This window comes from Pinus tabuliformis, chromosome 1_2 (genome assembly GCF_031772625.1).
Source record: "Pinus tabuliformis cultivar Carrire ecotype Pingquan chromosome 1_2, CPIR1, whole genome shotgun sequence".
Classification (NCBI taxonomy): domain Eukaryota; kingdom Viridiplantae; phylum Streptophyta; class Pinopsida; order Pinales; family Pinaceae; genus Pinus; species Pinus tabuliformis.
This window is the reverse complement of record NC_142298.1, coordinates 384031857-384103945: the sequence shown is the minus strand read 5'-3', so window position 1 is coordinate 384103945 and position 72089 is coordinate 384031857.

Below are 72089 nucleotides of genomic sequence, written 5' to 3'. Positions count from 1 at the left end.
TTTTACCTCAAGAACTTCTATATGTCTCCTTGGATATTTTAAATTTTCGTAGTTTGAAAAGTCATAGAAAATAAGTTATGGAAAAAATGACAAATTGAGTTGTTTGAGGTTGATTTCAGAACTATTCATTAACCCTAACTTCCATATGGCATATATCTGAAATTATAGTGAAAAAAAAGTTTGAAATTTCTAATACAGGTACCTATATACATTATCTGTGTCTCCTCAAGTTTTCAGAGTCTGAAACATATCAGAAAATGGTTACAACAAAAATTCCAAGCTGACATGTTTGAGGTAGATTTCAGGAGCATTCAAGAACCCTATCTTCCTTAGATTATATCTACAAAATTATACTGATTTAAAGTCTAAAATTTCTATCATAGGTTCAAAATTATTTCCCCTCTATCTCCTCCAAGTTTCATATTTTGAAACATCCCAAAAGAAAAGTTATAGCAAAAATTTCAATCTGACCTGTTTGAAGAAAATTTCAGGAGCATTCAACAAGCATAACTTCATCAAGAACATATCTTTGAAATTATAGTGAACCATATTCTAAATTTCTACCACATGTACAATAATATCGCCATGTTATCTCGTCCAAGTTATGAAGTCTAAGACATCCCAAAAGAAAATTTATAATGAAAACTCCAAGATGACTTGTTCTCTCCACAAATCACATTTTTGCTCCAGCTTTAAGGTCCCAAGATTATTCCCTAACTTATCTTGCTCACCTCAGATCTCTTCTTGGATGGATAGTACTCAAATTCACTAGTGTATCCTTTATTTATATTTCTTATACGTTCACTCTTACTTGTAAAAATAGTTGGGTTGATTTGTACTTTCTAGTTGGGTTGAATTAAAAGAATCTTTCATATCTTCTTAGTCCTATGGAGTTAGAGGGAGTGCCATTTGTCATTAGAAATGCCTTATAATAAATTTTTCAACCATATTTCGTATGATCCCATCTTATATAGGTATTTAGGGTAAAATTTCCTTAAAATGTATGCTATTCAAGCTAGACATCAATAAAAAACGGGTATCCAAACAACATTTCCAACAATTTTCATCTTGAAATCGTTATCTTGGACATATAGAGTCTCCACCTATCTTTAACATAAACAACGACAATATTTCCAATGATCTCCCCATAAATTTGACATTCTCAGTCTCTCCCTAACTTTGACATCAATGAAAACACATTATTCAACAATCTCCCCCTTTGTCATTGATGACAACCCTAGACATTTTTTTACTATTGTTAAATAAATCCCCTTGTCTGCAACTTCACCCCCTATATTCAACCTCTACCCCTTTTACATCAATGGAAAAGACCTACTCACCCTAAGCTTGTGCTTTCATTTAATGACGATTTGAGAGAGATATCACTCCCACATTTTTTATGATATTCAAATATTTCTCTAGGAAGAGGTTTAGCAAAGATGTTTGCAACATGTTCCTTGGTAGCAATGTATTCCAACTTAAAAATTTGTTTGGCTACCTGCTCTCTTAATAAGTGATACTTTATGGGAATGTGTTTGCCTTTGAAGGAACCATAAGGTTATTTGAATTTTGATTTCACTTGTATTATCACAAATGATTGATATTGGTTGATCATATTTGATATTGATATCCTTCAAAGTCTGCTTCATCTAAAGAACTCAAGTACAACATGACATTATTGCAATGTATTCAACTTCAGCTACGGAAATAAAAATTGAGGTTCATTTCTTGCTCAACTATGATACTAAACAATTTCCGAGAAAGAATGCTCATCCACTTGTACTTTTCTTGTCATCTACACTACCTACCCAATATGTATCTCTATAAGTTATTAAAGTAAAGTCTTTGCTTTGCGAATACCATAGGCAAAATTTTAGAGTACCCTTCAAATATCTGAATATTCTCTTTACTACTTGCACATGAGTCTTGTTTGGTGCATATTGAAATATTGCAACCAATATTATTGCTTGCACGATTTTTGGTCTTGATGTTGTCAAATATAGAAAAACAACACTCATTGACTTGTACATTATTTGATTTGCATTTAGAGATTCATCATCTTTGCTCAACTCACATCTTGTGACCATGGTTGTGCTAATAAGTGCACAATTTTCCATCCCAATTTTGTTAAACATTTCATTGATGTATTTAGTTTGGGAGATGACTATGCCTTTACTAGATTAAAGAACCTACAAACTTAGAAAGGATGACAATTCTCTCAACATGGACCTTTCAAATTTTTTTTATATTTCTTCCATAAACCTTTTTCTCATTGTGTCAAAAGCACTTCCAAAAATAATATCATCTACATATACCATCATGATCAATAGATTTTCATTGTCTATTGTTGAAAAAATGTAGCAAGAAAGGCTCGATTTGACTTTAGCCTTAGTCATATTGAGTAAATCAAATTTTCACATTAGTAGGGCAACTTGGAGGCAGATAACTAGTATTAAATGCCACTTATCACTCAGCTAGATCCGTAAATTCGAGTTAGAGGGATTGGAGTTCAGTTATGCATATGTGATTATTAAATTTTAGCAATCTAGTTCAGTTATATTCAGTTGTACTCTATTAACTGACCTCTAACTATTGATAGAGTCAGTTGAAGGTCAGTTGTGCAGTGGGACAACAGTCTAACTTAGAGATCTGTTAGTTAATTGATCAATCAACCCAAAATAGCTAATGCATGTAGGGAATTTAAATTCCTCAGCTAAAGTGGAGATGACAAGGTAGTGTAACATCAGTTGTATACTAGTCTGAGTGTACATTTGTTGCATGAGTTAGGAGATTAATCCTTGGGAATTACACAAGAAAATAGGAGTAAATTCCTATATTTTAGGAGCTAATTTCCTTAGGAATTACGTGAGGAAATAGGAAGCTATATTAGAGAACAATTGGCTAAGTGTTTTGCCAAAGTTTCTCATTTAGTAGAGAGAAAAATTATTATTTTGCAGGTTGTACTCAAAGCTTGAGAAAGCAATTGTCATAGTTTCTCTATTCAATTGATTAATGCAAAGAGGCTTGAGGGGTTTTTCCTAGTTGCGTTCCCCTAGAAATCATTGTGTACTTGTAGTTTTCTTGTTGCATGTATATGCATGTTGTTCTAGATTGTGATTTCCATTCCACAGATCAGTAAAGTAGAATTGTGTCTCTTGTTTTCAGTTTGAAATCTTCAGCAGTTGAAATTTCTACATCTATTTTGATATAAATTAATAAACTAATATCATTATTTAAATATTATTTTTCAAAAACTAGTCGTTTAATATAGTCGTTACTTAATAATATTTGGTTTTAATATATTAATAAATTAATACCATAATTTAAATATTATTGTTCAAATAGAGTCATTACTTGAAATTATGTCTCTACATTGCTCTCTATTTAAGCCTTTGTCATGGTCTACCTCTTCATCTAGTGTTGATGATGAACCACACTTGTTAGTTCGAAACGCGTCGGCTAAAAATTTCTCCTATGTGATTTCTACCCGAAAGACTTTGCTTAATTCATTATGGATCAGGGAAGCCTGAATACAGAAAATAAATATTATTGTTTGTTGCTCCTCTTTTGAATCCTTGTTGTTGTAGATACTTTTCAAGTTTTAATTACCATGCCTTGGGAGTTTTCTTTGGGACATATAGTACCTTCTTCAATATGCATAGACCATTTTCATTTCATGACAGCTGAAATCCTTCTAGTTTTTCAACATATACTTATTCTTTATAATTTCCATTAAGAAAAACTAATCTGGAATCTAGTTAATATACTTGGAAGTTTCTGAAACGTGCAAATACCAAGAACATTCTAATCACTTATATTCTTGCAATTGGAGAAAAGGTTTTTTCAAATCCAACACCCTCAACTTGATCATATCCTTTACACACCAATATAGTCTTATTTCTTACTACTTTTCCACCCTCATTCAACTTGTTCTTGAAGACCCATTTGGTGCCAATAACATTCTTGTCTTTTGGTCTAGGCACAAGTTCACATGTCTCATTTTTCTCAATCTAATTCAGATCTTCTTCATAGCACTAATCTAATGCTTATCTTCCCTAGCTTGATAAAAGTTATTGGGATCTATTTTTGATAGTAAAGAAAAGTTGGCATGCTCTTATGTACTTGTCAATCTCCTTCTAGTCTAGACTCTTTAATATTTGATACCAAATTTTTTATTGTATAGATGATTCTTTTATAAATATTTGGATGGAATATTTGGATGTTGATGTTATATTTCCTCCCCCACTTCTTTGTTATGAAACCAGCTCACAAAAAGATAGAAAAGATAGATCAACGCCTTAGAATTCAGCCTCTTCGAGGGGGCAACCTCCTTTACATTACACAAATGAATGATTCTTTGATGATTCAAATGACAAAACCTCCTTTCTATATATAGGAGTCTAAGGAGTCACAATATAACCCATCTAACCTAACAATACTAATATAAAGGCACAAAAATAACAATAGAGAGATTCTATGGGGCACAGTAATAACAATATGGGGACAATAGGGGCACAACAATATTAATAAGGGATAGAACTACAATAGTAATGGGGTAATCACTAGTATTATAGGGACCTAACATGCCCCTCTCCTTCAAAAAAGTATTGTCCTCAACGCTTGAGTAGTTCTGGATGCTTCTGTATAAAATTCTCATCCTCCCATGTGGAATCTTTAGTGGATAAGTTCTTCCACTTGATGAGATACTCCGAAATTGATCGATTTCGTAGCTGTCAAGTTCTTGTTTCTGTGACTGCTTCCGGTTCCAATATAATTTTTCCTTCCTCATCAAGTTCTGGAAATATTGTTTGAACTGGGAGCTTGTCGCCTATAACCTTCTTTAAACATGAAACATGGAAAACTGGGTGCACTCGAGAAGCTGCAAGAAGCTCCAATTTGTATGCCATAGTACCAATCTTTTGTAACACCTTGTACGGACCATAATACTTTGGTGATAATTTATTATCCTTCTTAGCTTGCTTGAGGGACATTTGTTTATATGGTTGTAGTCGTAGGAATACCCAATCACCTACATCAAAACTTCTTTCGCTGTGATGTTGATCTGCTTGTTGTTTCATTCTATTCTGTGCCAACACGAGGTTATCCTTTAAGAGTTGGAGGACTTCTTGTTGATGCTCGATGTGATGTTCCACTGCTTGAACCTTAGAATTTTCTCTTAAATATGATGTGATGGATGGTGGATGATATCCATAAAGTGCCATAAATGGGGTCATTTTTGTTGCTGTATGGAAGGAAGTGTTATACCACCATTCAGCCAGAGGCAACCATTTGACCCATTGTGTCTGTTTATCAGATACAAAGAAACAAAGATATCCTTCCAAACATTTGTTTACTATCTCAGTTTTCCCATTAGATTGAGGATGATAAGATGAGCTATGAGCTAACTGAGTACCAAGACAAGAAAATAATTTTGTCCAAAAATTTCTAGTGAAAATGGGATCTCTGTCACTTACAATAATTTTGGGTTTCCATGTAGCTTTTGAATTGTTTCCATAAATGCCATATAAACTGTACTGGCTTTAAATGGATGTGATAATGCACAAAAGTGTGCATACTTGGTAAGTCTGTCAACTACCACCATGGTGACACTCATAAAATCCATTGAAACCTCCTCTCAACGTTGGCTTGGAATGGATAAAGGTTGTAATAGACCCGGGGTCTTAATTGTTTCAACTTTATTTTGTTGGAAAACAAAACATTCCGCCACAAACTTTTGAATATTTGATTTAAGGCCATCCCAAAAAAATTCCTTCTTAACCATGTGGTAAGTTTTTAAAAATCTTGAGTGCCCTCCTAAGGGAGAAGTGTGCAATTCCATAAGAATCTTTTGTTTGAGTTGGGAATTCTTACAGAGGTATAAGCGATCTTTGTACCATAACAAATCATTTTGCCAGCTAAATGTATCAGATGTACTGGAATCTTGTTGTAACTTTCGAATAAGTGCCCACACTTCTTCATCATTCTTCCATTCCTCCCTTGCTTCGTTTATCCAATCTGGTTGGATAATAGAAATGGCGCACAACAATGCTTCCACATCCTCATCCTTTCTTAAGAGTGCATCTGCCACCACATTTTGCTTCCCTTTTTGTAGATGATTTCAAAGTCATAACCCAACATCTTTGTGACCCACTTTTGTTGCTCTTCAGAGGTTAATCTTTGTTCTAAAAAGTATTTAAGGCTATCATGATCCGTTTTTAACTTGAAGTGTCTTCCCATTAGGTAGGGTCGCCATTTCTTAAGTGCATGTAGTATTGCCAACATTTCCTTCTCATAAATAGCTTTGTGTAAAAACTTTTCCTTGATTGGACAACTTTCAAAAGCAATGGGTCTTTCATCTTGCATTAAAACAACACCAATTCCATTTCCTGAAGCATCACATTCCACAATAAAGGTTTTCGTGAAGTCCAGTGTAGCTAAGACTGGTGCTTGGCACATTGCCTCTTTAAGATGTTCGAAGGCCTTTGTTTCTTCTGGAGTCCATGAAAATGAATCTTTCTTCAATAATGTTGTTAGAGGTGCTGCTATTCTCCCATAATTCTTAACAAACTTGTGATAATACCCTGTCAACTCGAGAAATCCTTGCAGATGCTTTATGGATGTGGGGATTTTCCATTCCTTAATGGCTTTAATTTTGCTAGGGTCTACCTTAACTCCTTCATGAGATACAATATGACCCAGATATTCCACCTCTTGTACTCCAAAGAAACATTTGGATCTTTTTGCATATAATTGTTTCTCCTCCAATAGTTGTAGCACCCTGTCAACATGTTCAACATGATCCTTCCAAGACTTGTTGTAGATTAGTATATCATCAAAAAATACTAACACAAATTTTCTAAGGAAGGGTTTGAAAATGGAATTCATTAAAACTTGAAATGTAGAAAGTACATTGGTAAGGCCAAAAGGCATGACCAAAAATTCATAATGACCCTCATGAGTTCTAAATGCTGTTTTCAGAATGTCTTCAGTCTTCATTCTGATTTGATGATATCCTGAACGAAGATCCAACTTGGTGAAGTAAATTGATCCATGCAATTCATCCAGTAATTCATCAATGACAGGGATGGGAAACTTATCTTTAATAGTTAGCTTGTTGAGCTCCCTATAATCCGGACACATGTGCCATGATCCATCCTTCTTGTGCACCAATACTACTGGAGCAAAGAAAGAACTTTGACGAGGTTGAATTATACCAGCCTCTAGCATTTCTGCAACCATACGTTCAATTTCACTCTTTTAGGCATAGGGATATCTGTATGTCCTGATGTTTGGAGGAACACTTCTTGGAATCAGATGAATAGCATGATCATGATCACGAATAGGTGGTAGACCTTTGGGAGTCTCAAATACCTTGGAATGATTGTCCAAGACTTTTTGGAGATCTGGAGAAATAGATGATTTCGATGTGGAAACATCTAGCGAACATAATTGTGCAATTACACCTCTTTGTTCCTTTTTCTGAAGCTTTGTCATACTGTTAGAGCTGATTATCTTTCCCGGTTTCCCTGCAATACCCCTTAATTCAACTTCCTTTCCTTCCGCATAAAATTTCATGAAAAGTTCTTGGAAATTAAAAGCTATTGTACCCAAGGATTGTAGCCATTGGACTCCTAGTACAACATCAACACCTCCCATTGGAATGGAAAGCATTGGGCTAGTCAATACATATTCTCCCATGGATAGCTTGATATTATGGCACTTTCCAGAGCAATTTGTCATTCCTCCATTTGCAACCATCACATGACACTCTGGTGCTGGATATAGGAAGAAATTCAACTCTTTTGATATCTTACAATGAATCAAATTGTGGGTACTTCCTGAATCAATCAACACTATTACCTTTTTCTTCTTGATTTGTCCTTCTATCTTGATGGTTTGAGGAGTGGTAATTCCAGCCAATGCATTACAAGATATGGTTGGATTCATTTGTTCTTTATCTAGGCTTTGTTCTTGGAGTATATCCTCTTCTTTTGACCTTTCTTGCTCCTTTTCTTCTTCCTCTTCACAATCTATGTAAAATAATTTCTTCTCAGCACACTTATGACCTTTAGTGTATTTGCTATCACAACTGTAACAAAGCCCTTTTGCTCTTTTTTCTTCCAATTGTTGTGGTGTCAACCTTATAGGTTGTGGAAGACTAGGGGCAACAACACTTCCATCTTTATGGTTGTGAGTGGTATGCTTCCTGGTTGCCATAATTTTGTTTTCCATTTTTCTTGCTAACCTGAATGCCTTCTCTAATGAATCAGGTTCCCAAAGGCGAACATCATGTTGGATATTATCCTTTAAAGTCCCTATGAACACATCAATCCTATGCTCCTCTGGAATATTTTTTACCCTTATGTTCAATTTTTGGAACTCCTCAATGTGCTCCATTATTGAACCCTTTTGTTTGAGACTTATCAATTGGCTAAAAAAAGTGTTTCTTTTTGTATCCTCATAATGTGTTGTCAATTCTTCCGTAAAAATTGCCCAAGTGATAATTTGTTTACGAGAGCAAAGCCATTGATACCATACAAACTGATTTGGTTCCAAATATAAAGTTTCAATACGTACCATTTGTGTGTTTTGCACATTATTGAGATCGAAAAATTGCTCCATCTGTAATATCCATGTTGCGGGATCGTTGCCATCAAACTTCCTCATATCGATTTTTGGAATATTGTGGGTCTTCGATCCAACGTTAGAGTCTATGAAATCATTATTAACATTTCTTTTGTTCTCATCATGAGTTTCCTTTACTACCCTTTCAACATTAGTAAGTATTTCTTGTAGAAAATTTGTCAAATCTGTCTTCAAATCTGCCATGCCTGTCTTCAAATCTGTCTTCAAATCTATCTTCAAATCGTCCATCTTAGCTTCCATGTCATTCATCTTAGCTTCTACATCTTTATTTAAACCATCCATCTTAGATTCTGTTACTTTTTTTGCGAGTGACATTTGTTGAACTTGGTCTCGTAATTTTGATATATCATATTGCATTTCTTCCTCTTCTTCATAAGTCATGCTAGAGCTTTCAGGTTGCTTACTAGGTGTTTGAATTTTCTTTCCTCAGGGCATAAGTTACCGATAATAATGCTCTACTATTTATTTTGAATTCCTTTAAAATAAATTTTCAAACCAATCTTAAGCAAAAATTTAAAAAAATCTACACACCTTTTTTCACTTTGTAGGAGCTCGATATTGCCTCTGATGTATCTCTATAATTTCGGATCATCCAGTTCTGAAATTGCGACCTGCAGTAGCCCTCTGTGTCCTATTTCCAATGCGACCAGTTTGATCAAATTTAGATTCTCCAAGGCAGAGTTATGCACAATCTCCCAAGATGACCTGATTATAGACCTTTTCAGAAGAGCGAACTTGTAGGAAGTGCCACGTGTCACTATTTCGACCTTAGGATCTGAAAAATGTGCATAGGAAACTGCAGTCCGTCCTCTTTCTGTAACTTCTTATGAAATTTCAATCTGATGCTCAAAACAAAAGTTATGACTATTTTCCCTAGGTCACCTGTTTGGAATGTAATTCGAAAGTCTGCAAAAATGCCAACTTCCTCAGATCATATCTCCGCAAATATAGCGCGAAAAGATCTGAAATTCAGACCTGCGGTTTAGAACGATTTTGGCCCAAATGGGTTTTTGTTTTAGCATCTGAAACGTCGCATAAAAAAAGTTATAGCGCAAATGCCACGATGACCTATTTGGAGCAGCGAAACCCTAGAATTCAAAGCTCTGATACCAAATGTTATGAAACCAACTCACAAAAAGATAGAAAAGATAGATCAACGCCTTAGAATTCAGCCTATTCGAGGGGGAAACCTCCTTTACATTACACAAATGAATGATTCTTTGATGATTCAAATGACAAAACCTCCTTTCTATATATAGGAGTCTAAGGAGTCACAATATAACCCATCCGACCTAACAATAATAATATAAAGGCACAAAAATAACAATAGAGGGATTCTATGGGGCACAGTAATAACAATATGGGGACAATAGGGGCACAACAATATTAATAAGGGATACAACTACAATAGTAATGGGGTAATCACTAGTATTATAGGGACCTAACATTCTTCTTGATCCTTCTATTGTTCCTCTTCCTCTTCTTCTTTCTTCTCTTACTCTTTATTGAGTGTCTCCTTTGAAAATTAATCGCTTGGGACTTTTCTTTTCGAGGTAGTGCTTCATCCACTTTTATATTAGTGCTCTCTACCACCTTGTGTAGTATATTTTTTTAACATTTGTATCCCTTGATTTTAGATGCCTACCCAAGGAAGATTCCTTCATCTGTTTTGGAATCAAACTTTCCTAAATTGTCTTCATTTATCTTCATGTAGCACTAGCTTCCAAATACTTTGAAATATTTGACTTTAGTTGGTCTGCCTTTCCATAATTCATAAGGAGTCTTATTTTTGTTTACTTTTATTTGATAATTATTTAGATGTAAATGGTTTTATTAATTTCTTCTCCCCAAAAGATGTCTAGTAGATTAGCTTCATTGAGCATTGTTCTTACCATTTCCTACACAGTTGTGTTCTTCCTTTCTACAACTCAATTTTTCTATGGACTCCTTGACATTAAGAAATGTCTCCTAATTCCATGATGTTCAAAAAATTCATTGAATTCAAACTCACCTCCTCTATATGATCTTAGGAACTTTATTTTTAGATTAACCACATTCTCAGCAAGAGCTTCGAAAGGTTTGAACTTCTCAAATGCTTCAAATTTTCCTTTAGAAAATGTTACCTGGGTCATTCTTGTAAAAATGTCAATAAGAAACAAAAAGAAACTCTCACCTTTTAATGTTTGTGTTCGTGTGGCCTGTAAATATATGTATGAACAAGTTCCAATAGCCTTGATGATGAGTAATTTTTTTTCTTGAGGCTTATTACAATCTGCTTCCCATGTTGACATGGATTACAAATAATGTCATTCGATTTTGAGATATTTGGCATGTCTCTCACTGCCAATTTTTTTTGAGTTTTACTTGACTATCAAATATAATATGACCCATCTTCTATGCCATAACAAACTTTCATCCAATTGTAATTTTTTTTTTCTCCTTTAACTTCATCTATGACATATACATTATTTGAGGTCCTAGTTGCATTTGCCACTATTCTTCCATAACCCGCTTTCATTATCTCACACCCTTTAGAACAAAATATGAGATCATATACTTAATTATGCATTTGACTGACACTTATAATATTGAATTTCAAACCTTGAACATACTAGATATTTTGAGTTTTAGTCTTTCCATTATAGAGACTTTTTGTCTCCTTTCTAGTTATCCTTGCTAATGCGTTATCTCCAATAATAACATTGCCTATTTTTTTCTTACTTTAGAGTAAATTTTTACCTTAATATCCTATCATATGTTTTGAGCATCCATTGTCAATATACCACTGGCTTCCGTTTTTTTGAGCATATAGTGAAACACACATTATCCCTATTTCTCTTACTTCCTTTTCCATACATTTGTGAATTCTTCTTGATGTCTATTAAAATCTTCTTCCTTGCCTTACTTAGGTAGCCTTATTATGCATCTTCTGTAATCACATGCTTTTTTCCCATAGTTATTACACTTATAGCATTCAATATGATCTAATAGAGGAGAAAATAAATTGTGATTCCTAACAACACTGTTATTTAAACCCTTACATTTTTTTTTCTCACAGAACCATTCTTTGAGGTCTTATAATATCCTATGTTTCTATTTCTCACATAGTCATTTCTTACATAATCGTTAAAATTTATTTATTTATGAGAAAAATTATTACAAGCAAAGAAATAGCCAAAGAAGAGATATTGATACTAAGATACAAAAGCTCTTCTTAGTGGAGTAGTGCTTTTGAATTTATTCTTGTTGATCTTGTGATAAAAATCAAGCCTTTGCTAGTATTTGTCTCCTTTCCTAGTGTTGCTTTTATTGTTGAAGGAGCTCTTTAGAACATTAGCATAACTTCTGGGATTTTCTTCATTTTCCTTTTCTAATGGATTTGTGCTTGATTCTCCCTTGGAGATATTATGATTTTCTTTATAGAAAACACTTATTTTGATGAAAGATGGTCTTTGACACCTACGGATATCATCTAAGATTTAAGTACTCTTTCCAAAATTCAAGGTTTGATTCAATTGAGAATTTTCTTTCTATAGTTGTTTTCTCAAGGACATAGATTCAACCTCTAGCTTCTCACAATATTCTTCCTTTATTTAAACTAGATTCTCACTATTTATTCTATCCTATTTGCCTCTTCTAGTTGTGTATTCAAGATGAAAACTGTTGTTTCATCAATATCATGACCCTTTTTATTCTCATATTTCTATAGTATATCCTTCTATTTTTTATTTTTATTTTTTTATCTTGCCTCTAAGTTTCTATTTTTTTCTAGGGCACTAACAAGCTCTACTTCAAGATTTTGTTCCCCGTCAATGTCATCATCCTATGAAGCTATTTTCTCTTCTTGATTGTTTTCATCTTTTTTTTTATTAATGTTTTTGTCAATGGATATGAAAATAATTTATTCTTCACTAATATTAGATGCATATTTGTCACTATATTTTGATGAGCTACTATCTTCTCTAAAATAAAAACATTTCTTCTTGGAATACTTTCCTCTTTTGTGTCTTTAAAAATTGCTTCAATTTGCATGCTTTTCTTAATCATTATTGTATTTACATTTTGCACAAGAATATATAGCAACAAAAATGTCATATTCTACCACAATTAAAATGTTTGAATGGTGGGTTACCTTTCTATTTTCTAGATCCTCTTTTCATCTTTCTCACAAATTGTGCTTCTTTTGCATCTAATTCATTTATGTAATAATCATTGAATTTAAGTTTCTACATATTATTTTAAATTTTGAAAGATTCTTCCTTCATTATTGACTTTCCTTCATGACTAGCCATGGTACCTTTTATTATCATTCCATAGTTTTCTCTACGCTGAAAGGAGAAAACTCAGAGGTAACTGTTGGGAACGACATCCCCCAAGGACAGTTTTGGGGCTAAAAACCCATGTTTTGGGTCAAATTTTGTAATAAAATTGTAAAGAATCCGTATTTTGTGGTCACGGAGTGTGAAGGTGTCATGAGTCATAAAGGGTTTTTCGCCCTTAGTTTTGTAAAGTAAATTCAGCTGTAAAAGATCTACCCATGGTCTGCGGACCATGGGATTGTATAAAAAGAGCTAAGTAAGTAAGCTCTAGGTAGTTCAGATAAGAGTAAGATAGTCATAGCTCTGAAGTAAGAAGTCTAAGTTTTGGGTTGTAGCGTAGGTAGAGGCTTTGCAACTGAGTGCACAGAGGCCTAGGGTGGAAGTCTGTAGTTGAGTGCACGGACCCCTACAGCTGTGTGTGTAGGGCGGATAGAGTCTGTAATCACTTGGAAGGTATCAATAAAGAGATCTTTTATGCAAATTCTGTGCCTTTGTTCCTGTTAATGCATCCTAACATGTTATGTATGAATTTCATTTATAATGCTTATATGATGTGTGAATGTATGTAATTATATTGGTTAAGTGAATGCAAGTAAGAACATATGTTTACGTGGTGCTAACTGTGATTACCTGATAAGATAAGTAAGATTCTTAAGATAACTTGACAATCTGTGCAATACACTGCCTTAGCAGCGCGAAAGTATCTGAATCGAAGGTTAGGGCTGCGCGAAGGCCAGTTGTACCCTTTCATGGAGGTATCGAAGGGAGGAATAAGGGGTTAGGAAGACAGAGCCCTAGAACTTAACGACCTGCACGAAAGCAGGAATAGAAGGAATAAACCGACATCACGACCATCTCAGGGTGCAGAAACTTGGTTCCAGCATCCCCCCATACTGCTTTGGGTGAGACTTCGGTCCGTGCTCCGCGGGCTGATGCCAAAAGGGACAATAGTGTATGGATTTGTTTGGCTAACTAATGCTAAACCTGGGTCAAGCCCCCTCAAGCCAACAAATGGTTCCGTTGCCAGGACCAGAATCTGCATAAGAGATGTGTGATGTCGTATCATTGGAATTCAACTAAGAAAGAGATTGGAGATTGGTTGGATAGGAAGATCCACAAATTCGCGGCACAGGAGAACAAAAGTTTGTGATTGACAAAGGAGCAGTGGCTGGATAGGTACCTATATACAGAAATACACGATATCTTTTTCTGTTCCCTTCTGGTTGAGCTATATGAGTGGATCGCGAAGCTAACAGATAGCTAAGGAAGGTGGAAACTTGACGGTCCTATTGTTTGGACCCTGGAGCTAGTACATAAATTGGAAGCATCGGAGGATAATATCGCCCGCGCTGTCGATCATTGGCTCAATTGCATCATAGGAGGATTTGTAACTAAATTTGTAGTCAATACCTCAGTCAGCTACAATGAGGTGGAGTGGCGCTTTTTCAAAGGACCACGAGGTAAGTACTTGAAATATTTGAATACCTAGATTAAAATGTTATTGTGCAAAAAATGGGTTATGCAGCTACCTTGATGTTTGAAGCTACGCGAAGTGAAAAAACTTACAAGAACAAAGGAAGAAAGGGTCCTGAATATAGTCCATTGATTTCACCTACGCGAGGTGACGAAGAAGGGATAGCGCAGGTTTCTCCACGAAGTTCTATTCAGTTAATAAGACAAGGATTCTCGTGACTGCCACCTCCACAAGCACCATCTTCAACTTCACCACCATCACCTGTGACTTCATCCGTACCACCTCTGCCCCCACCACAGTTCAGTATGGAAAATTTCGTGAAACTGCCTTTGTTTAAAGGCTTAGGAAATGAGGACTCGAACTAGTTCTGGTTCGTCGTAAAAGCTGTATGGGAATCTCAGGGCATGACAGATGATCACATGAAGAAGGCAACATTGGTTAGTGCTCTGTAGGATCGCACGCTAACCTGGTATATCAAGTACTCTAATGATAACCCGAATGCTAGAGTGGTAGACATCCAGACAACACTGAATAGAGAATTCAAAAGGCCTAAATCTAAAGCGCAATCTATTGTGGGGTTTAAAGAATCCACAATGCAGCCAAGTGAGACACCTTGGGAACTCAATCAGAGGTTGAAGTGTAAAATCTGTGAAGCTAACATGAACCTAACAGACGGACAACATCGCGAATGGTTTGTGGCTTCGCTACTGCCACACCTAAGGGTTGTGTTGTCACAATAGAAGATAATGACTCAAGCAAAGGCCTTGGAGATTGCAATGGGACTGTATGTAACACTGATGCAAGATCCAAATCTGGGGGTCCAACAGATTCACAAGGAGTTGAAAAATCTTTGCCTTGAGATGAAAAATTTAAAGCAGGACATAATAGTTTAGCCAGAGGTGCGTGAAGAGATATGTTGCCTGAAATGCAAGGGTTAGGGGCATGACAAAGACCATTGCCTGGTCTTTGCGAACTACCTGGCAGGAGGGGGATTGATGCCTTTGAGGCCAGAAGCTCAAGCAGGACCGAGCGTGGGGCCTGCATTGTGGTGCGCTATATGTCAGGTAGCAGGAAAACATGCCATGGATAACTGTCATTTGCTGCAGAAGTTTGTACAGACACCACAACAACTGTTCTGCAACTTTTGTAGGTTGGTAGGGCATGATGAGCGTAATTGCAGAAGCTATGAACTAATGATGGATATAACTCCTGCCTATAGGGTTCAGGAAGAAACGCGACCCCTTGACCAGAGCGCGGGGATGGCGCGGATAGGCTTTCAGGGGCACGGATGAGGCTGAGGCAGAGGAGGACTTGGTAGAGGTCGGGGACAGTTGATCTGCTATAATTGCGGAGGACTAGGACACTATGCCCGCGATTGCACTAACCCAACACGTCTGTCATGCAAGTATTGCACTCTGTTTGATCATGAAATGGAAGACTGTCCTACGCTGATAGCAAGGATATGTGACAAAGGGGCACTACCACCTCAACCTACTCAGAACCTGTAGATGATGAGGTTTGAGCTACACAAAGAGGATCCGAACGTAAATATAGTGCTCCGAAGTGGAATCACAACAGGGGATGACAAGGGGAAACAACCCAAAGACAACACATGGGTTTGCAAAGCCCCAACAGAGGTTGAGTTTGATTTGGAGCGTGCATGCAAAACATTCATGGAAGCAAAGAAGAGTTTCATTGAGGCCTCCACCTCAGGAAGTAAGGAAAATCTTGATCAGGAGATGGACCCTACTATGGTTATAACCTTCCTGGAGACTAGTATGAAGTTACTGCACGATAGCAAGGCTGTGAAGGGGCTACAGGAACGTATAAACAGATGTGTTGGAAACACCCTGACTGAGTTGTGTGTAGTACGAAATATTGGTAAGCATAAAAAAAGGATGGGATGGGAGATGAGGCTGATTGCGCAGATAGGAGAATACGAAATGGATCAGGTTATTTTAGACCTAGGGTCAGACACGAATGTCCTACCAAAGCAGACTTGGGAGCAGATGGGGAGACCTGCGCTACAGTGGTCGTTGATTCAGTTAAGGACGATGAATCAGCAGAAGATCATCCCCATGGGGTGGCTGCAAGGGGTGACTATAGATATTGAAGGTGAAAGCGCGCTGGCTGACTTTGAAGTAATAGAAATTATGGATGACAACAACCCCTACCCTGCTCTCCTTGGAATTGATTGGGCTACTGATATGAACGGGGTGATCAATCTAAAGAAGCGAAATATGATATTTGAAAAGAAATCGCTTTGCGTCATAGTACCCCTAGATTCTACTAAAGGATCATGCTATACTAAACTAGTTCACGATTATGAGAGCAATGATGATCTGGACTGTATGTATAAGATAATAGCATGAGACCAAGATTGGGTGAATCCGACGGCGGATGGAAAAGTTACATGGGATCGCGAGAGTTCTTGCACCTCGGACTCTGATGAATAATTGGAGCACTGGTAGAATCAGTTACTTGAGGTAACTACACTGCGCTGTAACATGATGACCCGGTTACTGCACTGTGTGTTGTCAGAGGTAAGAAATCTGCCTACTTATGATGGCCTGAATGATGTAGATATCTTTTTGGATGCATTTGCGAGGGAGGTACTAGAACAACAGCGCTTCTAGGCGTTCTACTGGGCACTGCACGCTACGCCCGCAAGATGGTGGGGTACACACAAAGGAAGCTTCGATGATTGGCACAAATGTAGGAGGATGATGAGAACACACTTTGGGAAGCTGAAGGTACAAATGACACAGGCTGGTGGAGGAGACTTGGATCATCCTATCGCGTTTGAAAGCAGAAGGTTATCTAAGGAAGAAAAGAACTATTCCACCATCGAGCGCGAAGGGTTAGCTATGGTATATGCACTCCAGAAGTTTAGACACTACTTGCTGGGAGGCCATTTTAAGATGTATACAGATCACTCCACACTGAAATACCTAGTCAATAAGCCTGTGTTGGGGGAGAGAATCTGTAGGTGGCTGTTATTGTTCTAGGAATATGATTTTGAAGTTATTGTGAAGCCTAGACAACTGAACACGGGACCAGACCATCTGTCACACATTGAAACAGGGGAAGAACCCACTAATTTGGAGGAAGAATTGCCTACGCGCAGCTATTTGCAGTGCGCGTCGCGGATGGTCATTTTGAGGATATAATACACTTCCTGATGATAGGAACTGCCCCGGAGGGATACACCGTCCAGTAGAAGAAGGAGTTAGTGGTGCGCGTGGTAGAATGTTTTGTCATTGCTAGGCACCTGTACAAAATGGGGTCTGATGAGATATTGCAATGATATGTACTCGAGTTTGAAAGAAGCAACATCCTCACAGACACTCATGGGGGCTTCGTGATAGGAGATTACGCAGGGAGAGTGACCACGCAGAAGATTCTATGCGCAGGGTTGTGGTGGCCAACCGTCCATTAGGACTCAAAAGCATATTGCAAGGCGTGTGATGTGTGTCAAAGGACTAGCAGGCCATCACGGAGGGATGAGATGCCTCTAAATCCATAGATGACATTACAACCCTTTGAGAAATGGGTGATAGATTTTGTGGGACCCATTCATCCCCAAGGAAAAACGGGAGCGAGGTACATTATCACCGCGATGGAGTATTTGAGTCATCGGATGAAGGCACAAGTTGTGAAGCATTGCATAGGCGCAAATGTTGTGAAGTTCCTCTTTGAGTATGTACTAACACAATTTGGTTGTCCAAAGATTTTGATGAGTGATCGTGGTACGCACTTTCTGAATGAGACGATCAGCGTGCTAACAGAGGAATTTCAGGTATATCACCAGAAGAGCACACCTTATCACCCGCAGGCTAACGGGACGGTGGAAGCATTCAATAAAGTGCTGGAGAATGCACTGACCAAGGTTTGCAATGCTCAACGAAGTGATTGGGACCTACGCATACCTGTAGTACTATGGGCTTATCGGACGATGTGCAAGAAGTTGACTGGACAAACTCCCTTTAGGCTTGTCTATGGTGTTGAAGTGGTAATTCCTATGGAATATATTGTGCCTAGTCTACACATAGTGGCACTCATGGGTATGACAGATCGCGGAGCCTTGGAGGAAAGGCTCACACAACTGGATGAGCTTGAGGAAGAGAGATTTCTAGTTGGATTTCACCAACAAGTCCAAAAGTAGAGAAAAAAAGCATGGCATGATCGACACATTAAGTCGCGCACCTTTAAGGTAAATGACCTGGTTTTGTTATATGACAGTAAGTTTGATAAATTTCCAGGGAAGTTTAGAATGCACTGGTTAGGGCCTTATGTCATTAAGGAAATTACCAACAGAGGAGCGGTACAACTGGTCAAATTGAATGGAGAACCCTTCCCAGGAAAGGTGAATGGAAGTCGGTTGAAGCCATACACTGGTGGCCCGATCATGTGACTAAATGAAGGTAGCACAGTCTTAGTGCTCCAAGTAGCTGAAAGGAGGTGCGGGACTATAAACTACACTGCCCGGGTTGGAGAGCTGCGCGATTGGAGGATTGTGTGAAGCAAAGAAGTGTCACAGGGTTCGCGACAATGCAAAGGGAGTTGCACTACCCATGGAGAAATCACACAATTCAGCCGGAAAGTGACCGTTAAAGTCACTGTTCATGATTTGACGATAGAAATGAGGAAAATGGAGCGGGCGAACATTATTTAAGACAAAATTTATGGCTCGGATCCTGGAAAATATGCCGCCAATCGGGAATTAATGAACCGAATTTGGGGGGAACGGTCAGATTTGAATTCAAAATGCCCTATAAATTAAAAGTGGTTGTCCAGCAAAAAAAACTTGGCATTTTGAGAATTGACTTGTTGAGCTCTCAGGCGCACACGAATTGCGAGCACTACGAACTTTTGATAGCCAGTAAAGTATTTGAGACATTGTCGAAGGAGACACAGGAGTTCTTGCAGAAAATAATGTCGGCGCCCACATAAACCATAGATACCAAAGCAGAGGAGTCGGTGCCAAAAGTTGAGATGGAGGCAGAGAAAGCTGCTCCAGGAGTGGCCGAAGTATTAGCAGAAGTCCCTAAATCACCGAGGACACCGAGACCAAAACCCACCCCAACCAAGGAGACCGTGAAGGATAAAATGGACAAGCAACCTGCCATACTAGTGCCCGCATCGCCAAGGAGAAACCCACTACTTAGGAGAAAGGCAAGACCATAAATTTGGAGCCGGAGGAGGAAGACATTGAGGAAATCCTGATGGATGATGACTTGGATGTGGGAGTTGAAGTGGAGGAGGTTGAAGCCCAGGGTGCGGACCCTATTACTCAATTTCCCAAGTATGTCCCTCTATGAAAACGCATGAGTACCGCTGCTAAAACTCGAGGATTGGGACTTGGTTGATCATGAGCAGTTCCCACACTTGGAAACCGAGAAACTGATGCGCCACATCATTGATACGAATACTGGAATGACTGCATTGGAGCCGCGGAGGTGGCTCAGAGGAGTAGATAAGGCAGGGTTTCTCAACCTGCTTTGGGTGCCGCACTACAACTGCACCCTGGTGACAGTATTGGTCATCAAGCAGCTGCTGTGCTTGGTGCATGATGGGTTCCTATGGCTAGAGGATCCAATACCCATCATGGATAGATTGATTCATAGGATAACGTGATTGCCTTACACAAGAGAGAATCTGACCATAATATTTGGCAGAAAAGGTGGTGAGCAGGCCCTCGTGGAGTCTATGAAACAAAAGTTTAAATTGGTGAATATGCCGGGTAGATATTCTATATCTAGCATCTGTGACCCTACTATGAAGGTAGCCACATAGATATTAGCAGGGAAGGTCATGAGGAAGTGTCGCGTCGATGAGGTGTCAGTTCCTATCATCGCGCTAGCATCCTAGTGCACCGAAGGAGTCCAGTTCAACTGGTTGGACTACCTTCGCGGTGAGTTCCTGGAAAACTGTCGTGAAGCACATAAGCTCAACAAGGCATTCCGCTACGCGTGGCTCTTACTGTTAATTGTGTTGGTAGCATGGGAACTGCTAGAGGACAGTCAGTTCCCTTCGATCACGCCAAACCTCCCAGAAGCAGCGAAGTACGCTTCGCTGTGGGTGACCAAGGATGCGCAGTGAGTCAAGGACAGTGAGATCTTCTGGATCTTGATGGAGATGAACATTTGCATGGCCATCAATCACAAACCGTGATTGTCACTTACGGTGGACGCCAACCTGCAGGGCTACGCAAAATTTAATGTAGACTTCCATAATGTATCCATTAGGGCGCGGAAGGACCCTGCGTAGAAATGGTACGACTTGCTTTACCTGGCAATGGATGACGCCATTGATGCAGTGCTTGATCAATGAATGGCAAAGTGGTGCGCTACAACAGACTTGGCAGTGGGAGGAAGCAAGTCCGTTGCAGAGAAAAAGACGGAAGAGGCCAAGCTAAAGATGACTCAGCTGGCTGAAAGGAGAAAGAAGGAGGTCCCTGATAAGGGTCAGGCAGAGCGTAAGGCCACGCGGCAGACAGTAAAGTAGACAGGTGGAATAGAGCGGGGCTCTGACAAAGGCGCAAGTTCGCCTTCACCTGAGGCAGAAGAGGAGACAGAACAACACAGCGAGGACCTACAAGAGACGTCCACCCGCATCAAGCGCCCAAGGGAGCTGGAGAAGGGAGGGTCCAGGAAGAAATCGAAGGCTACCAAGACATCACTGGACCCTATCACGCTAACAGAGGGTGACTTGCATGATATCGGTGACACAGTGAGGGATGTCACCACGGAGGCCCTGCAAAAATTTGAGCAGTAGCAGCAGATCATCTTGGGGGCTATCGAGACAAGGTTGTAGGCGTTGTAGACCTACGCATCGCAGGCTGGCACGGTGTCTACAAGCCTGTCTATTGGCACTTCATAGGCTACTAAGATGCTGTGTGCGAAGGCCTCCAGCACGATCGTGCTACCTGATGGAGCTCTGACCACTAATAATGAGAATGACAGGCCCACTGTCAGTGCCCTAAAGGGAGTAGGGTTGAATTTGGCAACGCTCCCGGGTGAGGCGCTCCACCTCTTGCAGGATGGAGTGATTGAAGAGTTGAGGGCTCGTGAGCACCGCACCCTCGAGGTGATCAGTGAACAACGGATAAAAAGTGAGTCGATGGCACTGCAGTGAGATTTTTCCATCGCCGCTAAGACCAAGGTGACCAATCAGAGCAAGCGCATTATGCAGGTCGTCGAGGAGGCATGTCGAATGGTCCATGAGTTGGCCATTCCGGAGGAGGAGCTAGTTGAGGTACGTATTCGCAAGCTGGCCATTGGGGTGCGCGACACTCGTACTGAGATGGTGAGGGTTTAGTTGGAGTTGAACCTGCAAATCATGGAATTATAGTTGAAGGCCCAGCCTTCAGCTCCGCTAGAAGTAAAGGAGCTGTGGTGAATTAAAATTATAAGTGCGGACATAAACAAATTCCTCTAGCCCGATAATGGGACTAGCCTCAACTGATACATTCTATGGAATATTTCCTTAGGTTAGAACCAATTAAGAGGGCCTACCTCTTAGTATGCTTATCCCATTTGATGATGTCCTTTCTTGCTCGCTCCAGCTATCTCTCGCTTCCTTCTTCAAACACCTGAAACAAGTAAACAACAAAAAACAACAAACGTGATAATAGACAAATTGTAATTCAACCTACTTAACAAGTCAAGAAACATTAAGCCATGAATATCTAAGATGAAAAATCATGTAGGAAATCAATCGATAGTTGCATATATATATATTGAATCAAGAAGAGATTACAACTATTGTATTGACGTTGCCGTTCTCCTGTGACAAGACCAGGTTCCCACACACTTATGCTATCATTCCATGATGGCCTCAACAACAATAGTTTTAAGGCTCTTCCCTTTAGGCTTCACTGCAAACCAAAACACACTTCTCCCTCACACAACTAGAGAGCTACAACTATGAATAACTTGTTGTTTACTCCAAACTTAATTAGCACTAGCACCCAAACATTAACACTAGCTTGTGCTTGGGAAAAAGGGAGGTTTATATATGAAGAATGGATGGGAGATGGATCCTCTTCTCATGGGTGAAGGTCTTATCCCTTGAGGTAGTTCCATCATTATAGGGGAAAGGACCCCAAACTGACATCTTCGACCCCATCTGGCCAAACCATTTACCAGACTTTCATTAGGATGCTTCTAGAGCTGGAAGCTTCAGCTCTTAATTTAAAAAACTTTCCATAAGAGGACTGGGGCGACTGGAAAAAATCTCAGTCGCTCCGGTCAACGCTAGGGATAGTGCTAATCCCTGCATATCAGTGTGAGGAAGACAAGGGCCATTAGTGCTGGTCTTGTAAACTGGGAAAAATAGAGGCTTCAAGGGAAATGGTGCAAAAGGGAATTGAACTGCTCATGAAGAGGGACACAATGGGGGTTTATTCATGAAGGGAAAGCATGTAGGGTTCACTGTAGAGGTCCTCCAGGATCAAGCAATGGGAAGTACAGGGATAGTGACAAAATGTTGTGTAACAGATGACCCCTAAAGCATGAAGGACGAACTAGAGTGAGGGATGAAATGCTTTATAAATTAGTGCGGGGAATCATAGTCTACCATCGAAAAACCTGCAAGAAAGTAGAAATACATATACATAACTTAGAAACTCTGTGAAATGACATAAGAATCATGGCATGGACGTAGCCATCTAGAGAATGATCATGTAAATGGATCCAAGTATGGGCGTAGCCATCCGTCAAAGAGGATCATAATGAAACCAAGGTATCATCGCAAACATCCAAAAATGAGAAGGATCACATATGATAACTCATGGTATGCTCACAACCATCCATCTGAAAGAGACATGTACATCAACATAACCATGTCACATCACTTTGCAACCTGGACTGTTGTGATCTGAGTCCAGGATCTTGCACTCCAACACGACATGATCAAAGTACAAATCCTAACATGCGAATAGATGTGTTGACGTTGAACATGCCAAAAAGTAACTTGATTGCTAGTTAATGATGTAAAATATTAAGAAGCGCGAGAGAAACCACCAATAATGACAATGGTCCTCAAGGTACTAGTAGCACAATCCACGGAATGTGAATCGAGGAACTGAATTTGAACACCTGTGAAATCACTCAATCGAAAGCCAATGATGTGGAATTGTCATCGAGTGCAAAGAACTTGCCATTAGGGCATGCAAGTTCTAAGGTACCGGAGGGGAGTCTCTCGGTCAACTTCCCGGATAATGAGTTGAAGTCGATAGGAAGTGACCGTGTCGAAGGAGGCCATAATGTATCCCACATCATCGATGCGAGACAAAAGGATACAAAATGATTTTGGATGATACAGAGAACCAGAGGTAAGTGTAACTGCAAACAGACAACTCTTGAACATATCGGCGACATGACTGGAGGTTTGGAAGCTTTTGGATCCATAGGATCAGTGGTCATGATGACGTGGCAGAGATAAAATGGAAGGCAAAAAATGAACGGCCCAACCCGAGAAGGTCAACGATACAAAGGAGGATATCCCAACCTGATACGAAGCAGAAAGTGTCATGTTCAAGAGTGAGCTGCCAACACAACTGATTAGATTTCAAAATTTCCCCCCACCATTTTTGGCAGGTAACCCAATTATTTTTAATCGAAAGCTTGAAGGGGATAGCATATGCTTGCACTGTAAGTTCATCCTTCAGATGAATTCGACCTAGTAAGTTTAGCGAGCCCTAGGAAGGAGAAGCTCATGTTCGTCATGGTGACGAATCCGATGTCGTTTAACCTTTTAACAAGTCCAAAAAAGGTGTAACTCGGTATCTTTTTCATGTTTAGGGAGTTTGAAAAAGACACGTCAAAGAAAACTCCACATGGTCCCTTTTCGTACATTTGTGTCTCTCGAGCCTGAAAAGGTAGAAAACGATACTTGAGAGAATCACTTGACCATTTCAGTCAAGGATTGCCTTCTTTGTAAATAATGCCTCCCAGCCCGAAAAAGGGGTAAACTTATACTGGGTGCACAACATTTCTCATCCGTTAACAAGTTCGAAACAACAAGGGCTCGATCATATTTTTGTTTTTAAAGTATCGGAAAAGAGCTTGAAAGCAGACCCCCATTTTATTCTCTCTTACGAGTCAAAAGGGAAAAATACTCGGCAATCTTTTCATATGAGCTTTAACGAGTCGAGAAAAGAGCTGAAATGTGACTCGTTGTCATCGTCAAACATCCATAACCTATTGCTGCACAAAATGGTAAAGTGTATTATGGATTTCTTGAGGCAAAATAGGTTAAAATATTTACAAAAACCTGATATTTTCATGAAAAAAATGAATAAAAAGGAGAAAAGTAAATATATTTTCACCATTTACCATTTTACCTTGTTGTGAACATTTTTTACCCACTTTTGCCCTAATTGTTCCGGAGCAAATTGTGGGAGATCCAGGAGGTCATTCGTCGAGCCATCAGTTACAGGTAAAATCCAAAGCCGTGAGCTCCATTTTCATGTCATTTATTCCTTTTTTAAGCCACTGTTAGGTTTTTTGAGGGAGGTTTTGTAAAAAGTTTTTCTTCCTCGGTCGGCACGACTTCTGGGCATAGAATCGCGCCAGCCGAGGGTGATTAACCAAGCCAGTTGTGCCGTCGGCACAACTGTTTTTAAAACAGGCGCGCCAGCGCCGAGAATAGGGAAAAACCATATTTCCTCACAAAATCACCATTAAAAATTGAATTTTATGGGCCAAGCATGATTGTTGACTTAAATTAATGGCTTTTGCAGGAAAGAGTCACCAAAAATGGTGGACTGGAAAGAACGGGAACATGAGGATGTGGACACCCAGGCACTGAATGATCCAAATTGCCTGGAAGCTTTGAGGGCTTGTGGGCTCCTCAAATTCTTTCTCACGCCAGGGATGCGGGCCCAACCCGAGTTGCTTCAGTACTTGATTAGTCTTTGGGACATAAATCGGGAAATATTTTTCATTGGTGACCAAGAGCTGGAGTTGGAAACTTCAGATATATATTTCATCACTGGACTATCCCGAAGAGGGGAACCAATCAACTTGTACGGGTCACGACTGATTGGGGAAAGCATATCTTCATTTCTTGCTGAACACTACCTTGAGGCCCTGAAATCCAAGAGTGGGAAGATTGAGATTTCTAGTGTTCGGGATCTAACACTGAGAGTGCTTCTGTTGACCATCAACAGAGTGGCGGGGTCCCAGGCAGAACATGAGACCAACAAGTCGAAGTTCCTGTATGATATTGACTGTACAACACCTACGTCATTCAACTAGGCAAAGGCCATGAAGATCAAAATAAAGCGCTAGATGACCAAAGCTAAGGCAGAGAATTAGAAGAAATTTTGCTTCGGATTTGTGCTCGTGACATTTTTCTTGGAACGGGTGCCACTGTTCCAGTATTAGCTGATTGAGGTGGATCCTCCTATTCCACGTGATATACGGATGGCCTGCTGGAGTTGTTTGATGCCCAGGATCACTGGGGGTCAGCACATGTCGTACAAACCTGCATTCTTTTCATGGCTACAACGACAGAAGATCGTTGTGGAGGACTGACCATACAGTGCCACTGACTTCCATGGAGATTCGAACATGCCCTTACCAGATGGAGAGGATTTTGGCGATGAAGGTAAAAATAAATCTTTTTAATTTTTTAGATTTTTTAATTGTTTTTGGCGTATATGTGCTTATAACATTTCTCTTGTTAATGCAGACGTTGGACCAAAGCGGCCTGTTGGGATGTCCCCAATAGCCAGGCGCGTCCCTCGCCCAATTGATGTTGTCGCTCCTTATCAGGAGGGAAGTGACAATGAGGAGGAGATCGTGAGGAACCTTGAGGGGTTGACTCGTGGTATCCCGGAGTATGATCAGGTAGGAGACATTCCTCCTCAGTACCAGAGACACACGGAGGGGGTCTCGGATCGGATTCGCCAATTACTGACTCGTGTTGCATGAGCTGTATCATGCTACCGCGATCACCATGCTGATTAGTTCCTAGGTCCAACACTATATTTTTTTAGGCCTACGTGCCACGAATATATGAGGCCTGCAAGCTGCCGATGTTATTTTGGACACACATATTATTTTTTGGGGTTCTGATGTATCAAACATTATCACCATATACGTATATATATGTTGTATTTTCTTTCTCACTATGGTAAAAATGGTTTGTTTTATCTTTTCACATGTTTCATAAATGTCTATCCAACACATAATTAGCTAATGCATCTGTCAATGTATTCATGCGCCTAGGAATATGATGATATGCAATGTAATCAAAAGGTCTTTCCAATAGACGAATACGAAGATACATTCTCAATATTTCAGGGTTTCTGGTGAAATATTTCCCGTTGAGTTGAAGGACAACAAGCTATGAATCCAAGTTGACGACTACTTTCTAATGTCAAGAGCAATGGCTTCAGACAACAGTTCGATGACTGCATTGTATTCAACAATGTTGTTAGTTGTGTTACCTAAACAGATACCTTGAAGGTCAATCAACTCATCGTTAGGTTCGTAAATTGCCCATGCCACGGATGATAGGTTTTGGGTACTACGGAAAGCACCATCAACGAAACCGAAGTGAGGAGTCGCAGACATCTGCAAAGCAAGAAAAGCATAGTAAAAAGGAAAGATGTTTGAAAACTAACAGATCAAACCACACTGCACAAAAATGAATGACACACTAATGTACACAAGTAACCATGCAAGATGACCTTCAAAATCAATAAGCTCATAGGCTCCTTTCTGCAAAACACGTTTCACAATGTAGGGCCCATGCCACATGGTTCGAACTTGCCTACCCCCAGCTTATCATTAGCTTGGTCGTATAGTAAGATGAAATCACCCTCAGAGAATGTGTGCAGGGAGACTGACTGATCGAAATGGGACTTGACCCGTTTCTTTTGTGCTTCGATAACCAAGGTAGTGAGACGACGAGTCTCATCCAATCATTCTAAATATAAGAGGCATTCCTCCTGAGGTGATGTTTCGGGGAGGAGTTCAACAACTAACTTGAGTGAAGGAATCTCGCATTCGATCAGCAATGTTGCTTCTAGACCATAGACCAGTTGGAATGGTGTGAAACCAGTTGCGTCTTTGGTCGAGGTTCAGTAAGCCCACAGAGCTGAAAAGAGCATGAGATGCCAATTTGACTTGTGCATCCCAATAGTACGTTGAAGCATTGTAACCAAAACTTTTTTCACAGCTTCAACTTGGCCATTGGCCTAAGGGAAATATGGGGTCGAGCCATCGTGGCGCAAGCCAATGCGAATGTCAGCTCATCCATCATGTAATATCTGAAATGGGAGCCATGGTCTGTGAAAATGGCTTGAGGTATGCCGAACCTGGAAATAACATGGTTGAAAAGGAATTGAGCTGCCATCTTACTGTCTGCAGAGTATGTAGGCATCGCTTCGGCCCATTTGGTGAAATAATCCACAACGACGATAATATAGCCATGCCCCCTGGTCGAATGAGGGTTACATGTCATATAATCGATGCCCCATTTGGCAAAAGGACCAATGGTAATGACGGGGTGTAGGTGAGTGGGTGGGGCACACATCTTGCATTGGTAAATTTGACATTCGTGGCACTTGCGAACAGCAAGGATGCAGTCCTTAAAAATAGACGACCAGAAATAACGAGCGCTAAGGATTTTTTTAGCGGTAGTGTAACTAGAAATATGACCACCACATGCCCCGGAGTGGCAATCATTGATAACTCTTTCATCTTCCTCGATCGTAAGGCATCGACGAAGAACTGAATCGACACTGACACGGTATAAAGTATCGCCAATAATACAGTAGGGTTGGGAGTGATGCCGAATCCATCAACGATCATCCTTAGTCAATGCATATGGGAACGTGGATGTCTGGATATACATGATGATATCACCGTACCATGGATCAAGGGTACTAATCAGGAAGAGAGTCTCATCCAGAAGCTGTTCATCTACACCAGCAGGGAGAGACATAGAGGGAAGGGAACAAATCAATTTGGCGAAAATGAGTGACTTCTTAGATTTGGTAGTTGTAAATACCAAATCAAATTCTTGCAAGATCGTGATCCATTTAGAATATTTGCCCCCCAGTAATTGACGAGTTAGGATATAGGTCATCGGGTTGCATTCAGAAATCACAGTAGTCGTGCGCAAAAGGATGTAGTGCCGAAAGCGTTGTACAACCTAGACGACATCCAAAGCTAACTTCTCGACATGTGCGTAACGTGTTTCAGTGTCGAGGAGATTACGACTAAGGTAGTAGATAACATGTTCATTTCCTTCGTCGTCATCTTGGACCAAGACCATAACAATGGTGCTAGGGGCCGTGGCTAGGTAAAGGAAGTAATCTTGATAATAATATGGAGGGTGCAACAGAGGAGCAGTTATGAGGTCGGCCTTGAGATCATCAAAATATTTTTGGGCCACCTCATCCCATACAAAGGGTGTTCCTTGTTTTATCAACCAGGTAAATCCTCTAGCTAGCCCAACATAATTGGGTATAAAACGATCGAGAAAATTTTCCTTTCCTTCCACGCTCTGAAGTTGGTGCAGTGAAGATGGATGGGGTAAATTTACAATGGCCTCGACTTTCAGCAAACCAAGGTGAATACCATCCTTGGAAATGATGAAGCCGAGGAGTCGTCAAGATTCTATGTAGAAAACACATTTATGTGGGTTTAACTGAATGTTGTAGTGTCTATAGCGTAGAAAAATCTGTTGAAGATGGTCCGGGTGATTTGAGCACTTACGAGAATGAGCGAGAAGGTCATCCAAGTAAGGCTGGACAATGTTACGGATATCATGAAACGCATAGGACATTGCCCACTGAAACGTAGCCCCAACATTTTTGAGGCTGAAAGGGAGATTTTTGTACGCGAGCGTACCCCACAGACAGATAAAAGTTGTCTTTTCTTGATCAACCGGTGCAATGTTGATCTGGTTGTAACCAGAAAAATCGTCCATAAAGGAAAAGATCTCGCTCCCGGCACATTCATCAATGATTTGATCAATGAAGGGAGTAGGATAGTTATCTTTAGGACAAGCACGATTGAGATCTCGATAATGAACGCAAACGTAAATCGTGCCCTGTGTTTTAGTCACCGGGAAAATGTTGGACACCCATTCTGTAAAAGGGATGGGATAGATGAACCCAGCTTTGAGAAGTTTTTCAACTTCACCCTTGATCGCGGCGGCCTTCCTAGGGTGCACTGGGCGGAGCCGTTGGCGAACGGGCTTTGCGTGCAGATAAGTTGGTATTTCATGCACAACGATGTTAGGATCAATGCCAGGCATTTCTTCGTAGGACCACGCAAACACATCATGGAATTCCTGAAATAGACGAGTATAAGTCTTGAACTCATCTAGATAACAAGATACCTTGATATGGACATCTTCAACGATACCAGGCTTGATAGAAATATCAATCGTCACTGTTTGGGTAATATTACCCAAATTTCCTTCCAACCATACTTCATGAGTCGTGATCAGTGGCAGAAGTGGGAGGGAAGGAAACAGAGAAGAGGACTCTTCGAAAGCGGTAGACGTTACCGTCGGGTGAGGCAGGTTCAAGAAACGATGATGAGTATCGATCCAAGGTGGTTCCTTGAGAGACATGACTTCCATGATACATTCATCAGCAAAGAAGGTCTCGGCTAAGGGATCAAGTGATTCCAAAGTGCCAAGCCACGAGGATTGAGAGTACGTATTGAGAGAGGTCTTCAAAACAGAAAAATTAGAGGATACAGAACTTGAAGCCGAAACAATTTCCATGTAATTGACTTCAGCAGGACTAAGTGACATAGCCTCGCCCGAGGTATCAACAAGACCTGGTGAAGGTATGACCTAAGGATTAGATTTAACCGAGACCATGTTGATAGAGGCAACATGAGGAGGTGGGAACAGAAAAATTCCCATCAAGGCAGAATCTTTAAAAGGACCTTCCCCCACACTCTCATAGGGAGCACCAGTGTGCTTGATGTAAAAAACATTTCCATCCGAGGAGGAAGAGGCAAATAAAGGCAACTGGTTAACAGTGACAATCTTCCCTTGATGGGGAAAACGAATCATGCGAAATAGGGAGGAGGCTTCAGCATGCATGGCATGGGTCCAGCTTTGGCTGAGTAGAAGATTGTAATTAAGGTTGGCGTCAACAATCTATACCTCGACTGGCACTATCTTGCCTTCCATAGTAATGGCAAGGTTAGGTAAGACACCAAAGGGTCACGAATCGCACCCATCGAAAGCTTCCAAAGTGTTCAGAGATTGGTTTAAAGCAGGAGAACCAATAGCCTTCTAGCATGTGGTTCACATGATGCAGGTGGAAGCACCTTCATCGATCACAGTCCTGTGGATGGTATTCTCATTAATGATTACCTAAATGAGAAAGGCAATCTGATGATGGAGGCACGGAACCTGGCTCTCTAGATCAAAACATATCAAATTGGAATCGGTGGGATCGATACCCCCGATAGCTGACAGCAAATATTTCCACTGTGATGTGCAGCTTTGGAGCACCTCGAGAGCCGACATAGCTGATGGCACCTGAGCCAAATCCTCAACAATATTATAGTGCTAAGCGGTTCGGGTTTTAGGATTGTACGAGTATTTTTGCAACACATCTCGAGAGGGTGGTCGTATGGCTGAATCAGGGTTAGGGCGCTCGATATGAAGAGGTCCAGAACTCAGGGTAGAAGAAGAAGGGGTGGCTTCTTTCTCTTTCCCAATTGTCGTAGCAGGATATTGATAATCTTTTGATCTAGTAGCCACATTAATAGGCGTACTCATCATGAAGACTTGAGATCCTGAGGAAGAAAATTGGGGTTGGTTTGCCATTTGGGTCTGCTGAGACAGAAATGGCTCTTTGAGGACAGTGGGGGTCCCTTTGAGCAAGCGACTAACTTCGGATCGTCGGGGACAATCCTTAGTGTAGTGATCTTCCTCGCAAATGAGGCAGGGATACTTAGGTTTCCATTGCAAAGATTCGCCAGCAGACGATTTGGGAGGACCCTGTTTTGGGGCATTGGCCTTACCCTTGCCTTTGCCTTTCTTCTTACCTTTTGAGGATTTGTCCACTGTGGTAGACTGGACAGCATGGACCTCTGAGGTTTTACCAGGGCCAGGTGGATTCTGGGAAGAACTATTAGGAACAACATTTGAGACCGACTTTTGTTTGGAAGAAGATTTAGCAAGGGTCTGGGATACTGAACCAATAACTCCATCGACAGGAGGTACAACTTGTGACTTTGATGCCGTGGGATTGGATGATGGCCGCGGAGCATCGGGTAATAACTCATACAAAGTGCCAAACTGAGAGTAAACTAGATCTAAGTACTGGGAACGAGCTATGGCTTGCTCTTCAATAACACATCCACCCATAGCTATATCGCAAGAAATTGGGGCCACAAATGATTTAGTGAACCATTCAGTGAGCAACTGATCAGCAATCTCAAATTTGATCAAGCGATGTCTACGTCTCCATTCATGGATGTGATCGAAGATGTGTGTCGCAGTATCTTTCTTAAGCGATGTGAGCAAATAGGTGCCAGTTTCATATCAAACCGGAAACTCAAAATGCATGAGGAAAGCCATGGCTAAAGAATTAAAGTCATGGTAAGTACTTCGAGGAAGCTTGATGTACCACTTGGATGCAGCACCTATGAGGGTTTGTTGGAAAAGACGGAGACGAATGAAGTCATCAACTTAAGAGTTTGAAGAGCAATAGAGGTGATATGTCATCACATGGGCTTAAGGATCTTCTTTCACTTTCCCATCGAAATTTGGACAATTGCTTGGTATCTTGGACGACATTGGAGGCCAGTATGGCGAATGAAGGATCAGATCATTCGTAAGGCGAGATACATCTGGCAACTCAAGTGTGGCCAAGAATGGAAATTGGGTGTTAAAAGGTATAGGAGGTCAATAAGCGAGTCCGAACAGGGGAGCCCATTCTTGCTGGTAAGGATTTTGGCCCCACATTGGGGGATTTTGGCCATATGGCATTTGATACTACCCCCATTGCGGGTTACCTTGACCATAGGGAGGATTTTGACCTTGAATACCTTGGAACTATCCAACCATAGGTTGTTGATAAGCAACGTACGGGTTAAAAGGTTGTTGAGCCTGTTGACCTTGGACATATGGATATTGGACCTGTTGTCCTTAAACATACTGGTGATGAACTTGTTGTCCTTGAATAAGAGGAATTTGGACCTGATTTCCTTGGGCATAAGGTTGATACACTTGTTGCCCTTGGATATAGGGATTCTATACCTATTGCCCTTGACCAAAAGGATTTTGAACCTGTTGACCTAGGGCATTAGGGTTTTGTACCTGATGCCCTTGGCCAGAAGGATTCTGGACCTGTTGACCTAGGACATTAGGATTTTGGGCCTACTGCTGTAGGACTTGACCTTGGCCTTGGCCTTGCAAGGGTTGACCCTGCTGATATGTATACAAGGGTTGTTGCTGCCTGGGTTGGTTTTGCTGTTGCAAAGTTTGTCCCTGGGGATGTAGAGGCTGGCCCTGCGAGGACATGGGCTGGGAGGTGTGTGGAGCATATTTCATCTGCTTCTACACCATTTTCTGCAACTGTTGCAAGTGTTGACCTTATGGTTGTTGTAGCTGACCTTGCTGCAGGATAATTTTCCCTTTCTCTTGCGCGGATATCCCTTGTTGCAATAGAGGTTTCCCTTACAGTAACAAAGGTTGCCCTTGTTGTTGTAGAGGTTTTCCTTGCTATTTGAAGGGTACTTGAACAATGCCTCGAAAATTTCCGAATTGAATCTGGCCATAGCCACCCTTGAAGGTGGATGAGCCAGGATGAATGTACTACCCAAATTGAAGGGTGTAAGGTTTATTAACCATTCCTTGAGAGCCATATGGAATGTGAGGAGTCTGGTATTGGACCTGAGCCTCATAGGGCTGCTGATATTGGACATTGGTTGATCTAGACAAACCAATGAGATTTTGGACCTATTGGTACTGGACATTGCTTGATCTTGCAGGATCAACAGGGTTATGAATAACACCTAAAGAAGGCTGGTTCATACCAAGCATGTGGTCTTGTGATCCATTCACATTGGTGGCACCTAAAACCATAGAAACATTCAGGTTTTGCCCCCCAGGTGGTGGCACAACTTGGCCACTGACTAGAGGGATGGAATAACTGACAAAGATATTCTTCAAAACCGTTGGTTGGGACTGACGGGTGACTGGGACTGATGATAAAAGAGTGTTCAGAACGGTGGGTTGCACCGAGATAAAGGTGACAGCCTATTGGGAAGTTGTGTTTGCAATGAAAGGACCTGAAGTAGGCATGGCGCTTGACACCCAAACAGGGTTATGGTAAAGTGATGAGGCACTAGGTGTACCTGAAACCAACTGTGCCAAAGACACATAGTTAGGTGGCAAACTGGCGGGAATACCCCCTGTATAGGGGAAACCCTCAGGAGGAAAAGGTTTTTCTTCCTCCTTGACAGTGTGTGGAGTAGATACTTCTGACTCTTCTGGAGAGGTGACTGGAGCATCGCCTTCGGGTTCCATATTTGGGAACAAACGACGATGAATGGCCGAAGAAGTATGAGGGGATAGTTCCAAAGGAACACCCGGCTGGTTGTACGGACTGTAAGGACGCTGTGGTGATATCACAACAGGGTCAAACAGAGGATTCGAAGGGTAGATAACTAGTCCAAGCTAACCATCGGTGGTGGGTGAGTTCTCAGGAGTTTGAACGGGATTGTCCGAAGATTTTGAGCCAAGATCGGCGGATGACCCAGTATCAAAAGTAGGCGAAGGACGAGATGAAAAAGGTTGAATGCTAAGAACAATTCCGTGTTCAACACCTTCGTCCTCGAGCGACTCTAGTAGCTCAGGAAACGGCTCCTTAGAAAATCTTTCAGATGAAGCAGAGGAGGAGGAACTGGGTGAACCAGATGGTTCAGCTAGTATGACCTTGTCTTAGTCGATAGAAAAAATAAATTTCAAGGCTTTAAAATGTTATTTAAGGGAAACTCATGGTTTGGTCTCAGAAAAGACTAGTAGGGTGTTATTGGATCGTGGGAAATCAATTATTAAGATGCATAAAAGACTAGTGCTCTTTAATTTTTTAAGAGTCGAGAAAGAAACAAAGATGACTCTATCGCTTTCGATTGGAAACAAGCTCAAAAGGACAAGTGCTCAAATGATATTTTAAGTTTAATGAGTCAAAAATATCAAATGACTGCTCTGGATGATCTAGGTAAATAGGATTACTAGGCAACCGTGAACTGCAAAATACCTCCCGGCGAATCGAGAAGTACGAGCAGGCAATCTCCCTGAATGTTGTGTTCGGTGTATCACGTTTGCAAGGTGGCTGACTCAACTTCCTAAGGATAAAGGATTGCAGCCTAGAGGGGTCTCCTGTTATATACTCAACGGTACGGGGAGCACAAATCCGTACTAGCATTGTCTAGTGCTGAAGCTAATGACAACTGCTAGGTTTAAAGACGCCAGAACATGTCTCTAGCCTAGACCTTCTAGATATGATCGTTAAATGTCAAATGCGCCTTAGGTTAATTGAATTCATTTTAAAGTTTATCTTGAGTTATGTTTTAGTTTTCAGGTCTTAGCGATGCGACTCGAAAAACCCTAAATGCAACTAAATGAGACAAGACCCTTTCAATTTGATGAATTGCCTACACTAGAGAGGGTAGAAACTACACAATCAAATGCAAACAACCAAGCAACCGAAAGCAAAATGATCTTTCACTACTTCACTTTTCGAAAAAATAAACTAATGAAAAATGCATTCCAATTCCTAATTTCCTGACAAGCACATATCTAACAGTCCTTTCAAAAGCAAAAAGAGTTATTTTCCTTTTCAAATGCCAATGCAATTCTAGTCTTTTAGTGATGAAAGCTATCATAGCACAATGATGCAACAAACTAGAATTTCATATTTTTCATGAAACAACAAAATAAACTTTTCGCATAAAACAATTCAATGAAAAAGTTTTCGAGACAATTATCTCTTCAAGCAAATGAAAACATGAAAAGAGAGGCTCATTCAGATTAATGAAGCACCGACTTTACCAACAAAAAGACAAGCAACGTAATCCATGCCGGAAAAGAAACGTTTAGACAAGCAAACGAAAACTTTTCAAACTTGTGTAATAGAGGTCAAAATCGCAAAAGGACCGTAAACGAAATGTGAGTAAGTACACCTGCAACTCGACTCACTGAGTCCACAAATATCTGAATGGAAGACAATCTAGATGCCCTAGTGCCACTGACCACTCAATGACTCAAGAAATCAAGTAGAAATATTACAAGCCAACAAGAAAAAAAAAACAAATGAAAAGAAACTTTCTAGTTAGGGAGAAAACAATCCAAAAGGCTTACGAGGTCGAAATCATGAGAGCAAAACACACTAGCCAAGATTGGGGACAAACCCTAATCTTCACTTACAGGCATCGGCGCGACTGCCTAACTGACAAAAAGCACCAGAGGCTGGTCGATGCGACTGTTTCTCAGGATGTCACGTTGAGTGGCATGACTGTCAGTGGATTAAGCTTGCTAATCGAGGGAGCCAAGAAAAAAAAAATTGAAACAGGGACCAGATTTGCTACTATGAATTTCAAACTCAGGCCAGTAAGCAGGAGAAAAGAAACAAAACCAAATTGAAAAAGTGGAACTAGAAAATTTCACACAAAATCATGAAATCTAAGACAAGCGAGATTGGATCCCTAGTGGAGTCACCAATTTGTGGTGAAGTAAAATTATAAGTGTGGACACAAACAAATTCCTCTAACCCGATAATGGGTCTAGCCACAACTAATAATTCTATGGAAGATTTCCTTAGGTTAGAGCTAATTAAGAGGGCCTACCTATTAGTATTCTTATCCCGTTTGATGATGTCCTTGCTTGCTCGCTCCAGTTATCTCTCGCTTCCTTCTTCAAACAACTAAAATATGTAAACAATAGCAAACAATAATCGTGATAATAGACAAATTGTAATTCAACCTACTTAACAAGTCAAGAAACATTAAGGCATGAATATGTAAGATGAAAAATCATGTAGGAAATCAATCGATAGTTGCATATATATATATATTGAATCAAGAAGAGATTACAACCATTGTCTTGACGTTGTCATTCTCCTGTGACAAGACCAGGTTCCCACACACTTTTGATATCATTCCATGATGGCCTCAACAACAATAGTTTTAAGCTCTTCCATTTAGGATTCACTCCAAACCAAAACACACTTCTCCCTTACACAACTAGAGAGATACAACTTGTTGTTTACTCCAAACTTAATTAGCACTAGCACCCCAACATTAACACTAGCTTCTACTTAGGAAAAACAGAGGTTTATATAAGATGAATGGATGGGAGATGGATCCGCTTTCATGGGAGAAGGTCTTATCCCTTGAGGTACTTCCATAATTATAGGGAAAAGGGGAAAAAATTGACATCCTCGGCCCCATCCAGCCAAACCATTTACTAGACTTCCGTTACCAAGATTCTAGAGCTGGAAGCTTCGGCTCTTAATTTAAAAAAATTTCCATAAGAGGACCAGCGCGACTGGAACAAAGCTCAGTCGCTCCAGTCGATGCTATGGAAAGTGCTGATCCCTGCATTTCGACGTGAGGAAGACAACGACCATTAGCGTTGGTCTTGTAAACAAGGGTAAAATAGAAGTTTCAGGGGAAATGGTGCAAAAGGGAATTGATCTGCTCATGAAGAGGGACACAATTGGGTTTCTTCATGAAGGGAAAGCATGTAGGGTTCACTGTAGAGGTCCTATAGGATCAAGGAATGGCGAGTACAAGGATAGTGACAAAATGTGTGTAATAGGAGTAGTGGGCGACCGCTGTCACAGAAGCAGTAGCGGTTGTGGATAGTGCAGTAGCAGACTACACACAACTGTTTGAGCAGTCCTTTGAGGTCCTGACAAGCTTGTAGGAGGACCCCAATTTCCAGCAATTAGAGACGGAAGCGTGCGAGCTACAACAGTGCTATGATGAGGTTAAGGGAACAACGTGAACCGTCGCACTGACACAAAGAATAGCGAAGCTGCAGGAGGCCAAGCAGTTGAAGGAACAGGTGGATGCGACACTACACAAGGAAGCAATGCTAAAGGGAATGCTGAAGCCCTGGCTGGATGAGGCTTACATAGTGACAGGTTCTATTGAAGGAAATATCATGACTTTGCAAGCCACGTAGCAAAAGATTTAGGCCGACAGTTCAGGAGCAGTGACTGAGCAGATTGTCGAAGACACGAAGCAGGCGGCTGCATAGTGCACAACTGAGGTTGCGGTCATCCGAGTCGAATTGGAATACCTTCACGCAAAGATATACGCGCCTGCCAAGTGACTTGAGAGTGAGTAACGATGTTTGTGTTAGGGTCCGATTGGGAACAAGATCCCCCAAGGACAGTTTTGGGTCTAAAAGCTCATGTTTTGGGTCAAATTTTGTAATAAAATTGTAAAGACTCCACATTTTGTGGTCACGGAGCGCGAAGGTGTCATGAGTCATAAAGGGTTATCCTCCCTTAGTTTTGTAAAGTAAAGTCAGTTGTAAAAGATCTACCCATGGTCCGCGGACCATGGGATTGTATAAAAAGAGCTAAGTAAGTAAGCTCTAGGTAGTTCAGATAAGAGTAAGATAGTCACAGCTTTGAAGTAAGAAGTCTAAATTTTGGGTCGTAGCATAGGTAGAGGCTCTGCAACTGAGTGGCAGAGGCCAAGGGTGGAAGTCCACAGCTGAGTGTGCGGACCCCTGTAGCTGTGTGCACAGGGCGGATAGATTCTATAATCACTTGCAAGATATCAATAAAGAGAAGCATTCTGCAAATTCTGTGTCTTTGTTCCTATTAATGCATCCTGACAAGTTATGTATCAATTTCATTTATAATGCTTATATGATGCGCGAATGTATGTCATTTCATTGGTTAAGTGAACACAAGTAAGAACATCTGTTTACACGGTGCTAATTGTGATTACCTGATAAGATAAGTAATATTCCTAAGATAACTTGACAATCTGTGCAATACGCTGCCTTAGCAGCGTGAAAGTATCTAAATTGAAGGTTAGGGTTGCGCAAAAGCCAGTCGTACCCTTTCACGAAGGTATCGAAGGAAGGAGTAAGGGGTGAGGAAGACAGAGCCCTAGAACTTAACGGCCTGCGCAAAATCAGGAATAGAAGGAATAAACCAACAACAGGGCCATCTCAGGGTGCGGAAACTTGGTTCCAGCATCCCCACATACTACTTCAGGTGAGACTTTGGTCCGCGCTCCACGGGCTGATGCCGAAAGGGCCAGTAGTGTAGGGATCTGTTTGGCTAACTAACGTTGAACATGGGTCAGGCCCCCTCAAGCCAACAGCAACCACATACCTCTTTTGGTTGATAGATTGGTCTTCTTCAACCAGAGGGGGCTCCCTCACTCGAGAAATATAAAGACTTTAAAGCACAAATTTAGTAGAGACCAATTCTGACAATGGAATTCTAAAGATATTTGGTTGAAAAATGAGTGGTCAGCTAGGTAATAACATATGATCAATTTGTCATTTTATTCATTTTCTTATGCAAGTAAACCAACATCTATTACAAGGGCTTTTCAGCATGACTTCAAATACAATGACAAGTTGTAGTATAGAAGGGACAATCTAAAACAAAATGGAAAATTTCTTCCTCTGCAAATAAACAATATTTCTTTTACATGAGAAAGAAAGGATAGACGAAAGAGATAACATACATGAGTATAAGACATTCCATTTGCAACTGAAACATGAAAACAGTTGAAAAGAGCAACTTAACTAAATTCTAAGTCAACTGAAATCATAATACTCATATAACACAACAAGACAATAGAATAACTTAGCGATAAACAAAAATAATCCCAGACATCATACCATAAGAATCCTTGTACAGTGGAATTGATATCCCTCATTACATAAGCACTGCACCATGAATTGATCACAAAAGAAAAAATTGTAGAAAATTGAAACCAACACAATGTTGAACCATCAACAACCTGTTTTGTCTTCATTAATCAAAATATATAATTCACACATAGGATATCACTATGTCTAAGTTTAATGCATATTCAATCCAACAGGGGATTGATCTCAAAACTAAAAAAAAGAGGAAATTGTTGTTTACAAAGTACTTTTGCTCAAAAGCATAAAACAACAATGTTTTTGTCTCTTAAAAACAAAGTTTTTCTAAATAAAAAACCAAGATATCTTCGAACAAGATCATCGTGAAGAAAAATAGAAAAAAGCTCAAAGCTGCTTTTCTAAGTGTACAAAGGCTGCATAGCAGCAGCGCATCATCCAAAACGTTGATTTGTTGGAAATGGCACATGGCGGGCTACTAAGGAGATGAGTTGTATGTCACACATACTCCATGTGACACTCTTGAAAATCTAACAGGTGGCTTCCCTCCAACATGGGTGTGATGGTCTAGGCACAGCTAGTGTAGCGGTTACGCAACACCTTCGTAGTGAAATTTCTACAGTAGTCTACTGAGTGCCTTCCGATCCTCCTAAAATGCTATCATGCTACTATATGGCACTCAAACAATGAAATCCATAATATTAAAACATCAGAAAACTTGGAACCATGAAATGAGGCTTGATCACCTCCTTTCTCTTTTGCCTAAAACCTTGCTACTAAAAGTTTGAGGAGTGAAGCCATGTTGTTCAACAGGTGATGACATGGTGGGTTTGGCTTTAGTCATGAGCTTGGAATCCAATTTAGGCACCCTTACAAGAGGAGGTATCACAATTGCTCCTTCATATTTCTTTATCAATCTTTGTGCCTCATCCAAGATTTTCTTCATGCTTCTCAACTATGCGTTCAATACCAAATTTCTAACATATAAACTTTTAAATTGCCTCCTTACCGGCAGGGGCCATTTGAATTTTTTTTTTCTCTTGTCGAGGGCTTTAGATGCTTCCCTAACTTCATTATCACAGTTTGCAAAAATGTGCTCTATTGAGTTTTTATAATCTAGATTCTATTGTCTGATCTGGTTAACCTGGTTCTCACTTTCCTCCAGATCCTCCAAGCACCTTTTATATTCATTCCACTGACTAAAGGGGGGTTTTCCAGGAGCATGAGATATTTTCTTCATCTGTTGCACATATCTAAACTTAGACATGAAAGCCTTGACTGGTGACCCACTAGGTTCTACTGTGACATTCTTGACCTGCTCTGCGAAAGAAACATGCTTCCCCTTTCCCTTAGAACCTGTTGTTGTAGGTGACTTTGACTTGTCCACTGCTAGTTTGACTGATTCCTTTAGATCTCTGTTCTTTTTCTTCAAGAATGTTATTCTCATTTAATATTAATTATAAAGTGATTCTTTCATATTGGTCATTTTAGGGTCCTCTTCTTCATAATGCATAGTGCATGTTTCAGGTTGTGCTATGTCCTCTTCATGGTCTGGCTATACTATTTCAAGTCCCTTAATTTCATCTACTTTGTCTTGATCTTTCTTATCTACTTGTTTGTCTTCAGAAATATCCACTACTACCTAAGGGGCTACCTCTTCCTCGGTCTGTGATCTGAAATGCTGGGAAAACTTGTTAATGTAATGAAAGCTCCCTCATTAGTATTAAAAATGTGTTTAAGATTGTCTCATTTAACCAAAATGTGAGGAAATATGTGTCAAGTATTGAGTGTCCTTTATGAATAATTTATGAGGTTATGTAGCAAGTAAATTGCAGAGAAGTAAAACACAACAAACTCATAAACACAAAGATGATAAAGGAGTTCACCCCTCCTGGGCTACATCTCCTTGGACCTGCTTCAATGGCTAGGCCCTTTTTGGATTAATGGTCAATTCTTTGATTACATGCACATGCAGTGCTCCAATGGCTTTGAAACCCACTCCATTGGATTCAGAAGACCCAAAAACCCCAAAAATGACTCTCCAAGCTCTGCAATTGGACTTCAGCTGATCTAGGCTTGACCTCCTCTCCTGGTGGCCCTAGGCTTCCTTAAACTTCAACGTAGAAAAATCATTTACATAAGCATTTTTCTTCCTTTGCAACCTATTCCATTGTGTTCAGAGCATCCAAATCATCTAGGAATGACTCTTTTTGAGACAAAATTGGTCGAAAACTGCCAAAGTTATGGCTTCTTCAATTTTTCCTGGGAGATCTCTACTAAATTTGGAAAAACTCCAGTTAACTCTGCCAAATTTGGAGTTGGACTTGGATTTGTTAGCTCCACCAAAATATCCGCCAAACTAATCTGTCATTAATTAAATGATAAACATGGATTAATTAACACTAATCCCACTTAGCGCATTAATCTGGCAGTTAACATAAAATGCTAGCGGTTAAGCTTGGTTTGCATTCACATGAAGCAGTGAATTCTAGCGGTTTGGCTGCCTGGCAGTTAACATTAATGATGGTATTTAGCATCATGTTGGTCACATGCAAGGAGTTACCGCTAGTGGTAAATGCTAGTGGTTAACTCCAACTTCAATGTATTTAACATTTAAATACAAACCAAAACCATAGTTTATTAAGTCCGATTGTTGTGGCATAACGGTGGCGCGTTGGGTTTGTGCAGGTGAGGTCATGGATTTGACTCCCCCACCTGCCATATAAAATTTTAACTGACCTTTGAGAGGGCACGTGGCAGCCTCTGGGCTAGCCACGTGTCACCCTCTCATTGGTCCACCAAAAATGCCTTTGACCAATAACGTGCACCAAGTGTCAGATCCGGTTGGTCCACCTGTGGGAGTATCTAGGGGAATATTCCTTGGAATATTCCTTTTGCTGACTAGGATGTATGGATGCCTAGTCAGCATCCCAATGGCCATGTACCAAAATTCTTCTCTTTGACCAAACAATTAGAACGCAATATATTTCTCATACGAACTCCGTTTTGAGTGAAACGAGTTGCACTGGAATCATATAGCCAAGACGAACGTTGTCGTTTAGGTTTTTATCGATTCCAAGAAATTTTATTTTTGAGAAATTTTTTTCCCCAAATCCATATTCTGATCACTCCTTCCCACTGACAAGATTTTGGACCCACAAAATTTGGTTATCTAATGAGAGCTGAATAATCTTCTCCTTCCCAAGTTATATCAATTGATTCTACTTTGAAAAATCTCCATGACAACCACTTGTGTTCACTGACATGCCTTGCCTTGCAAATGGCTTGGCACATCAGCCAATGTTTTCCTTTTGCTGCTTACCCAATCCAACACTTGCTGGCTACTTACTAATTAAACACCCTGGTATACCAAAACGATCCCTCAGTGCTTGGAAATTTGACTGATGGCCTTCCCACTGAGAATCATGTTCCTCTTTTGCAACACATGCATTCGATGCAATCTTCTCCTTGGAAACCACTTTTCCAAGTTAAGCCCATCTGAGTGAACTACAATAATGAGTTCCAATATCAATAATAACAAGAAAAGAAATGACCATTCTCTTAAATCCAAAGATACAAATTCCACATCTGGAAGAATGCATTTGCCATCTCTTTCACTTCTTGGCGTCAACACATCAAATCACATTGTAGACCATTTGATATTTTACAAGGGCTGCAAAGTTTTTTGGCATTTTTTTCCACTTACGCTTCTTGATTCCATTATCCTCCCATTTTAACATGTTGCTCCTGTCATGATTTGAGAATGAAGGTTAATCATGAGCCTCTTGCTCAAGCGTGAACCTTCCAAAATCCTGCGACATCTTGTCACAAGAAACACCTTTCAAGATTAATGGTGTTTCCTTGAAAAACACTCATGCAAGAATGTAACTTGACGACCTCTTCCTTTTGCTTCTTCAAAGCAACAAATATCACATCATGTGAACATCGCCATGTAATATTACATCTTGGTGTATAAACCATCTTGGTGTTTAGTTGATGCTTTACTAAAAAAAAGTCAACAAAACATGCTTCTTCAAACAACTGACTTTCAAGTCAAGCAAAAGAATATACAACAACTTGAGGATTTACAACAAGAATTCCACATTCTCATGAAACAATTCTTCACATCTCCCTTTCATCTTTGGAGACAAAATCAACCCTTCCAAGTCGATATAACATACATGTAATAATCAATCGACCACACAAGCTGAAACTCATTCATGTGAAAATGATCAACATTCTCAAGTTGAATCCGTACATGTTAACAAAGAAATCAATCAACACAAGTCAATCACTCATGCATGTTCAAGCACAATGAAACTATAAAAAATTCCACTGTTCACACACACAAACTCTCATGCATGTATAACAATTCTCAACTCTCTCACAAGTACAAGAATCCCATTGGTATGTACGAGTACTTAAAGAGATGAAATGACCAAATTTGCTGCAATAAAGTGAGTCAACATACTCCACTTTCAAACACCTTCCTGGCATAAACATGCAAGTTCAAGAATGCAACATGCATGCAAATTTGTAGTTGCAAATTGCCATCTTTGCTGCATCTAAGTGAAGCAACATAACTCTACTTTTCCAACGTCTTGCTTCATGCAATATGCAACATCCTCTCAATAGAAAAGAAATGCATCCAAATAACAAGGAAATGCATCAATAAGGCAAGATTTGCATCAATTATCAAAAGAAATGCAAGGCCTTAATTGGTTAAGAAATCTAACCATCTCTTTCCAAACCATTTCAATGGCGCTTCTTTCAGCTGCACTTCATCATGTGTATCATCCTGACCCACATCAATTATGGAATCCTCTTTTCCATTCTTGCCAAAATCTCTCTCCACCTTCTTCAAATGTCGTGGATGACTTGTTGGATGCAAAGTCCAACACTTGTCTACAAGATGACCCTTCTTATGGCAATGAGTGCAAAATAATTGCATCTTCTTTTCAACATGGTTTCCATTATCCAATGGACCTTTGGCTTTCTATCTCTTTTGTTTTGAAAGTTTCCTATGTATGGCTATCCTCTTCCAACACCTCGAAACAATATGGTTATTCAAACCACAAAAGGAACATTTAATTTTCTCCAAATAATACGTGAAGATTTACCATGTTTATCATAATCAAAATAAACTTGATTAAAGGAATATTTATACCTTTCACATTCACCTTTGTCGCCTTCTTGAGGAGGTGAATATGATGAGGTAGTGGATCTCTTCGGAATACCAATAATGGTTTCAATGAACTTAGAGCTTTCAAAATCCTCTTGTTTGCAATTTCCACTAGTTGCATGCCTGTGAGCATCTTCTTTCAAAGTGGGTATAAAGCTTTTTCATTCCTCATGAATATAAACTTCACAAGCTTGAGGTAATGAACATGTAATGAAAGTCCTCCTTGGAACACCTTCGTGTGCCTCCTTGGCTTTGGAGAATTCTCCATCATGTTGCTCATAACCAAGACCCAAATACCTAGGCCTTTCCTCAACAAAAATTGGTTCAACTATGCCTTTTGCATGTTTTCCTAACCCTTTACCTTCACAGCCCATATTCATCAATAATTTAGACACTATTCATCTAGTGTGTCTTTCAAAAACACCAAAACATTCATTTTGAGAAGAAATTGAAGATAAACTTAAATTTCATACCTCATTTTCATGCACATACTTGGCTAGGGTTTCCTTGGCATCATGGAGTTGAATATCCATCTCATGCATATTTTCAAGAAGCTCTTGCTTCTCCTCCTTCATGGCTATCAACTCCTCTTGAAGTATAGTTTTCTCCTTCCTATATTCATACAACTCCTGCACAATATCTCTCATGATGATAAGATTTTGCAATATCTCTTCATCAAAGAGTCTTGCTAAGGAAGATGGATTAGAAACATCACTTGTTGAAGCTTCCATCACTCTTCAGCTTACACACATAAACTTGCACACAGTTAAATTCTCCTTGCACAAATACAAAACCAATAGCTAATTTTCTAACTAACCTTGACAAACCATCTCAGGGTTAAAATGAGCTAAACAGTGCTCTAATACCAACCTGATATGAAATGCTGGGAAAACTTGTTAATGTTATGCAAGCTCCCTCATCAGTATTAAAAATGTGTTTAGGATCGTCTCATTTAACCAAAATGTGAGGAAATATGTGTCAAGTATTGAGTGTCCTTTATGAATAATTTATGAGGTTAACTAGCTATTTAAAAACACATATGCAGCAAGTAAATTGCAGATAAGTAAAACACAACAAACTCATAAACACAAAGCTAATAAATGAGTTCACCCCTCCTGGGCTACATCTCCTTGGACCTGCTTCAATGGCTAGTCCCTCTTTGGATTAATGGTAAATTCTCTAATTACATGTACCTGTAGTGCTCCAATGGTTTTGAAACCTACTCCATTAGATTCAAAATACCCAAAAACCCAAAAAATGACTCTCCAAGCTCTGTAATTGGACTTCAGCTGATCTATGCTTGACCTCCTCTCTTGATGGCCCTAGGCTTCCTTAAACTTCAAAGTAGAAAAATCACATAAAAAAGTGCATTTTTGTCTTTGCAACCTGTTCCATTGTGTTCAGAGCATCCAAATCATCTAGGAATGACTCTTTCTAAGCCAAAATTGGTGCCAAAGTTATGACTTCAATTTTTTCTAGGAAATCTCCACTAAATCTAGAAAAACTCCAGTTAACTCCACCAAATTTGGAGTTAGATCTAGATTTGTAGGCTCCACCAAACTTATCCATCATTAATTAAATGATAAACACAGATTAATTAGCACTAATCCCGCTTAGCTTATTAATCTGGCGATTAGCATAAAATGCTAGCAGTTAAGCTTGGTTTGCGTTCACATGCGGCGGTGAATGCTAGCGGTTTGGCTGTCTAGCGGTTAACGCTAATGTTGGTGGTTAGCGTCGTGTTGGTCACATGAAAATGCTAGTGGTAAATGCTAGTGGTTAACTCTAAATTCAATTTATTTAACATTTAAATACAAACCAAAACCATATTTTATTAAGTCCGATTGTTGTGTAATAACGGTGGCGTGTTGGGTTTGTACAGTTGAGGTCACGGGTTTGACTCCCTGACCTACCATATAAACTTTTAACCGACCTTTGAGAGGGGACGTGGCGGCCTCTAGTCTTTCCACCCTCTCATTGGTCCAACAAAGCTTCCTTTGACCAATAACGTGCTACAAAGTGTCACGATCTGGTTGGTCTACCTGTGGGAATATTCCCTGGAATATTTTTTTTCTAACTAGGATGTATGGATCCCTAGTCAACATCCCAATTAGCATGTACCAAAATTTGCCTCTTTGACCAAATGATCAGAACGTGATATCCTTCTCATGCGAACGTTGTTTTGAGTGAAACGAGTTGCATTGGGATCGTATCGCCGAGACGAACGCTATCGTTCAGGTTTTGATCAATTCTTAGCAATTTTATTTTTGAGCGAATTTTTGCCCCTAATCCAGATTTCGATCAATTTATTGAACTCTAGACCTTGTCCTAGGTCTCATAAAAAATTCATCCTCCACTGTGTCTTCAGTCTTGATTTTAATCCTGGCAGGTTGAGCTAATGCCACTTGCTCCTTTGTTTCTTCGAATGCTTTCTTATCCTTCATACTTTTCACCTTAGCCTTCTTGCTTAGTCTTCCTATAAGACCTTTGTTTGGCTTCTCATATTCCTTCTTACTGGTTTCATCTCTGTTATCACTCAGGTTGTCCTTAAAGCTCCTTAAAGGATACGACCGAGGTAACCACAAACCAATCTTTGGACTGCAGGTCCTAGCCTACCAGCAGTCGGAGAAGGCTCTCTCTTTATGATTTAGCTTTGTTGATGGTGATTTTAGGCTAGTTATTGAGTTCAAGGGGTTTTTTTGATTTTGGTGGGATGGATGAGGCTTCCAAATAGAGAGGTAAGTATAGTGTGAGAGTTTCAAATCATTGGGCGTGGAGTCAGGGAGTGGGACTGCTGGTGCATTTTCTTGGTCACAAGAGGAATATGGAGCAAGATAGCTACACATGAAAAAAATTTCAAGCTAAATGGAGATGGATTGAATGCTAAGAAAAGAGAGGCAATTAAGAATCTCTCTTTCAGCTCAACAGAGGGAGGGTGAACGAGCTCTATCCAGGAGCAATAAAGAATCCCTAGATAACCGTCAAACATAAATGAAACAGAGCAAATACGAGCCATGAGGAATTCATATTTATGCCTGAGTCAGAAGAAAACATATAGAAGTCACAGAAACTGAGCATAGAGTGCAACCACGCAAATTCTAAGCCAATCTTTCTTTCTGTAACTTAGATGGTGATATATGTATGATAAAAACATATATGAATTTACAACAGAGATAAGAGACACTTATTGGATCATGTTGCAGCACAAGAATTCCATATTCATTCTTCAGAACAGTAACAACACATCAGACAGTCCATCCTCCAAGCTTTTCAGCAGTCTTTGATTAAAGAAAACATATCAGATATACAGAGCGAGTCTCTCTTGGGGCAACTCAACCAACCAACCCTTTAAACAATGCATCAAGGTGGTTTATATAGGGAAAATATCTAAAAATATTCATTATAGCAGATCTTAAATAGATCTGAGGAAAACGAGTTCTTTAACCTAATCTTGTTGTGAAATAAATGCAAGAAGATATCTAAGTGTCGCGCTGGGCAGCTGCCTCAAAAATATGATTTGAAATCTGTCCTTATGGCTCTGTGCGTTTCATTCAGCCATAATTGTGCTTTGGGCTTTGATCCCCTACTCTTGAGTGGCTTTGATGTGTATTAACTGTGATCTGAGAGCCTTTAAATGGCTGTACCGCTTTCTTTGACTTTGTTTGGGGGCTTTTAATGTTCGCCCGCTTCGAACTGATACTCTTTGCCGCTTCACTGATACTCTTTAATTTAATCTGGGCTTCATCTTTCCTCTGATACTCTTTGACACTTGAATCGGGCCATTTTCTCTCCCTCGGCGTGTTTGAAACTGTCAAATCGCCCCTTTTCTGCCCTTTCAAGGCAAGAATGGCTGCTGCAAATGATTTCCGTGGCTTCTGGAATGCTACTGGCGCTGGCCGATTTGAATAGGAATCATAAATGAAGAAATCCTATTAAAACTACGAATTTTCGGGCCTCTTGGAAGCCGAATGATATGAGGCTTTCCATTTTGGTCATTTTTCCTTAGCGATGCGCGATTAGCGCTAAGCGCTAATCGCGCATCGAAAACTGCCTCAGATTTTCATTCTGGGCTCTCTTTGCTGCGATTTGCGCCCTTCGCGCCTTCCTTTAGTGATGACGTCGGCATGACATCAGTATGACGTCAGCAGGGGGTCCCAGTACGGTAGTGACGTGGCAGGGTGATGTGGCAGGGTGACGTGGCAGTACGGCGGGGTTTTAACTCGGAGATCGGCAATCGGCAAGGACAGAGGGCAATGGTTTTTATATATATGATGCGATGGGAGCGATCGCCGATTTCGGAAAGGCGACATGGCATGCGGCTGTGTGATAATGGAAAATATTGCGAAAATGAATGGATCACGATGCGATATGCTTTCGGATGTGATAGCAATATCGCATCGGCGGACGAGAGGGGGCATATGTATATAGGTAAAAAACCTTGCGACTGCCGATCGCGAAATCGCATCGGCGAAGCGATATCGGGAGAGTATAAAGGGGCGGGCCGATGAATGAATGCTGCGACCTCCGACAGTGATATCGCGTCAGAGGAGAGGAAGACTTATCGGAGGAGAGTTAATGCGATCGAAAAGGCCATTTACAGCTTTGGAAGGGATCTTGATGCATCGGAGTGAGTCTGATGGCATTTGAAGGGGGTTTTTGTGTTTTGGAAGGAGTCCAAACATCTTAGGAAGATTGTTTTTTGAGCGAAATGAGGGTTCTTACTAAGTTTCAAGTAAACTTAGTAATTCCCAAGTGATACTTATGGTTATATTTCAACCAGAGGAAGGGATAAGTATATAGGGGAGTTATTGACATAGTTTTAGTAGGGGGAGGGGAGATAGATAGGGAGTTACATAATAAAGTTAACAGTTAATATGAAATGTGATGAGAGAGCACTAAGTATGAAAATCTTAGTCTATTAAGGGGAAAATGACTCGTATAAGAAATGTAAGCATCCTTAAGTAAAGCAGATCTTTACTTAGGCTATGATATTGAAAATGATGTGACTTAAGAGATATCAAGCAGATCTTGACCTCTTTGGGGAAGTTAGTGAATGATTTGGGGAATAAGAAGAAGGGGGAGTTAGTCATGTCTCGCTTGAAGTCCTCCAAGGGAAAATTGCCTTGCATTTGTGATCTGAATAGATATAACACTTGAAAACATAAAATGGATCATAAGCCATGATTCTGCAACCACCAAACTACCTACCCGGCCTACTTGCCTAGCATTTTCTCTTCTTTTGGTTTGGGTGCACTTGAACTAGCATACCCAGCTTTTCATTCTTTTCTTCTTGCTGTCCTCCTATCTACATCTACACTTATTTCATCCAGGGGCCCAGATTAAGCAGTTGAGCACCCTTGTTTCTCTACCTATCTATAAATCTGCCAAGATTAAGCTGTTTGGACAGATACTAATTCTCTATATTCTACAACAGGAAATTGAAACCTAGGGAGACCAAGATTAAGCTGTTTGGCCCTCCCTTAATTGAAAAAACTCATCAAAAATGGATCAACTCAGCAAAAACGGAACATAGCAGTGGCACTTAAACTAGCACATTCTCATGGACACTTCTCTGGCCTCTGTAGCAAATATGGAGCGTTGCAGCATGCAAAGTATGACATATTTGGTATGTAAAAATGTCGATCATGAAAGATGAATACCTGCTGCAGCAGGAGGCTAATAGTGGCTCCACTTGGGGATGGCTTTTCCTTTGTGAAAATCCAAGAACAGCAGCTCAGACTGCCTTGATCTTCTATTGTTGCTGTGGAACTGAAAACGATTCTTCGTTGGATGCTAAAGGACTAGAGTTTTGAGATCTGAACAACATTCTCCTCAACTGAAATACTGTGAACTATATAGCGTCGCCTGCTTTCTTCCGCGTGCTTGATATTACATACATTTATGCTTGAGATCTGCCTTATGAAATAGTCTCAAAACATGGATCAAAACTGATGTATTTCCTTTGTTTTTTCTTTGATCGGGGTGCTGATACAAAACCTAAAAAACGCTCCTCTGTTTTGATACTATTGACTGAAGTGGAAAGTTTGATTGTAGCACTTCTAACTGAATTTGATTTGATATAACAACGCTGCTTCGTTCCAAGCAATCAAATTGCTTATACAAACATAATAAGAAAGTGCTGGCGTATATACAAATACTAATATACAAATATATACACAGGGGAATTGCATCCATTAAAAGGGTTTTCGATAATGTTTCAACATTCGGCCATTTACAGGGCCGTCTTCCACTGTGCTGTCATCTATAGTTTTGAGAAAATACGTGTTATTTCCTTGCATCGCATTGATAACAAATGGGCCTTTCCATATAAAATCAAATTTTGCATGCTTTCCCTTGTCTTCTCTTCGTGAGTCCCACCTCAACACTTTATCGCCAATAAAGAAATCCTCAGCTTTAGTCCTTTTTTCAAATGCCTTTTTTAGCCTTTCTTGCACAATTTGAGCTCTGTCATACACATGCTCTCTGGTTTGCTGGAGATGAATGGTCTGATTTATTCTTCTTTGAATATTATTTGGTTTTGCTTGGATCTCTTGTAACAACTTGATGATAGGAAGGCCCAAGGAAGATGGAAATCTGGCCTCCATGCCATATACCAGCTCATAAGGGCTCATCCCAATGGATTTCTTTGTTGAAAGTCTGTCTGCCCATAGGGCATTTGTGAGCCTCCTATGCCAGTTCTTCTTGTTTTCTTCTAAGATCTTCTTGATAATACTAATCAGGCTCTTGTTAGATGACTCGACCAAGCCATTGCCTTGAGGGTAATAGGTTGTAGAGTGGCCTAAGGTGATATGAAATTTTTTGGCAAAAATTGATCATCTTTTTGGATTTGAAGGCTGCAACGTTATCAGTGATGATCTTCTCAGGGCAGCCAAATCTGGAAAGGATATTGCACTCAAGGAATTGGATAATTGTGGAGTCATTGGCTTGCCTACATGGGATGGCCTCAATCCACTTGGTGAAATAGTTGGTGGCTGTTAAAATCCACTTATGTTGGCCTGAGGAAGAGGGGTGGATTTCTCCAATAAAGTCAAGACCCCATTGTTGAAAAGGTTTCTCGATTGAGATGGGCTTAAGGGGCAAGGGTAACAGCTTTCTTTTGCCCTCAAATATTTGGCATTTATGACATGAGATAGTAAACTTCTTTATATCTGCAAATAGAGAGGGCCAATAGAAACCAGCCCTTAAAATTTTATCAGCAGTGGATTTCCAATATAGATGTCCTCCACAGTCCCCTACATGGAATTCTTTCATGACATTGTTAGTTTCATTCATGGTTAAAAAATTTAGCAATATTCCCTCATGATTTTTCCAAAATAATGCAGTATCTATGACACAAAACTTTGAAGCCTTCATCTTTAAAAATCTTTTCTTGGTTCTGGACAATCCTGGGGGAGCAAATAGGTTTAACAATACAAAGCATATATCAGCATACCATTGAGATTGCAAAAAGGTTTCATTGATCTGTGGAGTCGCCAGCTCCTGTTCATTGTCCAGTTGGTTAATGTCTAAGGCTTGAAAGTTTGTTTCGGACATCAGTTTGGCTAAACTTTGTCCCTTTATGAGCTTGGCTGGTTTTATTTCAATGTCATACTTAATGATACTAGCAATCCACTTGCCTCTTTTGCCCTCTAATCCCTCTTGAGTTAATATGTCTTTTACAACAGCATTTGGGACATAGGCAATCACATGTGAATATAAAATGTAGACTCGGAAATCTTTGATTGCTTTAACAAGGGCATAGGCCTGCTTCCCCATGATTTGGTACTTCAAGGGAGCATCTCTTAAAGCTCGGTGAAAAAATGCAATTGGCTGTTCAGCTCCTTGATCATCATTTTGCAAAAGGACAGCAGCTATGGTGTGCTCAGATGCAAAAGAAAAAATGATAAAATCTTTGTCAAACTGAGGACTTGTGAGGACAGGGGCTTGGGTTAAGGCAATTTTGATACTCTCAAAGGCTTGCTTGGTTTGAAGAGACCATTTTACCTTGGCATCCTTTTTTAACATGTTGCTTAACAGTCTTACCAGTTCAGCTAGATTTGGGATAAATCCCCTTAGGAAATTGATCTTCCCAAGGAATGCTTGCAACTCTTTTATATTTCTTGGATATGGGATTTGGAGGATGGCTTGGATTCTTTCAGGATCTATTCTAATCCCATATTTTGAGATGATATGGCCTAGTAGTTTACCTTCTTCAAGGCCAAAGAGAGACTTCTTGAAGTTCAAGGAAATGCCATATTTTCTACATGTCATGAGTATTTGCCTCAAATGTTTTAGGTGCTCTTGATCAGATTTGGAGAAATGGGTTAAGTCATCGAGGTAGACAACTAGGAAATCATGTATTTCCTTGGCAAATGCAATATCCATTGCCCTTTGAAATGTAGCACCAGCGTTTTTAAGTCCGAAAGGCATTTTCACATACTTAAATGTTCCCCACGGTGTGGTAAAGGCTGTCTTGTCTTGGTCATCCGGGTGAACCAGTATTTTATTGAAACCTGAAAAGCCATCTAGCAAAGATATTCTAGATGACCCCACTACTCTTTGTAGAATGTGGTCCATTTTTGGCAAGGGGTAGTGGTCTTTTAGGGAGACTTGATTTAAATTTCTTAGATCTACACATAGCCTAATTTCACCTGTCTTCTTCCTTGTGGGAACAAGATTGGATACCCATTCAGAAAATCTGATGGGTGCTATGATACCCGCTTCAAACATTCTTTTCACTTCCTTTTCAATCAAAGGGAGAAGCATAGGATTGATTCTCCTCAGTTTTTGTTTGAAGGGCTTTTGGTTTGGTTTTAAGGGAATGGTGTGTTGGATCACTGAGGTGTCATAGGACTTCAAATCCTCATAACTCCAAGAAAATACATCTTGGAATTCTTTAAACAAATCAACATATTTGGGCTTTTGATCAGTTGGCAAAGATTGAGATAGTTTGATCATTTTGGGCTTCTCGGCTGTCCCAATGTTATGTTCTTCTATAGCAGTGTTTAGGGGCTGTATTTTTGGCTTTTTGGGAACATCATTGGCATCAAACATATCTTCTAATGGAGTGAGGCTAGCAGGGAGAAAGTTATCTTTTAGATCAACGATCGGGGCCTCTGTTTCTACTATTTCCTCCAAATGCATCTGTTTCAGCTCTTCTATGTTTGCATTGTCAAAAACAGTTGGGTTCAGCATTTGTTTGGCTGTTACAGCGGTTACAACCTGCTGATTTTCATTTGTTTGCTGTTGTTCGTCCATCATAGTATCCATGTCAATGTTAGTATTTGAAAACTCCTCCTCAAGAGTGAGGAAATTGTTAATTTGTTCATCGCTTTCAAACACTTGCCAATCTTTAACATTATTTGGGATAGCAGGCCTATGTTTTATCTCGGCAATGAAATGGTGATTTGGCTCAAAGGGAAGCTTGCATGTACTAGAAAAAGTGGCTAGACTATGTGCGTAAATGTTATGATCTCTTGAGATCTTGGCAATCGTGGATTCAATGAATGTATTGATTATATTAGTGGCAGCAATCCTATAGGCCCTCATTCTATTGTCATTAGTAACAAACTTGCCTTTCATTTGTTGGATTACTAGGTCGGAGTCACCTAGAATAGACACTTTGGCAGCTCTTAAAGCTCTGAGCAGCCTAAGGCCTAAAAGGAGTGCCTCATACTCGGCCATGTTGTTGGTGCATTTGAAATTTAGTCTATATGCATGACCTTGTGCATGATTATTATGTGTGTTGTGAATCCATATTCCAGCCCCTGCTCCTAACTTGTTTACTGAACCATCAAACTCTAAATACCATGTGATTTCTTGCTTGTGGTTAGTATTTAGAGTTTCAGTCATTTTAGGATTGGGCGGACCTGAGTCTCGTGTTTGGTGAGGTTCTTCTTGTGTACTGGTTGCATTGGCTGTTGTGACAGTCTCATGGGTATGTGAAACCGATTCTTCATTGATGTGTGCTTGTTGTTCTAAAGCCAAAGGCTTGACATCAGTTAAAGGGCGGCTATCATTATTAAACAAAATAAATGAATCCATATCAATATGGATTGAGTAGATGGGGAGGTTTTGTGGCTCATCCTCGCTACTCACCATATATTTCATGAGTGTTTCTCTATATAGTCTTTTTGGTTGCCCAAAGACTGATATAGTGGCGTAAGAGAGGTCTAATTGAAGGGATCCTTGGAGTTTTTCTCCCCAAGATCTTGATAGGAGCATGCCATACTTCGGTGGAATGTCAGCAACCACCACATCCATGAGGATTGTCTTGTTAGGATATTGGACTAAGGAGACATAAAAGTCTTTGATTAGACCTAAACACTTGACTTGACTTGAGTCAAAGGAGAATAAATCTTTGTATGGCCTGGTTACGTCAAGGTTTAGTCTTTCCATTACTGCTTTGGGCATAAGATTGTGTGATGCACCTGAGTCAAACATTGTGTTATGTAAAATTTTATCATGGATATGCAAATTGATATAAAATGGAAAAACTGCTCCATTGACTGTTTTTCCATTGACTTTTGGGCCAAAGAGCAGCTCTGGGGTATCATCTAAAACATTTACATCATCCTTAACCTCTGGCATTTGTAACGATCTTTGTATTTGCTGCCTATAAACATCATGCTTGGCAAGATCTAAGAGGGGGATGGATATCTTAAGTTTTCCAATCTCTGCCTCTAAATTAAATGGATTTTCCAGTGGAGTCTTGGTGTTGATGATGGAAGATTTCTCTTTTTCATTGGAATTATCAGTGATTTTCTCTCGTTTGCCAGCGTTATGGAGAGTAATCGCTTGCATTTTCTCAGTTATGGGCAGGATTTTTTGGAACGATGTGCACGTCTTCCTTTGAGGCAAAAGGCACGACAGGCTGTTTTTTAGAAGGTTGTTCGATAGTTATATCATCTATGGTTACGTGCTGTGGGTTTGGGACAGATTGTTCAACGTGTTCTGTTATAACGGCCTTGCCTTTGATTTTATCGGGATGTTGTTTTTCCTTTGGTTTGATGGGTTTGGGCACATCAATCATTCTGGTTCTTAGCTTATATTGCTTGTTTATCTCATAAACGACTGGGTCATAGGCTTGTTCAAAGTCGAAAGATTCTTGGGTTTGAGTTTGGCATTGATGCATGTTATCGTTATTTTGGTCTTCTTTAGTTAAGAAGACGTGTTGCTCGTTCTTCAAACCCATTAAGTTTATGTGAGTGTCTTCCATGGGCTCATTAGCTGTTGATGTCTCAGCGTAATTTTCTTGGAAAGGAGGACTTATTTCACGGTTTGGGCTCGCCCTTCCGGCATTTGGGTTTTGATTCCTTCTGAAGTTCGGGTTCCTAACAGCGTTGGTTTGCTGCCCATCCCAAGATGATTTTTTCTCAACATTATCCAATATGTCTACTAGCCTATGCATGCCATTGATAAGGGCATCCAGCTTTTGGTCTATGGCTGAGGGTTCTTCCTTAAAGGTTGTTCTCCTCTCTGTTCTGGCTCTGTTTCTTTTGGCAATTAAATTTGCCTCCACAGTGACAGCCACGTTTTGCATTTCGGCAAGGCTGTTAGGGGCTCTTTCTTTTAACTGGTAGGCCATATCCGGGTTGAAACCATCAGGGAATTTATACAAGGCAAGGTCAAGTGGAGGTCTTAAGTTCTGTGGTATTGCATTGTAGACATTATTGAATCTTGCACAATAGTCCAAAACAGTCTCTTGAGGGCCTTTTTTAATTGTATCGTATTCGGCTAGTATGTGCAAGGGGTCTTTATTCTTCTCCCATCTGTTGATAAATGATTGGTACAAGGCTTCTGGGTCTGCTATGGAATTAGATGGGAGTGCTCTAAACAAGTCCTGACATCGCCTGTCAAACTTTGGACAAAAATCTTCATTCTTACCCCATCATCGTCAATCTCATAGCTTTCAAAGTAATCCTGCATCTTCTTTGTATGCTGAAGGGCTGTGCAGGAACTTGTGCCATCAAAATAAGTTATTTTAGTCTGTTAATCCTGAGGCATAGCCCCGAGGTTAGCAGGCAGCTGTAGGGGTGCATATCTATTAGCCATATTAACAGGTATAAGTGGGGCAATAGGGATAAATGGAACAGCTGGAACAACTGGGATAACAGGAGTAGTAGTGGTAGCGTGCGCAGTGAACGAAGGTGTGGAAGGAGTGCTTTGAGAGGTGGATAGGGAACAAGGGGAACTAGGAGTTGAACGAAATAAAATTTTGACAGGGGTGGGAACACCGCTTGGCCGAACTATGTCAGGACTAGAATCAGCAAAGTCTTCTTTTCGCTCTAATTTCCTGAGGTTTCTTGGGATTAAATTCGGATTTTCAAAAACAGCTGGTGGATTTGGGTCTGGGTTTGACCTGGTATTATGTATTTTCTTCTTAGGAGCCAGCTTCTAACTTGTTTTTTGGGGATTTTTCTAAGAAAAGTGGGTTAGAAAGAAACTTTTGGAGGTCAGATTCTTTCCCAGTGGAGCTTTCCAACTTGATTTGTGAAATTATCTGAAGAAGTCCCCAGCGGAGTCGCCATTATGTTATCACTCAGGTTGTCCTTAAAGCTCCTTAAAGGATACGGCCGAGGTAACCACAAACCAATCTTTGGACTGCAGGTCCTAGCCTACCAGCAGTCAGAGAGGGCTCTCTCTTTATGATTTAGCTTTGTTGATGGTGATTTTAGGCTAGTTATTGAGTTCAAGGGGTTTTGTTTGATTTTGGTGGGATGGATGAGGCTTCCAAATAGAGAGGTAAGTATAGTGTGAGAGTTTCAAACCATTGGGCGTGGAGTCAAGGAGTGGGACTGCTGGTGCATTTTCTTGGTCACAAGAGGAATATGGAGCAAGATAGCTACACATGAAACAATTTTCAAGCTAAATGGAGATGGATTGAATGCTAAGAAAAGAGAGGCAATTAAGAATCTCTCTTTCAGCTTAACAGAGGGAGGGTGAATGAGCTCTATCCAGGAGCAATAAAGAATCCCTAGATAACCGTCAAACATGAATGAAACAGAGCAAATACGAGCCATGAGGAATTCATATTTATGCCTGAGTCAGAAGAAAACATATAGAAGTCACAGAAACTGAGCATAGAGTGCAGCCACGCAAATTCTAAGCTAATCTTTCTTTCTGTAACTTAGATGGTGATATATGTATGATAAAAACATGTATGAATTTAAAACAGAGATAAGAGCCACTTATTGGATCATGTTGCAGCACAAGAATTCCATATTCATTCTTCAGAACAGTAACAACACATCAGACAGTCCATCCTCCAAGCTTTTCAGCAGTCTTTGATTAAAGAAAACATATCAGATATACAGAGCGAGTCTCTCTTGGGGCAACTCAACCAACCAACCCTTTAAACAATGCATCAAGGTGGTTTATATAGGGAAAATTTCTAAAATATTCATTATAGCAGATCTTAAGCAGATCTGAGGAAAACGAGTTCTTTAACCTAATCTTGTTGTGAAATAAATGCAAGAAGATATCTAAGTGCCGCGCAGGGCAGCTGCCTCAAAAATATGATTTGAAATCTGTCCTTTTGGCTCTGTGCATTTCATTTAGCCATAACTGTGCTTTGGGCTTTGATCCCCTACTCTTGAGTGGCTTTGATGTGTATTAATTGTGATCTGAGAGCCTTTAAATGGCTATACCGCTTTCTTTGACTTTGTTTGGGGGTTTTTAATGTTCGCCCGCTTCGAACTGATACTCTTTGCCGCTTCACTGATACTCTTTAATTTAATCTGGGCTTCATCTTTCCTCTGATACTCTTTGACACTTGAATCGGGCCATTTTCTCTCCCTCGGCGTGTTTGAAACTGTCAAATCGCCCCTTTTCTGCCCTTTCAAGGCAAGAATGGCTGCTGCAAATGATTTCCGTGGCTTCTGGAATGCTACTGGTGCTGGCCGATTTGAATAGGAATCATAAATGAAGAAATCCTGTTAAAACTGTGAATTTTCGGGCCTCTTGGAAGCCGAACGATATGAGGCTTTCCATTTTGGTCATTTTTCCTTAGCGATGCGCGATTAGCGCTAAGCGCTAATCGCGCATCGAAAACTGCCTCAGATTTTCATTCTGGGCTCTCTTTGCTGCGATTTGCGCCCTTCGCGCCTTCCTTTAGTGATGACATCGGCATGACGTTAGTATGACGTCAGCAAGGGGTCCTAGTACGGTAGTGATCTGGTAGGGTGACGTGGCAGTACGGCGGGGTTTTAACTCAGAGATCGGCAATCGGCAAGGACAGAGGGCAATGATTTTTATATATATGATGCGATGGGAGCGATCGCCAATTTCGGAAAGGCGACATGGCATGCGGCTGTGTGATAATGGAAAATATTGCGAAAATGAATGGATCATGATGCGATATGCTTTCGGATGCGATAGCAATATCGCATCAACGGACGAGAGGGGGCGTATGTATATAGGTAAAAAAACCTTGTGTCTGCCGATTACGAAATCGCATCGGCGAAGCGATATCGGGAGAGTATAAAGGGGCGGGCCGATGAATGAATGCTGCGACCTCCGACAGCGATATCACGTCGGAGGAGAGGAAGACTTATCGGAGGAGGGTTAATGTGATCGGAAAGGCCGTTTACAGCTTTGGAAGGGATCTTGATGCATCGGAGTGAGTCCGATGGCATTTGAAGGGGGTTTTTGTGTTTTGGAAGGAGTCCAAACACCTTAGGAAGATGGTTTTTTGAGCGAAATGAGGGTTCTTACTAAGTTTCAAGTAAACTTAGTAATTCCCAAGCGATACTTATGGTTATATTTCAACCAGGGGAAGGGATAAGTATATAGGGGAATTATTAACATAGCGTTAGTCGGGGGAGGGGAAAAAGATAAGGAGTTACATAATAAAGTTAGCAGTTAATATGAAATGTGATGAGAGAGCGCTAAGTATGCAAATCTTAGGCTATTAAGGGGAAAATGACCCGTATAAGAAATATAAGCATCCTTAAGCAAAGCAGATCTTTACTTAGGCAATGATATGGCAAATGATGAAACCTAAGAGATATCAAGCAGATCTTGACCTCTTTGGGGAGGTTAGTAAATGATTTGGGGAATAAGAAGAAGAGGGAGTGGGAGGAGGGTTGATTTGGATGGGATAATTATATTAATTTTCATCCATATTGATTTTTTTTCGAGTAGGAAAAAGTGGAAGAATCAACTCACATGATCAATTTTACCAATGGGTCCCAGTTTGGTAAATTGGTGTCTAAAACATTTCGAAAGTAGTTTGAGGCATTAAGTGCATTTTTGGGGGTGAAACTTTGTTTCTTAAGTGTTTCACCCCCAACACTATTCTACACACATATACGTTTCCAATGCTACAAGAATCACCTTAATTTGAGTCCGTATGCAAAAGTTATGCCACCCAAAAGTTTATGGAAAAGGGGCTAGGCACATGATCATATGAAGAAGAATCTAGAAGAGTTGATACTGTAACTCTAGTTAAGAGTTGAAGGATTCAAAATTAACCATTAATAGGCAATCAAGCTATGTTATATGGCATGCCACTAGGAGGGAAAGAGGTTCCATTCCATTCAAGTGAATTTTTTTCCATAGATGAGTAGAGTCTATGAGAGTATATAAAGCGAGAGAAAACATAGAGGATTTGTGTATTGTAGTTTCCCACAAGCTACAAGTGTCCCTTCTTTTTTCTTGCATCTATGATCTAGATTGGATCATTATATTTTTTCACATCCATATCGATGCTTTTAGAGTGGAAAGAGTGGAGGAATCAGTGCACATGACCCTTTTATCGATGAGACCCAGTTTGGAAAAATGGGGTCTGAAATGATTTTGAGGCATAAAATGATATCTTTTTGTGCGTAAAATTTTTCCACTTTAGTTCCACCCCTTTTTCTATTCTACACACAAAAGCATTTCCAATGGCACAACAATCACATCAATTGGAGTTTGTATGCAAAAGTTATGCCACTTAGAAGTTGACCTTCCTATTTTTACCACCATAATTTGAGAGGATGTCATGTTAGCCCCATTATTCATGAAAAATGGGCTAGCCATGTGATTATGATGAAGATGACTCTAGAATAGTCTATATTGTAACTATGGTTAAGAGTTGAGGTAGTCAAAACTAACCATTAGTAGGCTATAGGGTTGTTTTATAACTGAGCCACTAGGAGGAAAAGGGATTCCATTCTTTCGAGTGAATTTGTTCCATAGATGAGAAAAAATAGCCGAGAGGGATAGGAGGAAAAGAAAACAAAGAGAAATTGTACATTGTAGTATCCCATAGACCATAGGCCATACTTCTTTCTACTCACATCCATTTTTAATTTAGAGAAAGAGAGCAAAGCGACCTAACCTTCCAGCTGATTTTTTCTCCTGAAAGGGTTTCCCAGGTCATATCTTATGTCAAGTGTGTGTCTGAGATTTTATTTCATTGTTCCCTATTTTCTGCGTAATTTTAATTTACATGTATATGCTCTTAAAAACCATCTACATATCTATAAATCTAAAGAGAAATAAAATTGTAATAATGTATATTTTAGATTTTTAACTATAATTTTTTTAGATCTATTATGACAAACTGTCTAGTGGAATATCCACGACAATTTATGGATTAACCGATTTACATTTAGAGAAAAGGAGATCAAAGAAACCTCACCTTCTAATTGGTTTTCTACCATAAGGGTTTACTAGGTCATATCTTGTGTTATTATGGTTGTGAGTGATTACATTTGTGTTTGTTCTCTATTTTCTATATTTCATACATTTCATGCATAAGCATAACACAACAATTAACGAATCCATAAATATAAGGAAAAATTAACCTTATAGTGTATATTTAAGATTTTCATTATATCTTTGTAGATATGTTGTGATGAATTTCCCAGTGGAATATCCATAGCATTTTACAGATCATTGTTGGATCTCCAAAATGTTATCTTTTTCATCCTCTTTTCATTCACTTTTAACCATATTACACTATCCTATAACCTCACACTAAGACCATTTATATGATTATATATGGGTTTCAACTTATTATTTTCCAAATCATTTATTTTAGTATTTTGAGTGAATTTATGATCAAATATTAGAAAAATAACATATTTTCACTTATATCTAAAAATTGGATGAGTTTTGTGATGTTTGTATGTATTTTTGAAGACTCCAACAATGTCATATTTGATCATTTAGTCTCAAATTCGAATTTCACCTTCAACCCTTCAAGATATGAGATAATAATTCAAGCACATTTGATAAAGAAGAATCATGGAAGTTTTGATAAGATTTCCTATCAAATATTTTAGATATTTGTGAGGGGATGTGTAGAGATGCTACTTAATATATGTTAACGCATGGTTGTAACCACATGAGATATTTGTGGATCTAGGAGAGATTTGTAGATCTAGGAGATATTTATGGATCTAGGAGATATTTATGGATCTACATTCATTAATTAGTTATCTTAGTTTTTATATAAATATGAATGTATTCTCCATTCAAAGAGAGGAACTCTTGGAGCATAATTCCAAACTATGATGAAATAAAACACATTTGATAAGTTCTTGTGTTATTTAGTTTATAGTTTTATATCCTTGATTTGTTTTAATTCATAGTTTTATAATTCATGTAGTTTTATGATATATGTAATTTATAATACTTTTCGTATGTTTTAATTTAGTTTCTTTTGTAGATAAAAGGTAGCACTTTGTGTAGTGTTGTAAGTGTGAGTCTTCAGCTCTTGATTGAAGATAGTGATCTAGATTAGTAGCAATTTTCGACCAGTCAACTTATAACACAGTTTCTCGGAAAACTAAGATAGATCTAAAAAAAATAAAATATGGGTTTTGTGCAATGAGCTAATTTACTTGCAAGACAAGAATCTCTTCAAAAAAATTCATGGTTTTGGAGATATTCATGGATCCTTCAAATGTAATTTTTCATATTTTTTTTGCATCCAACAAATATATCAATAAAAAAAAATAATTTAAACTGTCCATCAAATAAAGAAGGAGATCACTCATTTTGAACCTAAATAAATCTAGTTTTTTAAGTCGTCACAATTCTCAAATCTTTTTAGTTGAGAAATAATTTAAATGATCACTTGGGATTTGATTAATTTACGTGTCGTAGATGCTTCATTTTCAATTTTCTGATTCTCAATTCATTTTTTTCCATATTGCAATCAAGTGCTTGAGAACTATAAAAATACAAAAATATTTAAATTATAAAGCATTCTCATTTGTGATTAGAGTTTCTTACTTTCATAGAAATATATTTCAAATTTTTTATATATTAAATTTACAAGATTTCATAGATTAATTTTACATGTTTTCCTAGATTATTTTTTCAATGCTTTCCTAGATTAATTCTCCAATGCTTTTCTAGATTAATATTTCATTTCATGTCATTTTATTGGTTTTCATAGAGTAGAACTTTCTTTCATTGCAATTTATTTCCTTTAGAATTGAAAGCTAAACTCCTAACATATATTGTGTTGTATACTTAACAATTTTACGATCATGGATTGACAATTTAATGTAAAATCATTTAAAGCATAATTAAATTGCTCAACATTTTTGGCATCGTTGTCGAGGAAGTATATATAGGATTTAACTTTCAATTTAGATTTATATTTAATTTAAACAACTTTGGAAAGGATAAATGGTAAGACGAGAGGTAAGAACTTGCACATCATATTGTGAAGTTTATCCTAATCGAAGTTGTTGAATTTCATGTCATTTTTTAGTTGCATCCATTTTTAGTTGCATAAGTTTAATTTCACTCATTTTATAGTGCATTTTAGAGGTAGATTCATTAGAGATCAAAATTTAAAAAAAAATTCAATTCCTCAATCACCTACCATCCCCACTAGATTATGTCGTGCACTAAGAACAACATCACCATCCACACCAAAAGTTCATACTTTTGTAGGTAGAAGAAGACCGCCTCCTAGAGATGAAAATGGTGGTAGAGGAGGTAGAACAAATGGATGTAAATGCTGACAATGAAGGAGATCCCTTTGTATTTCCCTTTCAGGTTACTAATATAAATGTTAAAATGAAAAACTTTTTTCCCTTTTTACTTCCCAACTTCCATGGTATGAGATGAGAAGACCCGAAAATCATTATTTTTGAATTTGAAATACTTTGTAAATCTTATGGTTACTTATTAAATGCTCAAAAATTGAAATTGTTTCTGGCTACATTGAAGGATAGAGCTCTTAAATGGTTCATGTGTTTAGGGACTAATTCAATAAGATCATGGGATGATATGAAAATGATATTTCTAGAAAAATATAAAGACTATTGTATACATCATGATATTAAAGAGGAAATATTTAAAATGACTCAAAAATAAGATGAGAGCCTTGAGGATATGGTAGAGATATTTACATATAATGTTAAGAGGGGGAAATTACATAATTCCGAAGTTGATACATTAAAAACCCTCTTACTTAGAGAAATTAAAGATGAATGGATTGATCTCCTTAATCTCATGGGTAAAGGAGATGTTTCTCTATTATCATTTGAAGAGATTTGTGAATTATGTAAGCACATATCAAGAGGAAAAGCAAAGTATGGTAGATCCCCTCGAGATCCAGTAAGTATGTCGGCATGAAGGTCGGTAAGTCGAGCTGAACTTGGAAATTTTCTTGATAATTTTAAAATAGATATTCTTGGTAATTTAAGTGAACAGATTGATATGATAAGAATGAAAAACAAGCAAAAAGTTGATAATTCTACTTTGTTTATATTTTTCCCTAAATGTAGAAAGAAACATGCTTTACACTAATGTCCACTCGATAACATTGAAATTTGTGTTATCTATGTAGAATTACATGCTACTAAAGATTTCCCATCATTATCAGGTCTAAAAGAAGTTTATCGAAAGGACAATGGAGCAAATCAAACACCTAAACGACTATTTTATGTAGCTCCAAGGAGACCATGGTAGCCTCATCAACCTGATATGATGCAGGATTCTACTTTACAATTTCAAGTTTATGCACAACAATCTCAAAGTAATTGGAACACACTCTTGCTTTGGCAACCTTGTCCATCTCAATCCCAACCTCAAAACGAATCTTGGCAACAAGGTTGGAAAGGGCCTTATGAAAGAAATCAACCATATCCTCGATATTTTCCTCACTATACTAAATACCAATCTCAATTTTATTCATACCATTCACCTCCACCACAACCTCATTTACACCCACAATTGACTTTTGTTCAACATATCCCATTACCACCTACTGAACCACTCTAAACAGACATTTCCAATCCACTACCTGCACAACCATTTTTGAACCCCCAACAATAAAATACCTCAACCCACTCACAATTCCAAGGTACAAATTCTTCAAACAACTCCTCTTGATCTAAATGATGCTCATCTTAGAAAAAGAAGAGTATTTCAACAAAAAAATTCTCGAGCTGTCTTTGAGGAACAATATCAAGAAGAATAAGATCTAGGGAAGACTAAAGAATCATGGACCACATCTGATGGAGAGCAACCATTGGAACCTGAGATCGAGGAATTTCTACTATGCCTATCATTAGATCCTTTATGCATCCAAGAGATCGACCATTCCATATTAGAATATATGAATAGCATGGAAGAAGAAGACATACAAAATTATCCAAATGAGCAAGTGAACCAAGGGCATCACAACTATATTGAACTTTGGTTCCAGAAAATCATTAAGTTGGAGCACCACTCTCTTCTTCAACAATTCTTGACATCATCTCAATCAAAGCAGTTGGTCTCTCATATTCTGGTATATATCAAAGAATATATTTCAAACCCACATATGAGTTTATTTTTCATCCTGTTATGCACATGGATCCATTGGAAGTATTATTATACTTGAAAGAATTTTTATTTTTTCAACTAGAGTAGGATAGATGAAAAAAAAATTAAAGAGGAAAAAAAAACAGAGAGAAAAAAAGAAACAAAAAAGTCCTCTTGTGAAAACTAGTTTACTGACACAATTCGATACAAGATTTTCCTAAAAACCAGGCAATTGGCGAGAAAATTTCACAATAAGTTATGTAATTTCATAATGGTTTTAATCTTTCATTATTATTCTTCAAATTATTTTTGGTTCTATGCTTGAGTTGGGTGATGTGGGATTCCTCAAGGTCGATCTCCAACAAATCTTGTCCCATTGACTTCAACACTTTATTTGGGACCAAGTTCAAAGATTATTTTAAGTGCCTTGGAGCTTGCATACATCAATAGAAAGTCTCTTCGCTAACAAAAATTGGAATCAACAATGTCTCTTGATTATTATATCTTGTCGGTGACTCGACTTCAACACATTCATTCGTGCCTATCAAGATGCACTCTTGTACCTTAACACTCATTTACATTATTGATGGGTTGTCTCGCAATGGTTAATGATTGACATTTGGTCAGCAATCCAAGGAATTCTTTCTATGTTAGACTTCAATTAAATCCATTCACATAGATTGAATTGTACTAATCAGGGTTATATGTGAAGACTATATGGGTTGTGATATAAGCAACAACTTGTAGTAGTGTTTCAATAAATCAAGATTTAGTTCCTCGTTTCATTAATAAGAAGGTACAAAGGCTCCAATTTCATATTTCATCCTCTATTTATACAACCAAAAGAAAAGAAGAAGCAGATCAAATTATTTCACTTCACATTCCATGATCATCGGTGACAACCAAGATCTCCCATATGGATAGCTTATGTAATTTTCAAGTAGGTGAAGGTATGTTGTTTTCTAATATTTAATCAATAATTCCTTGAATGCTAAAAGATGCGTATTTGGAAAATTTCCCATGTTACAGTTCTTTCTCCATTTTCCAAATATAGAAAACACCTTAAATTGGGGTGGGAATATTCATTACCATTTTTCAATTCCATATTCCATCACCTCATATATTGTTGACCAACATGTTTCTCCCAACTAATTATTATTTCTCTTCGATTTAAAGATGAATATGATTTAGATTATGAGAAAATATTGGTTGATATGTATATGAATGGGCCTTAAGTTTTAATGCATTTCCTAGTATTCTTTGTTGTAGAAAGAGGTAGAGTAAAAGAAAATCATTGCTACACCGGAACCAACACTTGCAATACTTATGGTTGCCACAAAAGAACCAACCACAGGAGCTTCCACATATTCTATATTTCAAAGAAGGCTCCACAATAGCAAGATATTGAGAAAAAGAAAGAACTGAAGAAGACTTCAAAAAAGGTGCAAATATGGGAAAAGTATCTCAAGTCACAAAATGACCTGTTGATAAAACATAATCTCTCACTCCAAAAGGCTATAGAAAATAAGATGACTTCAGTTCATGATAATTAATGCAAGGTTGCATGAGGACACGCAACATATTCAGTTGGGGGTTGGGGGGGGCGGGAATGTTGGGTCTCCAAAATGTCATATTTTTCATCTTCTTTTCATTCACTTTTAATTTATATTCCACTATCCTATAACCTTACATTAAGAACATTTTTATGATTATATATGAGTTTAACCTTACTATTTTCCAATGCAATAATTTTAGTATTTTGAGTGAATTTATGATTAAATATTAGAAAAATAACATGTTTTCACTTATATCTAAAAGTTGGATGAGTTTTATGATATTTGTAGGAATTTTTGAAGACTCCAACAATGTCATATTTGTCACTTAGTCTCAAATTCTAATTTCATCTTCAACCCTTAAAGATTTAAGGAAGATTTGAGATAATCACTCAAACACGTTTGATGGAGAAGAATCATGGAAGTTTTGAGAATATTTCCTCTCGAATATTTCAGATATTTGTGAGAGGATGTGTAGAGATGCTACTCACTAGATGTTAACACACGGTTGTAACCACATGAGATATTTGTGGATCTAGGAGAGATTAGTGGATTTAGGAGAGATGTATTGATCTAGGAGATATTTTTGGATCTACCTTTATTGGTTAGTCGTCTTAGTTTTTGTATAAATAGGAGTGCCTTCTCCATTCAAAGAGAGGAACTCTTGGAGCATAATTCCAAACTATGATGGAATAAAACACATTTGATAAGTTCTTGTGTTATTTAGTTTATAGTTTTATATTATTGTTTTGTTATAATTTATAGTTTTATAATTCATGTAGTTTTATGATATATGTAACTTATATTACTTTTCTTATGTTTTAAATTAGTTTCTTTTGCAGATCAGAAGTAGCACTTTGCTTAGTGTTGTAAGTGTGAGCCTTCAACACTTGATTGAAGATGGTGATCTAGATTAGTAGCAATTTTCAACCAGTCAACTTATAATGCATTTTCTAGGCAAACTAAGATAGATATCAACAAACTAAAACACAGGTTTTGTGAAGAATGAGCCAATTTAGTTGCAACCGCGAGAATTTCTTCAAAACGGTACACGATTTTGGAGATATTAATAGATATTTCAAATGTAATTTTTCATATTTCGTGTTACGAGCAAAAAATATATCAATAGAAAAAAGAATTTGAACTTTCGATTAAATTTAGAACGAGATCACTCATTTTGAACCTAAATCAATCTAGTTTTTGAAGTCATCACAATTCTCTAGTATTTTTAATTGAGAAATAATTTACATTATAATGATCACTTATGATTTGATTTATTTACTTGTCATAGATGCTTTATTTTCAAGCTTCTAATTGTCATTTCGTTCTTTTCCATATTGCAATCAAACTATTGAGAAATATAAAAATACAACAAATTTTAAATTCTAAAGCATTTTCATTTGTGATTAGAGTTGCTTACTTTCATAGAAATAGATTTCAAATGCTTTATATATTAAATTTACAAGTTTTCATAGATTAAATTTACTTTAATGGAATAAAGATTCTCATGATTTAATAGATTAAGTTCACAGGTTTTAATAGATTAAGATTCCATGATCTCATAGATTAATTGTACATGCTTTCCTAGATTAACTCTCTAAAGATTTTCTAGATTAATATTTCATTTCATCTCAATTTATTTGTTTTTATAGAGTAGAAATCTCTTTCATTGCAATTTATTTCCTTTATAATTGAAAGCTAAACTCCAAGCATATACTCGGCATATATTGTGTCGTATACTTCACAAGTTTACGATCCTGGATTGGAAATTTAATGTAAAGTAATTTAAAGCACAATTAAATTACCCATCAACCATATTAGTATTAGATTGGGTTTCTTTGGGCATATTGTGGGGAGTTTTATAGGATCTATATCAACTTATTTGAAAGTCATAAAAACCCAACCATGGCTGATGAATCTATTAATAACCCTCAAGATCCCTTAAAAGAGAGGTTTGTGCAGCTCGAAGCAGAAGTCGTAGATATAAGCTATAATGTGATATTCCTCATGATGTCCCTAACCAATAATATATGGATATTTGGAGAAGGAGATTCTAACGTAGAAGTAAGATCAAACGAGAGATGTTGGGACCGGGAAGAACCAAAGAGGGAGTCTAAGAAAAAAATTGAAAATGATCCACCCAATTCGAGTGCCATGGACCATTAAAAAACCTTGTTCAAGATGGAAGTGAAGGTTGTGATCCATAAATTGTCGTGGGTATTACACTAGATAGTTTGTCATGACATATCTGACAAAATTATACATAAAAATCTAAAATCTACACTATGAGTATTTATTTCTCTTTAGATTTTTGGATCTGTAAAATACTATTTATTTTGCATGCTTGAAAATTATAACATTGAAAAAATAGAGAAAAGTGAAATAAAAACTTACAAACCAAAATTAACACAACATATATCTTGTGAAACCCTTTCAGGAGAAAACCTAACTAGAAGGTGAGGTGGATCTGCTCTCTTTCTCTGAATATAAAATAGTTGCAAGTACAAAGAAGTAAGGTATGTGTCATTTGGGCTACTAAAGTGCACAAATACTCTATATGTGCTCTCTAAATATCCCTCTCAACTATCATGCTCTTATATGGAACAAAATTCCCTTGAAAACAATAGGACTCTTTTCTTGCTAGTGACCTTATTATAACACAACCCAATAGACTACTAGTGGTTATGTTTGAATCCAACTCTAAAATAGAGTTACAAAATTAGCTCTTCTAGAGTTCACTTCATCATGATCACATGTCTATCCCATTTTCTATGAGTAATAGGTGCCAACGGGCATCCTCTCGTATTGTCATGGTCAAAACACGAAGGTCAACTTCCAAGTCGCATAGCTTTTGCATACAGACTTCGATTAAGGTGATTCTTACGCCATTGGAGAGGTCTCTATGTGTAGAGTATTAAATAAAGGTGCAACGTAAATTGGGAAATTTGTACCCTAAAAGGCGTCATTGATGCCTCAAACTGTGCCCAGAAGGTTTAAGATCCTAATTTGTCAAACCGGGTCCCGCTAGTAAAAATGGTCCTATGAGCTTATTCATCCACGTGTTCTTCTCTAAAAGCATCAAAACGGATTAAAAAATAATATAATGATCCAATCCATATCACACTTCCCCATTTTTGGAGATTTTTGGTCCCAAAAATATTTTATTGAATAAGGTGAGGAAATTTTTCCTCCACCTTCTCTCAGGTGTACTATTTAGCTTTGCCCGGAATCTTTCCTTTCAAGCCAATAAACCAAAGGCCAGGTTGCCATTGTATTTTATTTTTGGACCTCTTATGTAAGATCATATACTCTATAAAATTTTCCTAAGCATCTAGTGCCAAGTCCTCTATAGATGGTAGGACCTATTCCTATTCCAGATATAGCATGGAAGGCTCATAAAGTTTCATATTATCTACATTCACCACTAAGTAAATGTGCATGTATGGGGGTAGATTGAGTCTATAGGAATTATCTCCCACCTTTTCCAATATCTAAAAGTGATTATATTATAGATCCTTGATTTTCTTACCAGGACCCTATAACCTCTTTGTTCAACTATAACCATATTGTCTCCCACCTTCAAGGACCTTTGTTCTGTGTTGATCATGCCTAGCCTTATTTTTTTCCTGTGACTTTTTTAGTTTCTCTTGTACTTGTAGATGGATATACCTAGTCTTCTAAGAAAAAATTATTCCCTTAAGGCATCCCCCGTAAGGTCCTCGCTCACTTTTCCTTGCTACCCATATGCAATATACAAAGGTGAAGGTGGAAAATAGCCAAAAACGTTTCAAATGGGACTTACCGGTAGAAGTGTGGACTAATATATCATAAGAGTGTTGTATATACACCAAATTTTCATCCCAAGTGTTTGGATACTTCTGATTGCAACCACTCAAAAGTTGCACCAAAGTCTTGTTGACTACTTCTATTGTCCCTTATGTCTGTGGATAAAATGTCATAGACCTATTTAACATCATTTCCATATTCTCCCACAATATAGTCCAAAATGTATTGATAAAATATTATGTCCATGTCTAAAACAATGACCCTTAGTATCCCGGAGTGCATCCAAACCTGTCCAAAGAACAAGTTCACTACATATTTATCACTAATGGTCTTTTTATAGGACATCAAAACACACATCTTTTAGAACCTGTTAACTACTAGGAACATGTAATCATTTCCATTCTTGGTTTCGGTAAAACTCTCACAAATTCCAGGGAAATGCTTTCCCAAGGATGAGTGGGTGCCAGTAAAGGATGATATAAAGCCTTTTTCTTATTACCATGCTTGTTGGTAAAACAAATTATCCATCCTCATATGAATCTAGTGTTGATGCAGGTTTTGGGCACCCTAGTCAACAAGGGAGAAACGATCGAGACCATAGTTCTTAAAATAGCCCCAGTTGTTTGGTGTGATTGTCCTCGATGAGTTTTAAGGCTCTGTTAGCCTTCATATTCCTCTTAATGCAAAGAAGAAGCCAGGGGAAAATTAATCCTAACTAACTATGGTTAACCTAAAACTAATCTAAAACTAATGTATACTAACGATTGTTAATGTTCCTAATATTGTAAACAAATAGTTAATTAAATATAATACATCAAATATCAATTTAATAACGCAAATGAAACAAAACAATCAAGACAAAGTAAAACAATTGGAACAAAGGAACTGTATATTTTCTTACACTATTTTATTCTCTCTCTCTCTCTCTCTCTCTCTCTCTCTCTCTCTATATATATATATATATATATATATAGATATATATATATATATAAAATTTAAAATTTATATTCAAGTGCTATTATACAATAATGTACTACAAAAAAGCATGTACTAAAATAAAAGAAATAATTATAATACAAATATACAAGAATATGATACAAAGGATTATCCCTGGAACAAACTGTAACTGGACTGAAAGAAATGAAATATAATTATATGTAGAAACAATAAGAAATACAATTCCTAATTTTATTTTATATATGAATTTATAAATTAAAGTGAAAGAAAATAATAATCCTTGATGCAAAAGAAAACACATACAAATGATAAAATACAAGTCTCTTATCTTTTGAATGGATGCAGACCAAATTGTATCTAACATCAAGAATTAATGCAAAACAATCTAACAGATGCAATCTACTTACTACCACGTGGTTGATATACAGAGAGTTACTGTAACAATTGCATAGAAGAAATAATCATCTAATTACTTGTTTGTGAATCAAACCTACAAGAAAATAATTAAAATTAAAATATAAATTCAAGAACTGCTACAAGATGCC